The sequence below is a fragment of the Sorex fumeus genome, unplaced genomic scaffold, assembly GCF_029834395.1.
Source record: "Sorex fumeus unplaced genomic scaffold, SorFum_2.1 ptg000024l, whole genome shotgun sequence".
NCBI classification, from domain to species: Eukaryota; Metazoa; Chordata; class Mammalia; order Eulipotyphla; family Soricidae; genus Sorex; species Sorex fumeus.
In genome coordinates, this window is record NW_026606081.1 from 57,123,001 (window position 1) to 57,190,405 (window position 67,405).

At 60.1% G+C, this 67,405-nt stretch overlaps 2 protein-coding genes and 1 non-coding gene across 4 annotated transcripts; 2 read left to right on the forward strand and 1 right to left on the reverse strand.

Annotated features, from left to right (window-relative positions):
* The first annotated feature begins 3,566 nt into the window (after nt 1-3,566).
* FANCI (FA complementation group I) lies at nt 3,567-27,863 on the forward strand. Its single transcript, XM_056113855.1, has 38 exons — nt 3,567-3,660; nt 4,667-4,773; nt 6,079-6,148; nt 7,070-7,200; nt 7,700-7,856; nt 7,936-7,993; nt 8,354-8,395; nt 8,685-8,808; nt 9,281-9,366; nt 9,792-9,921; nt 10,713-10,805; nt 11,893-12,029; nt 12,853-13,033; nt 14,270-14,357; nt 16,087-16,217; nt 16,957-17,027; nt 17,435-17,549; nt 18,094-18,216; nt 19,736-19,804; nt 20,444-20,545; nt 22,115-22,297; nt 22,628-22,749; nt 22,936-23,100; nt 23,213-23,392; nt 23,470-23,657; nt 23,802-23,875; nt 23,988-24,104; nt 24,285-24,336; nt 24,642-24,769; nt 24,920-24,988; nt 25,098-25,191; nt 25,365-25,546; nt 26,348-26,401; nt 26,585-26,644; nt 26,793-26,858; nt 27,076-27,171; nt 27,258-27,371; nt 27,489-27,863. The coding sequence occupies exons 2-38, from the start codon at nt 4,693-4,695 to the stop codon at nt 27,543-27,545; spliced, it is 3,990 nt and encodes a 1,329-aa protein (XP_055969830.1). The 5' UTR covers nt 3,567-3,660; nt 4,667-4,692; the 3' UTR covers nt 27,546-27,863.
* Nucleotides 27,652-36,850, reverse strand: POLG (DNA polymerase gamma, catalytic subunit). 2 transcript variants are annotated; one of them, XR_008792456.1, is made up of 22 exons: nt 36,110-36,850; nt 34,561-34,759; nt 33,887-34,054; nt 33,633-33,779; nt 33,459-33,538; nt 33,078-33,260; nt 32,835-32,989; nt 32,621-32,747; nt 32,175-32,384; nt 31,657-31,771; nt 31,456-31,536; nt 31,133-31,237; nt 29,931-30,091; nt 29,756-29,809; nt 29,562-29,679; nt 29,288-29,423; nt 28,958-29,204; nt 28,724-28,846; nt 28,464-28,632; nt 28,227-28,361; nt 27,906-28,066; nt 27,652-27,765 (listed from the first exon to the last, which is right to left on the reverse strand). XR_008792456.1 is itself a non-coding variant. In XM_056113841.1 (22 exons), exons 1-22 carry the CDS (start codon nt 36,712-36,714, stop codon nt 27,689-27,691), a joined length of 3,630 nt encoding a protein of 1,209 aa, XP_055969816.1. In that variant the 5' UTR covers nt 36,715-36,850; the 3' UTR covers nt 27,652-27,688. The 2 variants fall into 2 exon arrangements, 1 of the variants encoding a protein (XP_055969816.1); XM_056113841.1 differs by having other exon boundaries at nt 28,153-28,361.
* Nucleotides 36,851-37,869: 1,019 nt separating this feature from the next.
* On the forward strand, nt 37,870-37,942 carry TRNAR-UCG (transfer RNA arginine (anticodon UCG)). Its single transcript has one exon. It is a non-coding gene; the product is annotated as a tRNA-Arg (tRNA).
* The last annotated feature ends 29,463 nt before the right edge of the window (nt 37,943-67,405 follow it).

Consider the following 67,405-nt stretch of genomic DNA (forward strand, 5'->3'; position numbering starts at 1 on the left):
CTTGCAGCTGGTCCTGGGTCTGACTCACCTCCCAGGTTCCACAGCTCTTCCTGGGGTCCAGCCGGTGCTACGACCTGCCTCACGGAGCTGCCAGCCGCTTTGGCCAGGGTGCAGTCCCCTCAGCAGGCTGAGATTACTGAGTCATGAGGAACTTCTCAGCCCTCTCCCCCTCCACCTCCGTTTCCCATGAAATCGGGCTCCCTGGGAGGCCCTGACAGGGGGGTGAACAAGCATGAGGGGGTGGGGGGGGCAATCAGCCGGGAGCCTCACAGTGCTCCTTTGTGTGTGTCCCCTGCCCGCTCCGGGCTCCGGAGAGCCCTGCTCAGCCATGTGGAAGCTGGGCACTGGGCCAGCGCTGTACTCTCCTCTCTGGCCCCTGCCTCAACCACAGAAGGGTTGGAGCGAGTCACTCCCACCCAGGGGACAGACCAAAGGAAGTCACATAGACCAGTTCTTGCCTGGCGATGCCCGGGCAGGATGCTGGCAACCCAGGGCACTCTCCACAATGTCACCCCCAAAGAGTTCCTGACCCTCTGGCTGTGGTCCGTTTTTGTGGGCCACATCCGGTGGTGCTCAGGGCCTGTTCCTGGCTCTGCTCTCAGGGTTTTCTCCCGGCAGGGCTCAGGGAGTTATACTTCAATGGCCCAGATCAAACTCAGGTCAACCATGTGCCAGGCAAGCACCCTCCCTGCTGTAATTCCTGAATGCAGAGCCAGGAGTAACCCCTGAGTATTGCTGGTTGCAACCCCAAAAAACGGGAAAAAAAGCTGAATGAGATAAATAAGGTCATTCTCCGCCCCCTTCCAGTGTGGCTGGTGTCCTTGGAAGAAGGGGGCATTTGGGCCCAGAAGGGGAAACACGGGTCCAGGCAGGTGGAGAGGGCAGATGACTTATGTCGGAGGAAGCCAGGGGGAGGAGACACCATCTATTCCTTTGATTCCCCTGAACCTCGGGAAACATGAGAAAGTGAATTTGCCTTTGTTGAAACTGCTCCATCTGCAGAAGTCGTCCACCTGTTAGGACACCAGGCCCAGGGTGGGAAACGTGTGAGACAGAACATGGAGTTAAAACTGGGCTGTCCCACGGGAAGAACCTCAAAGGTCCCAGCTGAGGTTAGTCGAGTCAGGAATGATTCCGTGGAACCAGAGTGAGAGCCTTGGAGCTGCAGAGGCCTGGCGTTCTCCAGGGCCTAGCCAGGTGTGTTTTGGGGGGCCCGGCTTCCAAGGGCATTACACCTACACACAGCCCACCCCCTGCCTCTTGTCCTCATGTCCTCCGGACTCCAGTTTATGTCTGCTCCTGTAGGGCCACTGGAAAAGGAAGGAGCTGCGCTGTCCTTGTTGCAGTAGTAATCAGAGGTGGAGCTTTTGCACTGGGGCATCCAGTGTGTCCGGGGAAAGGTGCTGCCGTCCAGCTCCTAGCCTCATAGTCCCAGCAGCCAGCTGTCTCGCTTCCCTGGTGGTGGGGAGTTAAGAGCCGAGTTCCCCTTCGAGGGCTCCTGTTTCTTCTGTGACAGAGAAGTCCCTCCCATTCCCTCGCAGGGAGAAGGGCATCAGAGGTTGGGCGGTGAGACCAGGACTCCAGCCCTTAACCTACTGTATGTCTTCAAGCACACCCCTTCCAAAAGTCTTCACATCTGGATGGCCTGGCTGAGGTCCCGCCTGCCCCAGGGCAGCAGGAGGATGCAGTCCATCCCAGGACACTGACCACGTCTGATACACGCGTCAGGGGCAGCTCCTTCCTCTTTCAGTGGTCCTACAGGAGCAGACATAAACTGGAGTCCGGAGGGCACGAGGATGAGGGGCCGGGGGTGGGCTGTTTGTAGGTGTAATGCCCTTGGAAGCCCGGCTCCCCAAAACACACCTGGCTAGCACCCTGGAGAGCGCCAGGCCCCTGGCGCGTGTATCAGACGTGGTCAGTGTCCTGGGATGGACTACACTCAGAAATCACTCCTGGTGGTGCTCAGGGATCCTATGATCCTATGGAATGTCGAGGGTCAAACCTGGGTTGGCTGCCTGCAGAGCAAGCACTTTACCTGCTGTATTATCCAGCCTCTACTTTTCCTTTCTGTTTTAAAAGAAGAGACCTTCTCAGGTCCCCAAAGAAGAATAGAAAGAGCTATGCTTGGAATATCACGTTTCACTCAAATGAGAGAAAGAATCCAGAGTTCCGACATCCGTCAACGATCAAGAATCAGGGACGCTGTCTCATTTGCCAAGGTGTCAAAAATCAGATGGGCTGGTCACGTAATGAGATTTAAAGATGACCGCTGGACTAGAGCTGTTACCGACTGGATTCCACGGGATGTCGAAAGACTGCGTGGCTGCCCACCTACCAGATGGTCAGACTTCTTCGTCAAGATCATGAACGATCGGTTTGAGGCCCTTCATGTTCCCGGAGCGAAGAGATGCCACTGGGCTACACTAGCACGCAGCAGGGACAGATGGAGACGTTACTGGCGCCCGCTCGAGCAAATCGACGACTAACGGGAAGTTAAGTGATTAAGTGATTTAAAAGAAGAAGTAATGGTATTAATAGTGGGAAAAGATGTGCTAGCCACGAGTTGAATGTTCACGTTTCCTCAGTGCATGCACTGGAGCCCTGGCCCAATGCAGTGGTGTTGGGTGGGGTCTGGGGAGCTGACTGGGCCCCCAGGAATCCTTACACAGGAGGAAGGACACAAACGAGAAGGTGATGAGGCAAGGCCCTCACCAGCCCCTGATCACGCTGACCCCAGATCTAGAATGTCTAGACAGGGGACTGCGAGACACTGGGGAGAAGAGAAAAAGTGCAGGAGGTGGGCCATGCTGTTGCTGCAGGGTGCGCCCAACACTGAACCTCCTCCCCCCAGGGTAAAATGTGCCCGTGGGAAAGCAATGCAGGGAGCTATGAAAAATGATAGAAAGGTTCGGTGGTAAGCTTGAGGTTATCTGCTGAGATAGGACCAGGATTAGGGAAGGCGCTTGCTTTGAGTCCCCAGACCCTATCAGGAGTCATTCCGAAACAAAAACCAGGAGTAAGCTTTAAGCACCCCCGGGTGTGCCTCCCGGAAAAAAAAAAAGAAACAGGAATGTTTAAAATTTTTCTTCTTGGGGCTGGAGTGTTAGCTCAGCGGGTAGGGCGTTTGCCTTGCATGTGGCCGACCGAGTTCAATTCCCAGCATCCCATATGGTCCCCTGAGCACCGCCAGGGGTAGTTCTTGAGTGCAGACCCAGGAGCAGCCCCTGTGCATTGCCGGGTATGACCCAAAAAGAAAAAAAAAATATTTTTCTTCTTGGTACCCATCCCGCCAGGCTGCAGGAGAGCGCGCAGCTGGGGTGGGCGGAGCCTGTTGCTACGGACTGTGGATGTGCGCTTGAGAGGCGGAGCCTGTTGCTACGGGCGGCCGAAGTGCGCTTGAGGGGCGGAGTCTTTTCGCGACAGGCGGCGGAAGTGAGCTGGAGGGACGGAGCCGGTTGGCTCGGGCGGTCGGAAGTGAGTTTAGGGGCAGGCCTGTTGCTAGGGCCGGTGGATGGGCGCTTGGTGGGCGGGGCCTGTTGCTACGGGTGGCGGAAGTGAGCGGAGGGGCGGAGCCTGCAATCCCGGGCTGCGGCGGCGGAAGCGCGTCGGCGTCGGGCCCAGCGCGCCTTTTTGGAGGTTCGCGGCGGCTCCGGGACGCAGGTGAGCGGGTCGCCGGGCTCCGTGCAACCCCGGGTGGTGGGCCTCGGGCCTCGGGCCCGCAGGGGGCGCAGCCGCGGGGACGAAATCGCGCGCCAGGGTTCCGACGCTGGCTGCAGCCCCCCGGGCCGCCCCGCTCCCGGCCGCGCAGGCAGCGTCCGGGGCCTTCCTCGAGCCCGGTTCCGAGTGCGCCCCCGCCGCGGCCCCGTGGGGTCGTTTCTGGGCTCCCGTGGGGTCGCCGCTTGCTGCGCGGCGTGTTGCATCCGGGGGGTCCCGAGCCGGGCGCGTCTAGCAAGTGCCCTGGCCGAGGGGTCTTCACCGGGCCCCGCCGCTTCCCGACTTCCTCATCGCCGGGAAGACCCCTCGGCCGTTCGGAGCCCCCCAAGCTCCCCACCCAAGACGGGGGGCCAGTAGAGCAAACATCCCCGCATTCCCCGTCTCCTCCTCCCGCCCCCCCCCCCCTCCCCGGTCTCGGAGTGGCCGAGAGCTCATGAAGTGCCCCCGGGTCTGGCCCTTCCAGGATACGTGCAACAAATGTTGCAATGAATGAGGCGCGCGGCCCTCCTGGAATGTAGATAATGGAGTGGGTTTAAAAAGGAAAAAAAATGGGCCGGAGCGATGGTTTGGCGGGTAGGGCGTTTGCCTTGCACGCAGCCAACCCCGGTTCGATTCCCAGCATCCCACCTGGTCATCCCCGCCCCCCCCCACCTCCGCACCGCCAGGAGTAATTCCTGAGTGCAGGCCAGGAGTGACCCCTGAGCATCACCTGGTGGGACCCAAAAAGCCAGAAAATAAATCAACAGAAAATACTGCCGGGGGGGAATGGTTTGCTTTTGAATCAGGTCTAGTAGTACTCCAGGACTCCCTATCCCCCACCCCCACCCCCCAAGCTGTGCTGGGGGCTGGGCACTTGGGGATGTGGCCACTTGAGCTGAAATCCGAAGGGTTTGTGGGAATTCCCCAGCCCCGTGCTCGGAGCCCTGTTCAAATGAAGCTTGTCTTCTTCTAGCCGGTTAGTCCCTGGAATGGTCAGTCATGGACCAGAAAATTATATCTTTAGCAGCAGAGAATTCCCAGAACCTGCAGGCATTTCTCCAAAGTCTGGAAGAAGATGAGGTGAGTGTTTGGAAGTGTGTCCTTCTGGGAGGAGAAGTCCGGTGTTTAGGAGACGATGGATTTGATAACCAGTCCTAGATGTAAAGAAATGGGGGCGACGGAGGGAAGTGGCAGTACCTCTCCGGAATAGGGATCTGGGTGGAACAGTCATATTTGGATCTAGCGTCTGGACTCAGGGGACATGAGATTTGCCTGTGTCCTTTTTTTTGTTCAAGAAAGTAAACTCAACAACACAGTGGCAGCTATCCCCTGAGCTGTGAGTCAGGTTTTTTAATTCTGCTGGTGTGGGCTAGGCAATTTCACGCTTCATCCTGGGGTTCAACAGCTGATGGAATGTGTTGTTAATCTGGAGCAGCAGAGATAGCCCAGAGATAGCAGGCTCACTACACCTTTGGTCTGCAGTGACCTCTTCCGCCGAGGGCATTGGCAGAACAACTGCTGATTTGGTGTGTGGGCATGAAGATCACCAGGAGCGAAGGATCATGAAGGGGGCGTGTCACTGGGAATTGAACACAGTTGGAAGGACCATTGGCCACAGCTGGGCTATTTGAACATTAATCAGCGATGATTGGGGACATCGGTGGTGGGAAATGTGCATTGGTGAAGGGACGGATGTTGGAACACTGTATGACTGAAACCCAATTATGGACAACTTTGTAACTGCAGCTCATAGTGATTCAATAAAAAATTAAAAAGCAAAAAAATAAAATAAAATAAAAGTAAGCTCTGACTAGTAAGTACAGAAGGGCTGGTGAGAACTTAGTGAAGACCAAAGACAAAAACCCCAAAAAATCGGCGATGAGTCAGCCTTTGCCTATGCAGGAGTCTTCAAGTGTGGATTTAAACTGAGTGATATACCATGACCATTTTCTAGTATGTGTCCTTGACACCCCTAGCGTCTCAGGAAGAGAGGATGTGCAGACACTGTTCGTGGGATGAATATTTATGCTCAAGAATGTAGCTTTGCCCCTAGTGCAGATACTGGTATGTTGCTGGCTCAGCAGCCCTCTCTGACCTCTGCTCCGTCCCTCTACACAAGGGGTGATGGTGTGAGGTGGCCTCAAGCTGACAGGAGTGGGGATTGTCTAGGCGAAATTCATCACCGCCAGAGAGGAACTTGTCACTTTTTTTTTTTAATTGTTTGATTTGGGGGCTGCACTTGGTTGTGTTGGGGTTTACTCCTGGCTCTCTGCTGAGAGATCAAACCCAGCTTGGCCTGTGCAAAGCACATGTCCTTCTGCTGTCTTGTTTCTCTTCCCCTTGCAGCTTTTTTTTGTTTTGTTTTGTTTTTGTTTTTGTTTGCAGCTGTCCTGTATTCTGAACCAGGCCTTGAAAGGGAAAGCTTTGGGAAGTCTCCTGCGAGCCATCTTCAAAGGTGGGAGTATTCATGCTTATCCCCACCCTATTATTGAATTTTTGTGAGGGCTTTCCTTACTGTGAAAAGCCCCTCTGGGACATTTCCTGTGGCTTTATTTGGGGGTCGGGGGGTCTGGTTGTAGCAGTTATTTTTCGTTCTTGGCATTACATCCGGAGCTGCTCAGGACGTATTCTCAGCTCTGTGCTCAGAGGTCCCTCCTGGCGGGCCTTGGGGGAACCATAAGTGGTGCCAGGATTTGAACCTGGGTTGGCCATGTGCAAGGCAGGAGCCTTAACCCCTGTCTGATCTCTTGGGCCCCATTACCTTTGTTCTGGAGATGCTACAGAATGAACCAGAGCAGTGACAGACAAATACTCACTGAGATTCACTGAGACACATGGTGTGGGGCCCTGAGGGATGCACTGTGAGACTCCACGTCGAGTCAGTTGTTGTTGTGCATCTGGCGAGAACAGCTGTGTTCAGGGCCCACCGTGGCTTCCAAGGGGCTGGGGCACTCGGGCGTCATGGACAGGAGCCTCTGTGCACCTTATATACATATTCCGTTTTGTTTGTTTGGGGACCACACCGAGCAATGCTCAGCCTTACTCCTGACTCTGCATTCAGGGGTTATTTCTGGTGGGACTCAGGAGGCACATGAGGTGCTGGGGAGTGAACCAGGGTTGGTCCCGAGCTAGGCAGTTGCCCCTGGCTGTCCTATTGCTCCTGGCTACCGGGAGTGCCTTGGGGACAGAGAGTCGCACAGGGCCGTGGGCCTCGTGTCCCCGTCAGAAGGTGTGAGCTGCCGGTCAGCAGCGTACCTGTGGGACTGGGGGGCTGGGGGTGCGGTGGGGGCCTGCTTTCTCCTGGCCCCTCCACCCCGTCTCCGTGTACGAAGTTCTCCTGGGCCCTCTGTGCCTGTGGTCCCTGCCCCCAAACCAGGCTCCCCCTGCTCGGAGGATGCGGGCGCTCTCCGACGCCGGAAGATATACAGCAGCTGCCTGCAGTTGGTGGAGTGCGGGGACATGCAGAGAGATGTCGCCTCCGAGGTGGTCGGGCTGCTGATGCTGGAGGTGAGTAGGAGGGTCTGTGACTCGAGGGTGCAGCCTTGTCTCTCGGCACTCTACTCTATGGTTGTTGGGTGGCGGTGGCGGTGGGGAACACACCCAGCAGTGCTCGGGGCTTCCTCGTGGCTCTGCACTTGGGTCACTCCTGGCAGGGATCGAGGGGCCTAACAGGATACCAGGGATCGAACCCGGGTCAGCCACGTGCAAGGCCAACACTCCCCGCTGTCCCATCGCTCCGGCCCTGGGTTCTAGTCTCTCGAGGGAGGAAACGAGCACCCGCTGTGGCCATCTCTGTTTTCCCTCGGGCCTTGTCTGGCACAGGCGTCTCCTGGGGCGGTCGCTGGGAGGGACTCGGAGCCCGTGTTGGAGCAGAGTTGAGCCCGTGCATCCGTCCTGGACCAGCTTTGGGCCCGATGGCGTTTCCAGCCGTCTTCCTGTGTCTCAGACGGGGGTGCTGGGCGCTTAGGCGCCTCCGTGACGTCTCCTGCGTGGCGGGACCCTGCAGGCACATCACTTCTCGGGGGCGTACTTGGTGGAGCTGGTCCAGGAGTTCATCGATGCTCTCAGAGGAGACAACCTGCAGAACGGCACGTCCCTGGAGCTGCTGCCTGTGCTCCTCACTGCCCTGGCCACCAGGACTGAGAAGATCGCTATGGACAAAGGTCCTTTCTCCCCTTCCGTCACGCTTTCCTTTTCCCCCATGTGCTTGCATGTGCTCATCCAGGTTTTTGGCGTGACTAGGTGAGCTGAGCGGGGCCGAGTGCAAGAAGCAGCTTATCAGCAGCCTCTGTGCTGGCAGGTGGGTGTCCGGGGTCCAGCCGCTGGAGGGACGGGAAGTCATCGCCAACTCTTCTAGTCCCTTGTTCAGGATGTCCGGAGCCCTCGGACAGTGGGGAGGGCGCTTGCCTTGCCCATGACCAACCTTGGTCCATCCCCAGCACCCTATAGGGCTCCCAGCACTCCCAGGCGTGATTCCTGAGCACAGAGCCAGGAATCAGCCCTGAGCACTGCCAGTGTGGCCCAAACACCAAAAAAAGAAAAATACTGTTGCCTAGTGGTGCTAAATAGAACTTGAAATGGTTCGATACATTTATCTTTCCTGAAATAATAGATAAACGAGGTCCACATCGCTTTCATCGTTGTTGTTTCGTTTAAGCAGGTGGAGTGGCTATCACACGATCCAGCTCATCTCTATGTTCAAGTAAGCGCCTCGCCCCCCTTTCCTGTCCTGTGTCCCGAGTTACTGGAAACGGAAGCCGGGCACTCGGGTCCTGCTTGCTCCCAGAGCAGTGCTTGGGAGCCACCGCAGCCCATCAGAGGGTCCCCCTGGCTCTCTGACTTGGGGTGTTCCTCCCCCCGAGAAAGCGTTGCTTGGAGCATGGCTGTCGGCCTGCCTTCGGGGTGTCCACTAGAGAGAAAGCCAATGGGGACTCAGAACGGTCCGATTCCCGGGCTGGCCCCGCTCGGCCTTCAGACTGTCGGGTCCGCAGGGACGTCCCTCTGACGGAGGAAGAGTTGGACTTTGTGGTCGGGAAGGCGTTGAAGATGTTCTCGGAAATGAAGCTCCAGGAAGTCCCGCCTCTGGTGTACCAGCTCCTGCTGCTCACCGTGAAGGTATGGCCGGTGTGCAGGGACGCTGCGTGTGTGGGGCACCGCGTGTGCGTGTGTGGAAAACCGCGCGTGTGTGTCCAGGACACCATGTTGCGGGATGCCACGTGTGTCTGTGGGGCACCGTGTGTCCACGTGTGTGGGACACTGCGTGTGCGTGTGCAGGACGCTGCATGTGAGTGCGCATGTGTGTGACACCACACGTGCATGTGCGGGACACCACCTGTGTGTATGTGTGTTTGTGTGTGCACGTGTGTGCACATGTAGTGCCCCACAGCTGGCTCTGCTCTGGTTTGTCGTGCAAGTCCGGTCTCAGCACAAAATTGTCCTGTTGGGGAAGATAAAAGAACGAAAATGTTGTGTGCAGGGACATGATTTGAACTGACTTCCCGTTTCCTCACCAACCCTGCTTCACGCCTGAAAGAGCCGTGGCATCCAGAGTCCTCCTGGGGCAACCTCCACCCCTTCTGTATTTCAGGGAAGCAAAAAGAGGGTTCTGGAAGGGATCATCGCTTTCTTCGACGAGCTCGATTGGCAGCACAAGGAGGACCCAAACAGTGACGAGTGAGTGGTGGCAGGGTGCAGAAGTGACATAGTCTGGCACGTTTGTCCCGTCTCTCCGTTCGAGCCTCTTTGGGTTCTTTTGTTCTGTCTTGTTTCGTGTGGCATCAGTAACTTGCGATGCTCAGGGTTTCCTTTGGCTCTGTGCTTAGGGATCACTTCTGGCTGTGCTCAGGGGACCATGTGGGATGCTGGGAAGCAGACCTGGGTCGGCCACACGCAAGGCAAGTGCCCTGCTCGCTGTGCCATCGCCCCAGCCCGAGTCACTTTGTTCTTGGCCCCGTAGCCCTTCCCCGCCCTGCCCCTCTCGCGCCCCGTCTTTCCTCTGTACCTCTTTAAGCCGATGGCTGTGAGACCATCCCCGCCGGTGCTCATGTGGGCTTGCTCTGGCGTGAGCTGCGGCCTGAGCACACCGTTGCCTCTTGCAGGCTCCTGGACGTCGTCACCCCTGTGCCAACCGGTGAGCTTCACCATGTGGAGGGCACCGTCATCCTGCACATCGTCTTTGCCATCAAGCTGGATGCGGACCTCGGCAGAGAACTCCTGAAGCTGCTGAAGGTTGACTCTGGCTTCTCAGGCTACCCCCAGACCCCGAGACCAGCACCGCCGACCTCGCGCCCTCCCCCTCCCCCAGGCAGAGCTCAGGGACCAAGAGCTGCTCCTGGCAGGACTCCGTTGGATGTTGCACTGCACAGGCAGTGGGGTGGGAGGGCCACGGGGCTGCCCAGTGCTGCATGAGAGACCACACCATGCTGGGGACCAAACCCAGGCCGTGGATTTTTTGGGGGGACCACACTTAGCTGTGTTTGTGTCTTACTCCTGGCTGTGTGCTCAGGGCTCGGGACCGTATGTGGGGCCAGGGGTCAAACGCAGGTTGGCCGCATGCAGGACAAGTGCCTTATCCTGTCCCATCAGAGCCCCCCAGCTCAGCCTTCTTTTGTCATTTTACCTGTTTTTTTAAATTTGTTTCATTTTGGGGCCACAGCCAGCAGTGCTCAGGGGTTCCTCCTGGCTCTGCAGTCAGGAATCCCTCCTGGTGGTTCTCAGGGGACCGTAAGGGGTGCCGGGGATGGAGCCCGGGTCAGCCTGTGCAAGGCGAGTGTCCTGCCTGCTCCAGCCCTGCAGCCCAGTTTTCCCAGTGATCTCTTCGGAAGCTCAGAAGTTCTCGCTCTTTCGAAGTCCAGTCTCAGTTGTTTCTCAAATACAGATGATGGTTTTGGTGCTGCAGCTGAGACGTATTCGCGTAAGGTCTGGGAGGCTCGCTCCTGGACAAGCGCTGTGGTCTTCTCAGTTGAAGTTGTCCCTGGCACGGCTGGAGACGAGCGGTGACGGGTCTCTCTGTGCCGTAGGCGGGGCAGCGTGGGGACGGCAGCAACTCCCTGTGCGCCTTCAGCATCGCCCTCCTGCTCTCGGTCGCTCGCATCCAGAGGTTCGAGGAGCAGGTTTGTGGTCGCTTCTTCTGTGATGGGTGCGGGGGAGACGGAGGGGGCCCTGGCGTGGGTTTCTTTCTCAGTCAGTTTTCCCAAAGCATGCATGTATACGTGCATGCGTGTGTGTATGCTTATAACGTGTGTGAGTGCACATGTGAGTATGGGTATGTGCACTCTGTCCATGGATGTGTGCGTGCGTGCCCGTATGTATATGTGCATGCTTGTGAGTGTAGTCAGTGCTCATGTGTATGTGTGTGTATGAATGTATGTGTGTGCCTACACGTGTGTGTGTGCACGTGCTTGTATGTGGGTGAGTGCACACCTGTTATGTGGATGTGTGCTTGTACATGTATATAAGGGTGAGTACATGTTCGCGTGGGTGTATGTGTGCGTACGCCCTGTCCCGCTGCTGGTCTCTGGGTCCCCCGACCCCTCACAGCCTTCAATGTGCCTGGTGAGGGGCCAGTAGGAGTGGAAATGCCGAGTGTTTCGGGGCAGGCCTGGGATGTGGATGAATTCATCCTTATGGTTGAATGTATTGACAATAGGTTAGTTTCAGGGATAAAAACATGAAACCTACCAGGTCAGTCGGGCAGCGGCTGACCTAGGCTTCACTCATGACACCTCTGTGGTCCCTCCCAGCCTGCCAGGGATCAGCCCGGAGCACTTCTGGGTATGGCAAAAAAAAAAAAAAAACCCACTAAAATATGCACACAGAACACTTTGCTTTTTTTCTCCTTAAGTGCATTTTGTGGGTTTGAGGAATATGAGTGTAAGTTTTAGCCCCTTTTCTGCTTTGGTAGAAAGGGGGTGTGTTTGGGACCAGCCCGGTAGTGCCCAGGGTCCCCTCCTGTTCCTGCTGAGGACACCATATGTAGTACCAGGGATCGAGCTGGAGTTGGCCACCTCAAGGCAGTGGCTTCCTCCTGTGCCGTCTGTCCAGCTTATGGCCTGTCTCAGCTCTCAGGACGAGTCACGGGGCTTGTCCTCATGTCTCCGAGTCGGAGTGTGGCAGCGGGTTGGAGCAGGTGTAGGGCTGCAGGCCCAGGGCCTGGGGCTCTTGCTTTGGACTCATTCTCCTGTTTGTCCCCATGACTAGGTGTTTGCCCTCCTAAAGCGTTCCGTCACCAAGAGCTTCAAGGATCGGAATCTCCTCCAGGGTTCAAAATTCCTTCAGAACCTCGTCCTGCCTCGAACTTGTGCTTCGTCCATGATCCTGGAAGTGGTAAAGAGCAGGTGAGTGGGGGGGCCCGGCCCCCTTGGTTCCTGAGCTGCACGGGTCCCCACTAGTGGCCCTGGAAAGAGCCAGAGCCTTGGTCTGTGGCTTCCTGACTGAGGCTCGATCCCTGGAAACCCGCCAAGCAGCTTTTCTTGTGCGGGAAACCCCTGTCTTGTACCACATGGTGGCAGGAGCGTGGCATCAAAGTAGGTGCCTGTCCCGTCACACTCGGCTGGCACCTCACCAGCCAGTCTGGGTGGACAGTTGAGGTGAGGAAGCTTCAAGTTGACTCCAAGTCTGGGGTGGCCAAATTATCACGGTGACACAATTGATGAGTGGTTTTAGCCAATTCCATTTATTATTATGTTTGTTTGAAGGCCACGCCTGGCTGAGCTCAGGGTGGATTCTGTGCTCAAGAATCGCTCCTCAGTTCCATTTAAATAGACAGACTGAAGGGGCTGGAGCAACAGCACAGCGGGTAGGGCGTTTGCCTTGCACGTGACCAGCCCGGGTTCAATTCCCAGCATCCCATATGGTCCCCCGAGCGCCGCCAGGAGTGATTCCTGAATGCAGAGCCAGGAGTAACCCCTGGGCATCGCCGGGTGTGACCCAAAAAGCAAAATAAATAAATAAATAAAAATAAAGACAGTCTGAAGAACCAGTCAGATAGTATAGTGTGCTATGCTCATGGCCAACCCAGGTTCGAGCCCCCAAATCCGATAGGGTCCCCCGAACCCTGCCAGGAGTGATCCCTGAGACACAGAACCAGGCCCTGAGCATCACCAGGAGTGCCTCCCGAACTGAAATAAAAACAAACGGAAAAGCTTTCTGCCCCTGCAGCGCCCACTGCTGGGACCACGTCACCCAGGGCCTGCTCCAGCTGGGCTTCCTTCTCATGGACACCTATGGACCAAAGAAGGGTTTTGAGGGGAAACCCGTGGAAAACAGCTCGATTCTTGCCCGAATGCCGAATCAGCATGCGTGTAAGCTGGGAGCCAACATCCTCCTGGAGACTTTCAAGGTCAGACCCTGCGTGGGACCCTGTGTGTTGCGTTGTTCAAGGAGCTCTTAAGCAGAGGGAGTACTGGGAGTGGAGGGGCGAGATGGAATCTTGGAGACGTGAGTTTCTGGGGACAGAGACTGTCTGGTACCGAGATAACACAGAGTCAGATTTCGGGTACTTTCTTATTTCCTACGTCCCTTTTTTCCCCCTTTGTAGTTTGGGCCACACCCTGTTGTACTTGATGCTTTTTCCTGGCTCTGCGCTCCGGGATCACCCCTGGAGGGGACCTGGGACCGTATGGGGTACTGGGATCAAACCTGCCTCAAGAGTGTAAGGTTCTCTTTCCTCTCACATAGTTTTTATTCTAATTAAAAATAAATTTTTTAAGTTTTTTTTTTTGCCACACCCGGCAGTGTTCAGGGCTTTGTCTGGGCTCTGCATTCAGAATTATTACTCCCGATGGTGCACATAGCATCACATGAAATGCTGGGGATCGAACCCAGGTTGGCCACATGCAAGGCAAATGCCCTATTGCTCCGGCCCAGTTTTCATTTTTATTATTACCCTCCCACCCCATTTTTCCTCTAAAATAATGCCTTATGCAACTAAAGAAATTGTTTTATTGGGGCTGGAAAGATAGTATAGTGGAATGGTGTTAGCCTTGCACACAGCTGACCCAGGTTCAATCCCATATAGTCCCCCAAGCACCACCAAGAGTAATTCCTGAGTGCAGAGCTAGGAGTAACCCCTTAGCATCGATGGGTGTGACCCAAAAAGCAAAAAAAAAAAAAAAAAAGGTTTCATTTCATATAACCAATAGCCTTGTCAAAGCATTGACTCTTGGTAATTTTTTCTCTGCAACATGAAATAATATTAGCGTATTTCAAAGTCACATAGAGAGAAGCTTAGAATTAAATTCCTTAAACTTTAAACTCTTGAAACTTTAAACTCTTGCAAGTTCCATGTATTGCCAGAAAATCTGTGGGCAGTTGTGGTAGGGATCCCTGGGCCTGTTGTGCCCTGGACCCCACACAGTCCTGGGTGCAGGCGCCGTGTCCGGCCTGCTGCAGGGCTGTCGGGAGAATGGGGGTCGTGTCCAGCTGGAGCCGCGCTTGGTCCAGATACTTCCCCAGTCTTCCTGGTCCGAAGACCCGGCTGTCTCTGACCCACCTCCAGATCCTGCTCCTTGTTTCCCACGGCGCAGGGATGCAGTTGCAAACGGATGCTCACCGAGGCTCTTTCTGCTCTCTCCAGGTCCACCAGCTGGTCAGAGAGGAGATCCTCGAGCAAGTCTTCAACAGGGTTGTCACAAGAGCGTCCGCACCCATCAGCCATTACTTAGGTGCTGAGCGTTGAGGGGCTCTGGGGCCAGAAATGGGCTGAAATGTTGGTCTTGGGGGCAGGTCCGGGGGGGAAGGGGGTGGAGATTCCCATGATGCGGTAGTTCACTGTTTGCTTACAATGCCAATATAGGGGAAGCCTGCTTCTAGACCCTCTGAGGGTCAGGGAGGGAAGGCGCCAGTGGCTCAGATGCACAGTGGCCTCGTTCTAGCTGCTGTGTCTGTCCAGCACGCACGGCTACTGTCCCGGCCCGTGTCTGGACTCCGCTCTGCCAGTGCCACGAACCAGCAGTGCCTCTAGGCACTGTCTGAGCCGCCCCATAGCCCTCTGCTACTTTCCTGCTCCGCTGGCCTGCTCTCTGGTTCTCTCCAGCAAATGGCACCGCCTGAATTGTCTTCTCCTTCGTGCACCCTTTTCGGGTCTGTTCTTGGTTTTCATTTGTGTTTTCCCCACTGCAGTGACAGTGATGGGCCATGATTGCGATTTCCGTGTGAGATGTGATCCAATCTATTTTGACTCAGAATCTTTTGGGGTGTTTGGGGGGCCACATCTGGCAGTGCTCAGGGCTTCCTCCTGGCTCTGCACTCAGGAATTACTCCCGACAGTGCTCGAAACACCATATGAGATCTGGGGATTGACCTGGGTTGGCTGTGTGTAGGGCAAACACCTGCTACACTGTCTCTCCAGCACTTACGAGTGTTTAATGTCTCGTACTTGAAAGGCCTTCACTAGATGAGGGTTTTGCCAATATCCTTGTGGCCTTTCGGATTCTGATGGTCCCTGTACCCCAGAGCCCAGCTGACATTTGTTCCCTCGCATTCCAGACAGGGCAGTCTTCTCTGACCTTGTGCGTAAATCTCGTCATCGTTTGCTGACGATTCCATTTGGAAGTGCTGAATATTGGTGTGTTATGTGTCTTTTCCCCCTTCAAATGAAGTTAAAATTCTTTTTATTTATTTATTTATTTTAAGATTTTTCTTTTTGCTCTTTGGGTCACACCCAGCGATGCTCAGGGGTTATTACTGGCTCTGCACTCAGGAATTACTCCTGGCAGTGCTTGGGGGACCATATGGGATGCCGGGGATTGAACCCAGGTTGGCTGCATGCAAGGCAAATGCCCTACCTGCTGTACCCATCGCTCCGGCCCCCAAATTCTTGTAGAGACTGTTTTGTGTTAACTGTATTTCAGTGCCACTTTCTGGCTGGGATATAGAAAGACTTGGCCAGGTGGAATAATGGATTTTTGCCTTTTTTTTTTTTTTTTTTGCTTTTTGGGTCACACCCGGCAATGCACAGGGGTTACTCCTGGCTCTGCGCTCAGGAATTACCCCTGGCGGTGCTCAGGGGACCATATGGGATGCTGGGAATCGAACCCGGGTCGGCCGCGTGCAAGGCAAACGCCCTACCCGCTGTGCTATTGCTCCAGCCCCGGATTTTTACCTTTTAAAGTGGCTTTTGCCTTATCACGGATAAAAATTTAAGTATCCCCATGTTATTGACTGTAGGAATACTGTAGGAATACAATGACTGGAGGATCTGTAGAAATTGATATTGTTATTTATCTGTAGGATCAGTAGAAGTTTATTTGGTAATTTGTATCTGTGGTGCTCAGGGAAGCCTGTTGGGCCAGGGAGGCCCTTGGGTCCGCTGCTGGCCTGGCTCACTGGGGAAGGCAGTGTTCTCGTGGCGCCCTCTGCTGGCAGAGGCGCTGACCAGCGGTGGTTTTGCAGACCTGCTCTCCAACATCGTCATGTACGCGCCCTTGGTTCTTCACAGCTGCTCTTCAAAAGTCATCGAGGCGTTCGACTATTTGTCCTTCCTCCCCCTCCACACGGTCCACGGGCTGCTGAAGGCCATGCAGGTCAGTCTCCCCACTCCCGGGCAGTCCGACACGAAGCATGTTGGAATTTTTTCTGGGGGGGATTGGGTCTGGGGGCTGTACTCACAGAGCTCAGGCTGTTCCTGGCTCTGTGCTTGGGGTCACTCCTGGCAGTTGTCAGGGGAGCATTTGTAGTGCTGGGGCGGCTGAGTGCGGGGTCAGGCCCTTATCCCCGGCGCCCTCCATCCATGTGTCTGAGCGTCTGTTCCCTTTGGTTCTGGAATGTCGCACTTTGTCTCTCGGGCACAGGCCGAACCCTGTTAGGTTAACGCTTCCGCGCCTTCGACTCAGTTGCACCGTAGTCAAGTCATAAAAAGGCACTGAGGAAGTTGGTGTTTTGGGGGCCACATCAGCAGTGCCCAGAGATGACTCCTGGCCCTGTGCTCAGGTGGCACCATACTCTTGCCGGCTAAGCTGTAACCCGGCCTGCTGGGTGCTCTCTGGCCCTCAGAGACAAAGACTGAGAATATGGGGCGAGCGATGGTGTGGCAGGGCTCTTGCCTTGCCTGCGGCCAACCGGGGTTCACGCCCCGCCAGGAGTGAGTCCTGAGTAACCTTTGACTGCCGGGTGTGGCCCCTAAACAAATTGATGGAGAACAAAAAGCAAACATGAAGACGTGCCCAAGTAGTTCAGGCAGTGTCTCGGGTGGCTACGGCCCCTGCTTCCCAGCCGGAGCGATGGGCTGAGGCCGCTGACCTGGGCCCTCCCCTCCCTCTGCAGCCCCTCCTCAAGGTCAGTGTGGCCATGAGAGACTCGCTGATCGTCGTGCTCAGGAAAGCCATGTTCGCCCGGTGAGTCGGGCTGCAGCGTGCAATGTTGGGGGGTGGGAGGTTCTGCCTCCATGCAGGAGAGCCCCGGTAGCCCAGGGGTGGGGGGGTCGCTGCTTCGGGCTCAGAGACAGGCCCCCCACTTTCACCTGAGTCAGCCTGGGCTGCAGTGCCCGGCCTTCCAGCAACCGCACCGTGGCCTTCAACAGGGGGCTAGTGTACCGTGGTGGGGGGGGGGTGGGGGGCAGCTCAGCTGGGCCCCATCCGGAGGCCTCCCGGCCTGCTCCCCACTTCCTCGGTCATGTGCACTCCCCGACAGCCCTCCTGGGCTTCACCCCCCACTCCTCACTGGGCCCGTCCTCTTCCGGGCCTTGCCCCCGACATCCGCTTTCAGGCCTGTCCTCGCTCATCGTCCCTCTTGCCCTGAGCAGGCAGCTGGATGCCCGCAAGTCGGCCGTGGCCGGGTTTCTGCTGCTCCTGAAAAACTTCAAGGTGCTGGGCAGCTTGTCCTCGTCCCAGTGCAGCCAGTCCATCGGGGTGAGCCAGGTGAGGCCCTGCAGCGTGTCTGGGAGGCCCTGCCATGTGTCCAAGGGGCGCCTCCTGCTGCACACGTGAGCGGGTGTGCGCCCGCTGGTGTGAGACCCAGTGGCTCACAGGTGAGGGTGGGCACAGACTTCGCGAGCCCACTTTTTCTTTCACACAACCCCGAGGTGCCGGGTGTGGCTCACGGGGCTGGCGGCCCCTGTCCACAGTGCGCTCAGGCCATGTAGTGCTGTGGCTCCTATCAGAGGCGTGCCCGAGATACCAGAGTGTGAAGGGTCCGGATGAGTGTGCAGACAGGCAGGCACGGCCCGTGGCCTTCTCCCTCCCACGTTGAGAAGCTGGGGTGTGCTGGGTTCTGTGAAAACTCACACGTCGGCAGTGTCGTGCACATGCCCACCCCCTCCTGGCCCTCTGCCTCTGGGCAGTTTTTACTTGACCACCAGGAGATTGCAGACTCAGGCCAGTCTCCTGCCTGGGCGGAGGTCTCTCCACACAGCGCCGGATGCTTCTTAGACCTCTGCTGGACCTGCCGCCCTCTGTCCCGCAGGTCCGCGTGGATGTCCACAGCCGCTACAACTCCGTGGCCAATGAGACGTTCTGCCTGGAGATCATGGACAGCCTGCGCAGGTGCCTGGGCCAGCAGGCCGACGTCCGGCTCATGCTCTATGAGGTCGGTCCGGGTGGGTGCCAGATGGCAAAAGTGGTTCCCCCGACTGGACGTCATTATGTCTGTTACTTATCGTCGTAAAAATTACTATGTCGTGCATGATTCTAAAAGCATGACGCGTGCGGCTGCCCGTGATTGATGTGACGGTCCGAGAGTTGCAGGTGAGGAAGTGGATGAAGCGAGGGCCTCGGGTGTTCTAATTCGGAATGTATGAACGGTCTGGTTTTAGGTTTTTACATTGAGTTTGCCCTTTTTTTTGGTGCTCTCTTTTGGCCTTTCTTTTCTTTTGAGACTGTGTCCTTTCGTTTCTGCATGTGATTCTGCTTCTGGGAACATTGAGTCTTGCACCAGTTGTCGCTGTGATTCTTCTGTAAGCTTAGTTGCTCTCTTCTCAGGTGGAAAGAAGCCTTGAGGGAGCCCCCCCCGGCCTTGTCTGTGCCCTTCTGGGGGTGTTGCTGCCCCCCTTTCAGAGATGGTCAGTTCTGAGCTTCGTGCTCAGGCTCTTGTTCTCCCAGCTCATGTGTCTCCTGAGAAGCTGGTTCTGGACCATCCTCTTCCACACACAGCATCCAGCCCCAGGTCTGCGGGCCCTTTACTTCACCTGGCACTGTCGACCAAAACCCACATCCGTTTTTTGTTTTTTTTTTTAATGGTTATTGTACATTATGAAGTGTCTTCTTTTCACTGCTAGTTGGAGCTAATCTCCCTTTTTTTAACAACTACAACCAAAAAAGATCAATTTTCCATATGATTTTTCTCGCAGATGAACAGTTACTTTTTTTTTTATTTTTAAGGTATTTTAATAAAGGTGTTCATGATTTATGACATTCAGTATTCTAACACCAATCCCACTACCGGGGCACCACCTTCTGTGTGTGTGTGTGTGTGTGTGTGTGTTTAACTGAATCACTCTGAATTACAAAGCTAGGAAGATATTTATGATTGAGTTTCAGGGGTATCTTGCTCTGACAGTTGCTTCGGCAGTGAATAGTTCATATTCTCCTTTCCAGCTTCCAAAAAAAGCCAATTCCTTTCCATTGTTTTCATCAAAGCAGTTTTTTTGTTTTTTTTGGGCCACACCTGGCAGTGCTCAGGGCTGACTCCTGGCTCTGTGCTCAGGGCTTGCTCCTGGCGGGGCCGGGGGGATGCTATGGGGCGCCAGGGATTGAACCTGGGTCGGCCGCATGTAAGACAAGCGCTGTCCCCATTGTGCTATTGCTTTGGCCCCTCATTCGAGCAATTTTTTGCTCAAACTGGGAGATGTGGAAGAAATGTTATGGTCATTCACGCCAAGTGGGGCTTGGGGCTCTGAAAGCCTTTCGATGTCCTGAGCGTGGCTAGGCAGAGTGTCCTGAGGGGTCCCCTGGAGGGTGGAGAGGGCGAGACTGGGCAGTGACGGGCTGAGTCCTTCCCACTCTGGCGGGGTCTGCAGGTCACACTCTGTAATACTTGCACACACCTTGTGACCCGGGTCTCCGCCCTCCCGGTCCCTGAGGCGCTCTGGTTCTCTGCTCCCTCACAGGGCTTCTATGACGTCCTTCGCCGGAACTCGCAGCTGGCTACTTCCATCATGCAGACTCTGCTCTCGCAGGTAAGACCCGTGTCCCGCCGGGCAGGGTAGCCACGCATGCACCTTCCTGCTGCCTCGTCGCCGAGGCGCTGTGACTTGGCGTTGGGAAATTCCGCCCTCTCTCTCTTAGCTCATTTCTTTTTATTCTATTTTTTCTATATTTGGGCCACATGCGTGGTGCTCAGGGATGATTCCTGGCTCGGTACGGCAGACTCCGGGGTGCTGGGGATTAAGGCCTTACCCCGGACGCTTTCCCCTGCCCTTTGTGAGTGCGGCTTCTCCAGCCCTGGTTTCCATCATTCTCAGGGCACGGGGCTCTTTGTACCTCTGGTCTCTGTTCTTTTGTTGTTGGTCTCAAGGCCTCCTGAGCACCGCCAGGAGGGCCCCAAACACGGGGTGGTGGTGGTGGTGGTGGTGGTGGTGTGTGTCTGTGTGTGTCTGGGAAGTGGCTGGGAGCTGCCATGTCCATGCAGCCAGAGGGGTGTGTGTGTGTGTGTGTGTGTGTGTGTGTGTGTGTGTGTGTGTGTGTGTGTGTGTGTGTGTGTGTGTGGGAAATGGCTGAGAGCTGCCATGTCTGTGTGTGTGTGTGTGTGCGCGCGCGCATGTGCGCGTGCTGAGTTGGGGGGCTGCGCCCATGAGCCCCGTGTTCTTGCCCTGCAGCTGAAGCAGTACTATGAGCCCGCCCCCGACGTGCTGCCGCCCCTCAAGATCGGAGCCTGTGTGGTGACCCAGGGGGGCCAGACCTGCCTACAGGAGCCGCTGGTGAGGAGCCCCGGGCCCTGACAACACCTGCCCGCCCCGTGGCAGTGGTGGCAGTGGCATGCCGTGGACTGAATTGGGATATCAGCCTCCTGTCTCTTGATGATGTGTGTTCAGAGCACGTGCTTTGGCACGTTTGAGGGTCTGCGTCTGAGGCTGCAGCACGGGTGGGCCCTGGTGCTCTGAGGGATTCCCCATGCAGACACGGCTACAGGGCCGCCCCTGGACTCAGGAGCCTGTTGGGCCTTTCCCCGGCACCCGTGGCTTTAGGTCTGAGGAGAAAATTTGGTTTAAGAGTCTGAAGCAGCGGGGCTGGAGCAATAGCACAGTGGGTGGGGCGTTTGCCAAGCATGCGGTCAACCCAGGTTCGATTCCAGCATCCCATTTAGTACCCCAAGCACTGCCAGGAGTAATTCGTGAGTGCATGAGCCCAGAGTAACCCCCGTGCATCTCTGGGTCTGACCCAAAAAAACAAGAAAAAAGAAGTGTCTGAAGCGGGGCCAGAGAGATAGTACAGTGGGTAGGCATTTGCCTTGCCCGTGGCCCACTCAGGTTCAATTTCTGACATTCCATGTGGTCCCCCAAGCACCCCCAGAAGTGATTCCTGAGTCCAGAGCCAGGGGTAACCCCTGAGCATTGCTGGGTATGACCCCCCCAAAAAAATAAAAACCAAGAAAGTCTGAAGCTTGTGTCACTTGGGGAAATACCAGAAAACAAGGCCCGTTCTAGAATGTTCTTCGCTGTCCCAGGGAGTGATGGTGACCCAGTGGTGCTGATAGTCACTCCAGCTAGTAGAAAAGATTTCTTCTTCAGCAGCAACTTCATAGAATCTCTTTGCTAAGAGTCGGGCCATGGGCTAGAGTACCAGCACAGTGAGGAGGGCACTTGCCCTGCATGCCATCAATCCAGATTCCATCCTTAGCACCCCATAGGGTCCCCTAAGAGCCATGGTTGTGATCCCTGAGCACAGCCAGGAGTAAGCCCTGAGCACCACTGGGTGTGGACTGAACTGCAAAAATTGTGTGTGTGTGTGTGTATGTGTATAGGGCGGAGCGATAGCACAGCGGTAGGGCGTTTGCCTTGCATGCAGCCCACACGGCTGACCTGAGTTCTATTCCTCTGCCCCTCTCGGAGAGCCCAGTAAGCTACTGAGAGTATCGCGCCCGCACGGCAAAGCCTGGCAAGCTCCCTGTGACGTATTCGATATGCCAAACACAGTAACAACAAGTCTCAATGGAGACGTTACTGGGTTTGCTCGAGCAAATCGATGAACAACGGGAGAATAGTGACAGTGATGTCTGTGTATATACACACATGCATGTGTATATATGTGTGTATGTGTGTGTATATATATGCGTGTATGTGTGTGTGTGTACATACATACACAGCTGAGCATACACACACATACACACACACAGCTGGGCAGACTATTGCTGTCATTTGTTTTTATTTGGCCCGACCCAGACAGGCAGTGCACAGGGACCCTGAGTGGTGCTGAGGGTGGAACTTGGGTTGGCCCGTGACTGGCCATGCCCAGGATTGCTGAGCGTCTCCTTCCTGCCTCCTCCCCAGGACTCCCTCTTGTGCTGCATCCAGCACTGCCTGGCCTGGTACAAGACCAAAGTGATCCCGCTGCAGCAGGGCGGCGGGGCGGACGCCGATGAGGACGAGGAGGGCTTCTACCAAGTCCTGGATGACATGCTGGAGTCCATCACGAAGAGGATGGTCAAGAGCGAGCTGGAGGACTTGGAACTGGTACCCGCCCCGCCTCTGCCAGATCGGCCTGGGGCTTCCGGGCTGGGGTTGGGCTCCTCCCGGCTCTGCGCTGAGGCTCACGCGGGAAAGTGCCCCCGCCCACTCCAGTGCGGACTGCATTTTGAACCAGGGTCTGGGTCTTTTTTTTTTTTCAAGTTTTTGGGCCATATCTGGCGGTGCTCAGGGGTTGCTTGCTGGTTCTGCACTCAGGAATTACTCCCGGCAGTGGTCTGGGGACCCTGTGGGATGCCGGGGATCAAACCCGGGTTGGCCTCCTGAAGGCGAGCACCATCCCCACTGTGCTCTCTGTCCCCCGATTGTGTCCTCTAGGACAAATCAGTTGATATTTCACAGACCACTGATGTGGGCACCAAAAACAGACTCTGTGGGTCTCTGGTGATGGGCATCTGTGAGGTCCTGATCGAGTACAATTTCTGCACCAGTAACTTCAGGTGAGCTGAGGGCGCACCAGTCGTCGGGTGGCGGTGGGGTGGGGAGTTCTCCTAGTCGGATGCCTTTTATCTGGTTTTCACTTTCCGATTTTATCCCCTGGCATCGGGGGAGGGCCGGGGTCCCAGCCGCAGCCAGGCTGGACCTGCCTCGCCTGCCCACGTGCCCCACCTCCTCCCCCCCTGCAGTAAGAGCAAGTTTGAAGAAGTGCTGAGTCTGTTCACGCTTTATAAGAACGTCTCCGACCTGCTCGGCGAGAAGACGGGAAAGGGCAAGTTGCGGGGCACCGGCAGGGCCCAGGAGAGCCTCCTGTCCTTGAAGTTTGTAGCCCAGCTCCTCGAAGCACTGTACAGGCAAGGCCCAGGAGCGCTGGGCAGGGGGCGGTGCCGCTGCGGGGCTGCTGTCCGCTGTGCGGAGTCCGGGCCCTGGGCGCCGAGTTGACACCGACACTCCTCCCCGCTGCAGGGACACCACGCAGAGCCACCAGGAGAGCCTGTCGGTGCTGCGGTCCTGCAGGGACTTCAAGCGCTATGCGGTGAGCGTGGCTGTGCAGAAGATGGTGCAGCTGAAGGACACGGGCTGCGTGAGCGGCCCCGACGGCCAGAGCTCCGAGAGGCTCTTCCAGAACCTCTGCTCCATCACGCGGTGAGCCCGGGCACCGGGCCCGGCCACGCGCGGTCCTCACAGGTGTGCCGCGCGGACTGACCGCCGTCCCCCCGCAGGGTCCTGCTGTGGCGCTACACGTCCATCCCCTCGTCGGTGGAGGAGCGGGGCAAGCAGGAGGGCAAGAAGGAGCGGGGCAGGGGCTCGAAGAGCGTGTCGCTGCTGTGCCTGCAGGGGCTGTTCGCCGTCCTGGGTCTCCTGGAGCACTTCTACCCGCCCAAGATCCAGCAGTTCCTCTGCGCGCTCGGTGGGCGCTGGCCGCGGGAGCACGGCGGGGAGGGGGGGGCCTGGCAGGGCTGACCCTCGGGCGGGCGCAGGCCACAGGAGAGCCTCGAGCCGGGCGCCGCCGCCAAGTGCCGGGGCCAGAGCGTGTCCTGCCCTTCCTCTGCAGAGGTGACGGGGGAGCGGGCTGACGTGGAGATCAACGTCACGCAGAGGGCCTCCTTCCAGATCCGCCAGTTCCAGGTGGGGCAGCCGCAGCGACGGGGGGCCCCGCCGGGAGGGGCCGGGCTGGGCTGTGGGAGCTGGCAGCCAGGAGCGGGGGCTGCCGGCTGACGCCCTGCGTGTCCGTCCGCAGCGGGTCCTGCTGAACATGCTGAGTCTCTCGGAGGAGGAGGTGAGCGCGCGCGAGGCCCTGCTGCTGGTCAACACCATGTCCAGCCTCTGCAAGCTGCTCGAGCCCAGCTCCCAGCAGGTAGGCCCCCGCCAGCCTGCCCCTTCCTCCCCGGGAGTTGCGTGGCCGGCACTGAGTGAGGGGATGCCGCCGCTGCAGGGTCACCGGGGACAGAGGAGGGCAGGGGCAGTCGCGTGGGCGAGGCTCCCATGCCCAGCCCCCCCGCCTGGCACGCGGCCCTGATGCTTGCTGGCCCTCTAGTTCTCGCAGGTGCTAACCTGGACCATGAATGTCTGCAAGGAGAAGAGCTGGGGTGAGTATCTGGGGGGTTGTCCATGGGGTCGTCGGTGGGGCGTGTGTCCGTGGCGTCACCTGTGGGGTGCATGTCCGTGGTCTGTCTGTCTGTCTGTGGGGTTGCGCCCCCACCTTGCCTTTGGGGCGCCTTTGCCCCCAGCCCCCTTCCCCGGGGTTCTGCGGGCTGCGCTCCTGCCTCCTGAGTTCGCGGGGGTCGGGGGGGGGCGTGGGACAGCCATGCCTGAAGGCGGCCTGCGGTGGCGGGCAGGTGTCTGGGGGGCCGGTGGGGCTGCGCCGTGGCCTGGAGCTGCCCTGCCCCCCCAGGGGACCCGGCTCTGTGCAAGGCCCTCCTGGGACTGCTGCTGATGCTGCACACGCTCTGCAAGAGCCCCGCGGTCCTGCTGCGCGACCTGGCTCAGGACATCCACGGGCACCTGGGGGACGTCGACCAGGTGCGGGGGCGGGGCAGGACGTTGCCGGGTTCGGGCGTAAGGTGGGGCAGTTCATCCACGGGCACCGGGGGGTGTCGACCAGATACGGGGGGCTTTGGGGGGAGTGCCGGGGCTCACCCCACCACTGCCTCTCAACCCCCGCCGTCCCAGGATGTGGAGGTGGAACAGACCAACCACTTCGCCTTGGTGTCCCCGAGGACCGCTGCCCCCGCTGTGTGTGTGAGTGCTGCGCCCTGCCCTCTGCCCCTACCCTCCATTCCTGCCCGCTGCCCCGTGCCCTGCCCTATGCCCGCCCGGGACCAGCTGGGCCCTGTCCTGCCCTTGGCAGCTGCTGGTGCTGAGCCAGGCGGAGAAGGTGTTGGAGGAGGTGGACTGGCTGATCACCAAGCTCAAGGGACAGATTGGCAAGGAAGCCCGGTCGGGTGAGTCACGCCTGGGGACCCGGAGACTAGATCCAGAACCGTCCCCCCAAACCCCTCGGACTGCCCTGCCTGGCCCGTGTGTTTGTCCTGCTCTGGTTTCTGGGGCATCAGGGAGCTGGGCTGGGGTGAGGCCGCACTGCTGGGCCAGTGGGTCAGTGCCCGTCTTCCTGCAGAGGCCCCATCTCAGGAGTCTCCCAGCCGGGCCGTGGAGAAGGCCGTGGTCGTGCAGCTGGGGACGCTCCTCACCGCCTTCCACGAGCTGGTGCAGACGGCTCTGCCGTCGGGCAGCTGCGTGGACGCCCTGCTGAGGGCCCTGTGCAAGATGTACACCACGCTGACCGCCCTCGTTAAATACGTGAGTGGGGGGTGGGGGAGGGAGCGTCCCCTCTCCCGGGCCCCTCCAGCACCCCCTCAGGCCGCTCCCAGCATGCTCGGTCTGCCCAGCACTGCCGAGTGACTGCTGGTGCCATACAGAGCCAGGGGAGGCCACGTGCCCGGCCGGTGCCTCATCCACTGGGCTCTGTGGCCCGAGGTGGTGGTGGTTTTGGGGCACTCCCAGCTCTGCTCAGGGGGCCGTGCTAGAGAGCAGGTGGGTGGCTGCAGACACGTGCCTTGGTGCCTGTCCTGTGCCTCTGGTTCTCCCCCTGACGCTGCTGGTGCTCTGAGGCCGCCGAGCACCAGAGATGGATGATGACCTGTGGGCTCCATTCTTCCCTTCCCCGTTATGCTCGGCCAAGGTGCTCCTCCTAGGGTCGGGATGGCGCTCGATGCCCGACACTGCAGGGGTCGGTGCCTCTGCCCGGCTCTGCGGGAAGCCCCGCCGTGGTCCGGCATTTTGTTTTGAAAGCCGTACAGAATCCCCTCGCTGTTGTCTCGCCCGCCCCAGGCTCAACAGGCTCAATAGGCGGGCAGTTAGGGAGCGGGGCTGGGGCCAGTTCTGAGGAACGCAGGCGCCCTCCACCTGGCCTGGGCCTGTTGTCACTCATTCACCTCGCTACTCAGGCCAAGCCACTGCCACTGCCACTGCCACGTTCTGCCCCCTCGCAGACCCGTCAAGTGGGTGGGACTCATCAAGTGGGTGGGACTCGTCAGTGCTGCCTGGGGGAGGGAGCTGTCCCCTTTCCTGCTGCGTCTCCTGACTCCGCTGCCCTCTCAGTCCATCCAGGTGTGCCAGGGGCCTGGAGGGATCCCCAAGAACATGGAGAAGCTGGTAAGTGGGCACCACCCCCTGGTGCTCAGCTCCCCTCTCTGGGGGCTCCAGAGTGCAGTTGGGGATGCAGGGGACACTCCTGGCTATTCCTGACCGAGTGGCCGGCCCATGGGGGGGGGGGGGGTGTCGTGGGGCCTGGCCCCATGATCCTGCGGCCTCAGTGGCCCCTTCCTGCCATTGCAGGTGAAGCTCTCTGGCTCGCACCTGACCCCCGTCTGCTATTCCTTCATTTCGTACGTGCAGGTCAGTGACCGCTAAGCTCAGGCACAGAGCTGGGGACCACAGTCCCTGGGCTCTCTCTGGCACTGTGCCCCGAGCCAGACAGGAGAAAGGGGAGGTCTTGGCACTGCCCTCAGGAGCGCGCCCCATCTCCCCCTGATTCTCTCCCCAGAACAAACAGAGCCTCCCCACAAAAGGGGAGAAGGCCAAGGAGAAGGGCACGGTGGCCACGGCCATGGTGAGTGTCCGCGGGGCGGGGCGTGGGGACGGCCCCGGTGACAGTCTGCTTTGGGCACTGCCGTGTCAGCCCCAGTGACTGAGCCCAGGGCAGGCTGACAGGTGCAGGGGCCTCGCTCAGGAAGCTCGAGGGGGGCTGGGGGGACACACCTGCTGGTGCTTATGGGAAAGCAGTAGCCCCGAGGGCGACCTCCTCATGGGCTGTCTGCACCCTCCAGGCCCGATCTCTCCGGGAGACCAAGCCCATCCCCAACCTCGTGTTTTCCATTGAGCAGTACGAGAAGTTCCTCATCCTGCTCTCCAAGAAGTCTAAGGTGAGCGGGACGGGGCTGTGCGGGGAGGGCCCGGGCTGGGGGCGCCAGGCCCGGCCCCCTGCACAGCGCCGTGCTCGCCCGCCCAGGTCAACCTCATGCAGCACATGAAGCTTAGCACTTCCCGCGACTTCAAGATCAAAGGGAACATCCTGGACGCCGTGCTCCGTGAGGAGGAGGACGGCCAGGAGCAGGGCGAGGAGGTGACCGCCAGCCCTCCCCACCCCCTGCGGCGGCGGGAAAGCGCAGAGCGGGCGCGGGTGGCGCGGAAAGGCTGGAGTTTATTCCCTCGGCCTCAGCGCGCTCTGCCTCCCTCCCAGGGCTGCACGCTGGAGGCGGAACCCGCCAAGAAACGGAGAAAAGAAACATCGTCCTGAGTTTCACAGCCGCGGCCCGTCCGGTGGCCGGCGCTGGCCTTGGCACCTGCTTTGGAACCCCCCGAGCTCCTTCCTGCCCTTCCTGCTGTTGAGCCCGGCTCCGAGTCTGAGGGTGTGGGGGGCTGCACCCCCGGCGGGCACTGCTACTCCGCTGGCGGGGGGCGTCGCTCCAGGGAGCCGTTGGTGAGCTCGAGGATCTGGTAGATGTCCAGAGCCTCCCCTGCAAGGACCAGAGCAGCGGGTGGCCACCTTGCTGGTGTCCCAACGCCCCCCCCCCAACTTTGCACTTTGACAATAAATGGTTCTCGTGTGGTTTGACCGAGTCTGGCCGCTCCTTCACCGCCCCTGCCCGCTTCTCACCCTGTGGAATCCCGTATCGCCGCTCCATTCCTGTGGGGTTGGACGGGGTTTTACAGTCCATGGTCACTTCTTTCCTGAGGCACTGGTCGATGTCCACGGCACTGAAGAAGGCCACCGACTGCGGCAGGTCGTCCAGGCCCAGCTTGTGGGCAAACATGCACCTGGGAGAGCCGAGTTTCCGCGGGGTGGGTGGGCAGCCTGGGGAGCCCCCCCGCCCGCCGCGCCCGGGCCACACCCCGCGGCCCACCTGGTGAGCAGGTTGCTGACCTGCAGGGCCAGCGCGGCGCGGTGCCGGTCCTGCTCGCGCACCAGGTAGCGCACCTCGTCGTGGATGCTGATGCAGAAGCGCCCGTCGATGGCGAACTCCTCCAGGAGCCACTTCATGGCCACGAGCAGGAGGTGCAGGTAGTCCACGGCCGAGCTCTGCACCACCCAGTTCACGCGGCTGGTCATGAACTGCCGGCAGGACACGGGCACGTGAGCCTGGCACGCCCCGCCCTGCTCCAGGCCACCGCCAGCCCCCCCCCCGCCCTGCCCCGGCCCCAGGCGTGGCCATACCTCCCCCTGCACCACGGCGGGCTCCAGGGCACGGCTGATGCGGCAGCCCAGCACCGGGGTACACGGCTGCGCAGCCGTGGCGATGCTCTCCAGCTTGTTGAACATCTCCGACTCAGTGCCCCCCGTCCACGCCCGCTCGGCCACCACCTCCCACCGCTTCCTGCGCGACCTGGGCGGGGGGGAGCAGGGACAGGCCTGGTCAGTCCCCGCCACTGCCACCGAGCTCCAGGGAGCACCGGCGCCGGTCAAGAGGGGCTCACCTGCGAGCCGCCTCTCGCTGGATCCTGCGCAGGTCCTGCAGGGACACCCAGCCGTCCTCGCTCCTGTCCACGTGCAGGCCCAGCTCCTGCACCAGCCACTCGCCCTCCTCCGACAGCCGGTACCTGCAGCAGAGCAGCGGAGCGGGACGAGGGCTGTGAGCACAAGGGGACGCCCACAGACCGGCTGTGCCCAGGGCGGCTCAGGCGGCAGCGGCAAGGGGCTGGGGGCCTCACCGGCGCAGACCCTTGGTGACCGCGTACATCTGCTGGGCTTTCTGGGCCGCCTCCTCTGGGGACAGCCGGTGGTTGAACTGCATGAGCAGCCGCTCGGCAAAGGGCTGGCCAGCCCCGTAAATGCGGCCATAGTTGAAGACCTTGGCGTGCTCCCGGCTGATGCCCACCGTGGCCGCCGTCTTGCTGTGCAGGTCTGTGCCCCGGCTTTTCCGACCCTGCAGCGTCATCCACCCGAAGGCCGTGCAGCCTGGGGGCGACGCAGTGTATGTGGGGTCACGCACAGCCCCCTGGCCTGGGCCCTTCCGTACCCCGCCTGGCCAGGACGCTCACCATGCAAGCCTGCAAAGTGGGCGTCACCCAGCACCGCTGCGATCCACAGCTCCTGGGAGTCTACGTCAGCACCCACCAGCACGTACCCCGGGGGGGCTTGCACCATGGCCTTCAGCTCGCTGCCCACTCGGTCGGCCTGCAGAGAGCCAGCATCAGAGGGTGGCGCCTCGGGGCACTGGGGCTAGGGTTCTGCCCGCTGCAGGGAGGGAAGCAGACGTGGTGCTGCCTGGCCCCGACCCTGGGGTCCTGCCCTGGGGATCCCCATGTCACGCACCCGGGCATTGCTGGCAGTGAGCCAGGTGGGCTCCACAGCCCGGCGAGTGATGGTGCCCGCGGTCACCACCTGGGGCAGGATGGCCCCGTACCGGCCCTCCTCGTCGTAGGCAGGGTGCCTGGTGGGAGGAACAGAAGCCTCAGAGCCAATCCACTCCAAGAACCCACCCTCCCCCCACCCTACCACAGCCGTACCTGGTCACAGCACGGGGCAGAGCCGATCTGGGCAGCCAGACCACCATCTGGGAGCTGAGGGGGGACAGGAGGGCTTCACACAGCCACCCCGGCCGGCCTGACTTGCCCTGAGGCACGTGGGACCGGAGGCGCCCACCCTACAGGCCAGTCCGTTCCAGCCCTGCCCGCAGCCCACCTGATCCGCTTGTGGGCGTTCCTCCAGAAAGAAACCATCTTGTTGATCTCCAGGGCACGGGGCCCACTGGCACCTCCGGGCCCAGCCTGCAGGGTGCCATCCTCCATCTTGGGCAGAAAGTCCTTGGCAAACGGGCTGCCCACGTTGCAGCTGCTCCCATCCTGGAGGGCACAGGACACAGGTGGCAGGGACCCTGGGCCCCTGGTCCGCCCCCCACACACACCCCAGCATGGCAAAGGTGAGTACCTCTCATGGCCGACCCTGGCGGACACGTACCAACCAGAAACACTTGTACAGATGCATGTACAGACATGTGTCCTCCATGTCACATGTACATGTGTCCCCAGACATATATACATGTATAGATATACATGTACATACACACCCACGGACATCCACACAAGTACATACACACCAAGAGGCAAACACAAGTGCATGTGTATAAACGAACACTCCTGTGGCCAGAGCAATAGTACAGAGGGGAGGGCGTTTGCCTTGCACGTGAAAAACCTGGGCTCCATTCCCAGCACCCCATAGGCCCCCCAAGCACCGCCAGCAGTGATTCCTGAGTTCAGAGCCAGGAGCTACCCCTGAACATGACTAGGTGTGACCCACACACATACATACCAAGGTATGTACACAGAGATGCACATACAAGCACCATGGCACACTTGTGCACACACACCAGGACACACTGTAGAGATACACACCTGTATACACACATCAGGACACACTGTACAGACAAACATACACCTGCACATACAAACACCGGGACACACTGTACAGACACACACATCTGTGTACACACACACCAGGACACACTGTACAGACTGACACACACGTACGCACACCAGGACACACTGTACAGACACACACCTGCGCACACACACCAGACATGTGTACAAACAGATACACACCTGCACACACATATACCAGGACACATAGTATATACATACTAACAGATGCACACATGTACACACACATACTGGGACACACTGTACAGATACATACACGTTCACACTGGAGCACACTGTAGATACACACATGTACACACATGCACCAAGGTGCACAGATGCATGTACCGTCTGTGCTGGATACATGCGTGTGCACTGAGACCAGAGGACAGCATCCATGAACACAGACAGACATGGAGAGACACACCCAGCAGCAAACCTGGCGGGGGCCACACTGGCACCACCCACCTTGTGAGGCAGCTTGAAGAACCAGCAGCCCGGGACATCCACATCATTGTAGGGGCCGTTGCCATGGTGAGCGGCTGGCCGGCTGGCTCGAGGGGTCGCCTCAGGCTGTGGGGCCACACACCTCGGTCAGGCCCTGCGTCGGGCAAGCACCAAGGGAGGGTGGGAAAAGGGCCTGAAACGGGGGCAGCCGAGCCAAGTGGGTCGGGGCCACACGACCCCCGACCTCGCCGCCAGCCCTCGGAAAGTCTCGGGGCGAGAGCTGCCGGCCGAAAGGCCCTGCCCCTAGCACCCACCCAAAGCCGCCCTGCACTAGGGCTGCTCACCAGAGCCGGGGGTCTGCCCAAGTCGGGGTCTTCCCAGCGCTCCATCCCAGTCTCCGCCTCGTGGCAGCCCAGCTGCTCCGCCTGGGGGGAGGGGCAGAGTGAGCCAGTGCCCCAGCAGACCAGCAGCGGCCCCCCCCCCACCGTCTTGTCCCCCCCCCACCGGTCTTGTCCCCCCCCAACACCCCTCCCTCCCTGCCTCACCGTGGGCCACAGGGCGCTGCCCTCAGCAAGCAGGAAGTCTTCAGATAGGCCCGGCTCTGGCCGCGGCTGCCGGTCCTGCGCTGGACGGTGTTTCCGGGACAGGGATTCAATGGCTCTGGGTAGACGGTACCAGCGTGGCCCGTGGTGACTCCCGGGCAGTCATACCCCTGGCTGGTCCTCGGAACCAGCTCAGATGCGCCACACCCAGTCCACACGCTCTGCTCCCAAAGACCGAGGCTCCCACGGACTATGCCTTTCCGTGGACCGGCAATTCCATGGACCACACACTCCAGGGGACCAGCACTCCCAGGGCCCACAGACCCACTGACCTGACACTAACACTGCGACCCGCAAGAACAAGCTAGGTGTGGCCCCGAAACAAACAGAGAAGAACAGTGCTGTGGGGGGGCCGGGCTTCCCTCCCCCCACAGGAGGGAGGCGATGGAACAAACAGCACTGCGGCAAACTGCGTGAGCACGGGCACAGAGCACTGGACATGGGGCGCAGCCCGCTCTCACCTGTAGGGACAAGCGGCCGGGCCCGGGGGCAGGTTGTCCCGCCGCCCGGGCACCAGGTAGCCCCAGCCGTGCCGCTCCGAGTAGTGCAGCGGGAAGCCATCCCAGGTGAGCGCCATGAGCTTGGGGGTGACCCGCATCTGCAGGCTGATGAGGCTGGGGCCCGGGGCCCACTCGGGGTCATCGAGCCGGGGACAGAGCTTCCGGTACCACCTGTGCCCGGCAGGAGGTGGTTAGCGCCGCTCCCGTATCTGGGCTGGCACCTCTGCTCTCCCGTGTAGCTGCTGGGCACCCAGGGCCTGAGACTTCCCATCTCCTGGGCTCGGTCCCGACCCACCCCCATGCCTCCCTGGGTGCCCACTCCTCACTCTCATCACAGGGAGGAAACGCGGCGCTCTCCCGGCCTGAGCCCAGAGGCGGCCGAGAGGTGCAGGGGTCCCGGGGCTCACCCGGGGTGCCCGGGCAGGTGCTGGGCTCGCTTGGGCAGGCGCTGTGTGGTGCCCTGCAGCTGCTCCAGACGGGCGCGGGCCGAGGCTGCTCTCTGCAGTTCCTCCTCCTCACTGGGGGGCCCCAGGTCTGTGTGGGGCGGAAAGAGCGTGCGATGGGGGCCCCTTGGAGGGAGACGGCGTGACTCCTCTCCACACCCCCAGCTCCTGCTCCCACCTTCCTGATCCGGAGGCTCCTCGGGGGCCCTGGGCCCCTGGGGGGGTGACTGGTGGTCCCCGGCTGGCTCCTTCCTTGCCACCTTCTTTGCCTTCTTCTGTTTAAACTCCTGCACGTCCCACTCCAGGTCCCAGAGCCAGGGGTCCTCCTTGTACCTGCAGAGCCGGTCCCGGGGCGGGCTCAGGCTGGGGCCCACCCCTCGAGTGCCCTGGCCCGGGGCGGGGGGCCCTGCAGCCAGCTCACCGCTCTCCCGGGAGCAGCTGGCACGCGGCGTCGGCCAAGCCCATCAGGGACTTCTTCATCTCCCGCTGCAGGCCCTCGTAGGTGCTCTGTGCCTCCTCCAGGTAGCGCTCCCAGTTCTGGTTCACGGGTAGGTAGGACACCCCCATCTCCAGCATCCCGGCCAGGGTCACAGGGTGGGGACACCTGGGGACGAGTGCGGGCCCGGGAGGCAGGGTTGAAGCTCCATGCCAGGGCTCTCAGGGTGCCGCTGCCACGCCCACAGTCACATGTGGCACAGGGGAAGCAAACGCTTGCCCAGGCCCTGGGCTCCAGGGCACTCACCCAACCCCTTGGCCCTCCAGGGCTCAGGGCACCCCGATGTGGGGGTGGGGGAGATCTCACCTCTCCAGGAAGAGCGGGAGCTGCTGCTGGAAGACCTCGAAGGTGGCCCACACGTCCCGGGCGCAGTAACCCATCAGGTCCTGTCACGGGCAAGCAGAGGGCGCAGGGTGGGTGGGAGGCCGTGCCACTGCCCGTGCCAGGTCCCGGGGTCAGCCGGGCCCCCGGGTCCCCCACCTGGAAGTTCTCGCGGACATCCTGCATGGTCCCCTTGACGAAGATCTCGCGGGGCTCCTTCTCCAGGGCAGGGCCCCCAACGTAGAGACGGTGCACGTCTGCCAAGTTGTTGGCACTGCTCACGTCCAGCCAGTCCCAGGACGAGATCTGGGGGCAGAGGGCAGTGTGTCTGTGCGTGGGGGAGGGGGGTGCTCAGACCCGCAGGGGCACTGAGACAGACCCCCGCACACCCTCACCCTGCCCCTTGCTCTCACCCCTGGGCCGTTGCTTCTGCTCCCAGCCTTGCGGCCCCCGGGTGGTGCAGGCGGCCGAGCCCGGTGCTTGCCCTGCTTGGCGGCCACCCACAGGCTGCGCTGGAGGCTGCTCAGCCCCGAGATGGCCATGTGCATGCTCATGGTGTCCAGGAAGCGCGTCGGGGAGCCCTGCGGGGAGCCCCGGAGAGGGCGTCAGCCTGCAGTGCCCCCCGCCCCTGCGCTCTCTGCCCCTCCACCAGTCTGGCCACTTCTGAGGCCCGTCCACGATCCTTGCCTGGGGCCGAGTAGCAGCCCGGAAGGCAGCTCAGGGGCAGTGGCAAAGCTGAGGGGGTCCCGAGCCGTCAGTCTCGCTCTGTGGCCTGGGGCAGGAGCTACCTGGGCTTCTGCTCCCCGCCCACCCCAGAAGGGTCAGTGCTGAAACCACCACACTCAAGGCCGCCCGTGCCCTCTCTGTCACCGCCGCTGCTGCGGATGCCCACAGAAGCGGCACCAAGAAGCCACAATCAGGGCCACAGAGATGACTCAAAGCCAAGTGTGCCGGGCAGCCCAGCGTCTGGACCAGGCCCATGCCCGCAGCTCCCAGGCCAAGCCAACCAAGAGCCCACACAGCTGGGCCTGGGGTGGTCCCACAGCTGCGGCCGCCTCCGGGCCAGCCCTGCTGCCCGCCGGCTCACCTGGATCAGATACTGCTCCCGGATGTGGGCTCGGTCAAAGCTGACATTGTGCCCCACCACCAGCTGCTCCTGCCTGTCCCGCGGAGTGGGGCTGCCGCCGGACCCCGCGGGGCACTCCAGTGGGATGAGGTCATCCGGCGACAGCCGGCTGGTCCAGGAGAAGCGCTCTTCCACCAGCCGCCGGCTGCACCAGGAGTACCTGCAGGCAGAGGGGCCCGCTGGACTCTCAGGGCCTGCAGCTCCGGGACGGACTGCAGAGGGATGCCGCGGAGTCTCCCCACCGCCAGGTGACGGTGACTGAACCCAAGGCCCGGAACACAGCCTAGGTCGGTCCGGATTCGGCCACCGGAGCTGGAGACCCTCGAGTCCCTAAATCACTAAGGGTCCAGCACCAGAGACAGGCAGAACAGAAGCCTTCCGTGATGCTCAAGGGGACACCCTGGAGGAGGGCAGGGAGGTGCCTGCTCGGCACACAGCCCACCCTGGTTCAATCTCCGGCACCTGAGATGGTTCCTGAGCTCGGTCAAGAATGATCCCTTAGCACAGAGCCAGGAGTCAGCCCTGAGCACCACTGGATGGGGCTCAAAACCAGAAAGGCATTATTTTTAAGAAGGAGACAGCACCCCTGCATGGCCAGCGTGAGGGTACAGGACTAGGAGAAAAGGCCCTGGTGGCCGGCAGAGGGCATACACCGGGTGGCAGATGCCTTCTTGGGCAAGACCAGCCAAGAGGGCACGGAAAGTGCCAGAAAGGAGGCAGAGGCAGGAGAAGGCTGGAGCTCACCGCCCACCCACTGTCCCTCAGGAACAGAGGTGGGTGCCGGGCCCCAAGGGGGCTCCAGACTGCCGGGAGGCCCAGGCCCCCAAACAGAGGGCAAAGCCTCCAAGACTCCCGGACAGCAGAAAAAGAGGCACATCCACATCTGAACCTGCAAACACTCCACCACTGCCAGGTCAGAACCCCTCGGAGTGCACAGAAGCAACCTAGGGACGAAGGAGACTTCAGTCACAGCACTAAGCCACCTTCAAGCAAGACCTGGGCCCAGAGAAGCAGCAAGGAAGAGCTGACGTGGCAAGTTCCCGGCATGCCGAGGCGGCGCTCACTGCACTACCAGGGCTGCTGAAGCGCTGGGCTGCCTGGCAGAGCCGCTGCGGCCAGAATCGAAGCTCTCCCAGCAGCCTCCAGGAGCAGGCCCCCCTCCCCAAGCAGTGCTCTTTGCTTCCTGGCAAGGACGGAATGAGAGGGCCAGAGAGGTAGTGCAGTGGGCAGGGCACTTGCCTAGCATGCATGCAACCGGGGCTGGGTCCCCAGCACCCCACAGGCTCCCCCAAGTCTGCCAGCGGTGATCCCTGGAGCATAGGGCCAGGAGTCAGCCCTGAGCACCACTGGGTGTGCCACCTGCCACCCTCCTACAGTTCGGCCCTCCGCTGTACCGCTAAACGCATCCACCCTTAGCCTGGGAGGTGCCGGGCAGCTTCTTGACTCCCATCACGGACCTCGTGCATGCCAGGTCCCAGGAGCCCCGCAGGATGGCCGACCCCGCGCTTACCAGGCCGAGGGGGACAGGGCCACCGCCAGGGTGGGGCAGGTTCCCTCTGCCAAGCAGACCTCCACGTCGAACACCAGGGCCCGCTCCTCGGGGGCGGCCACGGGTGCGGCCTGCCCCGCGGGGCCGTACCGCGTCCAGCCCGGCGCCCGGGCCCAGCTGCGGGGCCGCGCGGGCAGCTGCGCCCGCAGGAGCGCGTGGGCCGCGTCCAGGTAGGGCAGGCTCTGCTTCTGCGCCAGGCGGCGGAAGTGCTGGTCCAGGCTGCCCCCGTAGAGGGGCGGCAGGCGCAGCTGCACGTCGGGCAGCGGCGACGCCGGCTGCCCCCAGAGCCCGTGGCGCTGCAGGTGCTGGACGCTGCGGCGCACCGCGGCCTCGCGGGCCGGGCTCTCCGCCGCGCCGCGCCCGAAGATTTGCTCGTGGAGGCCCCGGGACAGCATCTGGATGCGCAGGGGGCTGTAGCGTCGCTGCTCGCCCTCCGAGGCGCCGGGCGCAGGGGCGCGCGCGGCGGGGGCGCAGCTGCAGGCCCGGCGGCCCCGAGCTGGGGCCGGCCCCGGGGCGCAGGACGCCGCCGCCGCCGCCGCCGCCTTCTTCCCGAGCAGGCGACTCATGGTGGCCGGTGCAGGGAGCCCCGCGCTGGGCGCCAGGACACCGCGCCTCGCGCTCCAGCTTGGCTGCTTCACGGGCGGGGAGACGCGGAGACGCGCACGTCCGGCCTCGGCCTCTGCGCCAGCGCGGCGGCCCCGACCATACCTGCCGTGCGTCCAGGGGCCTGGAGGGGACAGGACACCCGAGTCACGGCGGCCACGTGCGCGGGACGGGGCGGGGCGCACGGGGCAGGGAGAGGGCGGGACACCGGTTCCGACTCGCCGCCCGCCGCTTGGGCGAACAGTGCCGAGCCTCCCGGGGAAACTGAGGCGAGCGCACGGGTAGCGCGGCGAGCTCGGGGAGGCTGGGACGCGCCGCCGCGAGCTGGGGAGCCCGGAGCGCTGTGACCTTGGGAGGGACCCCTTCTGCCGGGGCCCCCTCGCCTCCTCTGCAAACTGCGAGTGCGGGAGCACCTGTCGCACGGGGGGCGGACAGGGAGCGCGCGCCCTGGGGACACGGGGGGCCCGAGGGCCTGGGAGTCGGAGGGAACCGCGCCTTGGCTCGAGCCCTCCCGGTGCCCGCGATCCCAGCCCGAGGGGCTCGGGGTGCCCCCGCGCGCCCTCCCGCCCGCCGTGCCCGGGCGCGCCGCGCTGCCCCCGGGACCAGCCTCCGCCCCGCTCGGGCCTCGCTCCCGGGCCGGGCCGGGCCGGGCGAAGCGGCGCCGCTGCCCGGCTGCCTCCCCGCGCCGCCCCCGCCGGAGACCTCGGTCCGCTGGGCGCTCGCGGCTCCGCGCCCCCGGCCCGCAGAGTCCCCTCCGCGCGCGGCCTGCGCTGCCCGGCGCCCGCCCGCGGCTCCTCCCGGCCCCGCGCCCCGCTGGCAGCCGCGACTTCCCGTCGGCGCCGCGCTCCGAGCGGGGGGCGGGGCCACCGGGGCAGCCAATGGCGCGCGGCTCTCCGGGAAGGGGGCGGGGACCTCCGGGGGAGCCAATGGGAGAGTCGGTAATGGGCCGGCCCGCCCGCAGGGGGAGCGGGGCACTTCCGGGGCCGCCTTCCCGCCCGGAGCGCCGGGACCCAGGTCCGACTCCCCCCCGCGCTCGCGCAGCCGGTAGGGCGGCCCTGGGCCGGCTGCCGGGCGCCGCTTTACTTTGTAGAGAGCTTGGAGCGGGGTTTCCGCTAGGTGGCCGCGTGGCCTAATGGATAAGGCGTCTGACTTCGGATCAGAAGATTGCAGGTTCGAGTCCTGCCGCGGTCGCATCGGGGTCTGTTGTCATTTTTGTACAGGCCCAATAAGCGGCGGCGAACCCACCTCCTCTTCTTCCCCACCCGCCGCACCTATCTCTTCTAGGTGAGATAAAGTCCCCCCAGGTACCAATTCAAATTGTACCCCAGGTGGAAGAAGGCACCCAGAGGTGTCACTGTCAACCTGGTACATTCCAGCCACTTGCATCTGGTTCACCGAGCCGTTTGGGGAACAGCGCCCGCGGAGAGCTAGCGCTCCATTTCAGGCGTCCCACCTAAATATGCTCTTTGTGTGTTTATCTGTTATTTGAGCCACACGTGATGGTGCTAACTCCCGACCCGAGCTCAGAGCTCACTCCTGGCGGTGTCGGGATTGAACCCGGGAGCGCGTGCAAGGCCAATGCCCTACCACTATGCTGTTGCTCCCTTTCCTAATATTATATTATATTAATTATATTTATTATATTATACTTTGTGTATGGGCCTCCCCAGCAACTGAGTCCCGCTGGGTACTGAGTCCTGGGAACTCAGTCCTCCAGGATGCTGTGCTGAGGGCCACCAGGGCTACACAGCCAGCAGTACCCAGGGGCCGATGGAACTCTGTGCTTTGTGTTTTTAAAGCCTCCACTCCACTTTTTCCTTTCTCTCCTTTTTTCTTTTTTGGTTTTGGGGCAGACTCTTTGCGTGTAAGCCTCCGTCCTGAGGGCTGGCACATCCTTCCAGAAGGAGAGGCAGAACTCTGGGTCCTAAGGCCACCTCCACCTGTCTGGAGGAAGATTCTGTTTCAGGTCACTGTGAGCACTGCTGAGGAGCAGGCAGGCAGTGCCTGGGATGGAACCCAGCACTGCTAAGCCGGGTCCCCATTCCCACCTACTCTGGCACTTCTAAGAGGTCATGTGCCCTGAACTGCCTGGCCAGAAAGTTGGCACCCTGCACCCTTCCCAGCCCCTCATCAGCCCCTGAAATCTCTGGAGCCCCCCCCCCCCCCCCCCCCCGTCCTCTGAGGCTGCCCTGGAAGACACACTTGGCCAGGGACAGTGGGACTCTCCATCAGCTGACAGGCGAGGTGGCCTCGCTCCAGATGGTTCCTGCAGCTTGGGGGGCCCTGATGACTCACCTGGGGGTTGGAAGCATTTCCGTTTAGCTGAGACAGACACCCACAGGCATGAGTCGACAGACAGCTGGGAACAGAGCCCTGGTTTGGATCCCAGATTCCCCCCGCTAGACCTTCAGCCCATCAGCTTAACACAGCTTTATGTGTTTTCAAGTATGGGAGGGTGCTAGGAAGATAGTGGTACCTCATGACTCAGGTTCCATGCCCAATACCCTATATGGTTTGTGGACCCAAAGCTATATATATATTTTTTTTTTTTTTTGAGGAGTGTTTGGGTCACACTCGGCTGTGTCAGCGAAGGCTTCTGCATTAGGAGCTGGTAATGTGAGGGTACATGGGGCAGAATTTCCTGCTCCAGAGGCCTCCAACCCTGGGGCAGAGACAGGTGCATGGAGAGAGGCTGGCCAACTCTCTCTGAGCTGAGCTGTGCTGCTCTGGGTGGTTTATGGAGAGTTGCATTATTTGAGCTTTAGAGAGAATCCTCGAGAGTGTAACATCACCTGCTGGAAGAGCTGGGCCTGACCCGGGAGGAAACTTCCAGAAGCCAAATCCCAGGCCTGCCTGCACACCTCATTTCTTCTTGCTCATCCTCTACTCTGAGAGGCATGGAAGCCCAGAAATCATGAGCAGGGATTTTTTTATTCCTTAATTTTGAGTACCCTAAGTGCCCCAGTGTGGGGTGGCAGAGCTCTGGGAATGGATGGCGTCTAGTGGGAACCCAAAGCGGGAATCCTCGAGAAGATGATCCCAGTTCCAGATAGAAAAAAAAAAATCTCTTCTGTTAGGCCTGAGCTCCTCCGCGCACTCCCCAGAGCCCCCGCTCCAGAGCGTCCCCTGATGGACGGAGGGTTCCGTGCACATAACCAGGTACTCTACTTGGAGGCCAAGAGGCGAGGACGAGGGCAGAGACACCAGGTCCCTCCTTGATTCAGACCTCCCAGACCCTACAGGGCATCCTTCCCGCCGGGCCCGCACGCCTGCGTGACCCAGAAGCTTCCGCCAGAGGGCACTGTTGGATCGGGCGCCGGACCGCGCTCCGGGCGGGGCGAGCCCCGGGGTCGGGCGGGGGACGGGGACCCAAGAGTAGCGGGAAGCGCTGGGGAGGACGGGGCATGGCCGAGCATCGCTGCGCCTTCGGAAGCCACTAGTGCCCTGCCAGAGGCCTGGCGGCGCCCGGTCAGATAGCAGGCGCGCACCTGCCAGCTCCCGAGCTCGGCACGGGGGCTGACCCCGCGCCAGGGGCGCTCCTCTGGGCTGGCCTCCGCTCCAGCCTCTGATCTGGACCTACGCTCCGCGGGCCGGCACTGCGAGTCCGCCCCCTCCTCTCCTCCAGGGCCGACCCCCAGCGCCCGCACCCACTGCGCTTCCGCGGGGACTTTGTCCAGTACCCCCAACCCCTTGTACCCCACATCTGGACTGTGCGCTTCTCTGGAGTTAAGCTTCTGCGACGGGAATGGCCTTTTCTCCACCTGAGTGAACCGCCCCCAGGCTGGGCATAGCTTGCACCCCGTGACCCCCAAAATGCTCTTTCGTGGGTTCTGCTCATCTTTGGGCCATGGGTGCCACATCCTAAGATGGATCACCAAGCAGAGCACTCTGGGTGGGGTGGGGGGATGCTAGGACATATCCTAACCTGTGCATGGGGACCCCCCGGGAGCCTGGAGGTAACTGCTGAGGTCTGGGCACCTCTGTCCTTTTTATAATGAACTGGGACGCTGTCCATGCTGGAGGTGGGGGGTGTGAGCTTCAAGGACCACCCCTCTCCTGCTGAGTGCCCCCCCCCCCCATGCACACTGGAGCATCCCCTTCCAATCTTTACCTCAGGGGAGATTTGCACCTCTAATGGGACAGGGAGTAGAGGAAAGACCACGGCAGGCGTCTCCTCCACCCCATTCCTGAGAGCCAGGACAACTTGCAAGATGAACCCACTGGACAACCCCCTGAGAACCCTCCAACCCACTGGGGGCACATCCCCCCAAAGTCAGCCAAGGGCAGGCCCGAGAGACCGGGAAGGGGCCTGCCTGGGCTGGGTTCGCTGGGGCCCTGAGTAGCGCTGCCTAATGGATTCAGGCCGCCAGGCCGGGCAGAGCTGTCTATAGCGGACAATGGAGTCCTGGGGTGACCCGAACAAAGAATTTGGAAGTAGTTAGACTGCAGAACACGTTCTGGGCCTGGGTGCTTCCTTTCAAACCCAGCGCTTGGAGAAGAAAAGAAAGCGCTGGGGGGTGGAGGGGGTGAGAATGTACCCAGGGGAAAAGTTGGTAGGTCGTTCAGACGCTGGGAATTCAGTGGGGAATGGGGGAGGGGACAGCCGGCAGCAGGGAAAGGCCAGGAAAGTTCTCTGGGAATGCCTGGGAGTCCTCTGAAGAGACCAGGCGTGACCCAATGCCGGGGCGGGGGTGGACCCCCCACTCTGCACCAGGGAGCGAGCTGGGGGAGGGGGCTTCTCCTGGCTTTGGAGGCTGGGATGGGACCGCCACTGGGTGGACAGGAAAGTGGGTGTGTGGCTGCCCAGGGAGAATCTGTGCATGAACATCTCCCTCTGGACATCCCCTGCTGTCCCAGTGTTGACCATTAGGAAATCTGCAGAGCACCTCGTCTCTGCACCCTTTCTCCGGGTGGGTGCTGCTCTCCCCTCCCCCCTCCCCAGCCCTCTGTGTTGTTCTAATGAGCATTTTTTCCTTTAAAAAAATTAGGCCTGTATGGGGTAGAAATAGATACCAATTACGAGTTTTCATGTCTAATATTTCTTCCGAACATTCTGATATTTATTTTTTCTTTTTTCACCCACCAAGAGCCATCATGGTAGAAGAAGAAGGGGAAAAGGCAGTTACCCGGCATCCAGCTAATTTCCACGCATCTATGAAGATGAAAAGAGTAAATTAAATAAGGGGGGGGAAGCGTCAGAAAACGCATAGGGGAGGGGGAGGCAAAGCTTCTTTCCCTCTTGCAGCCCTGGCTCCCTCCCCCCTCTACGGGTTAGGAACGAGGGGGCGGCCACCTCTGCTTTCGCCGGGCGCAGCCTTTGGAATCACAGCGCGCTCCCGCCCTCGCCGCTCCCTCCCCTGCGTCGCAGTCTGCAAGGGGTTAACCGCGTTGCTCGTGAACTTGGCCTGTCTGGCTGGCTCGTGATGGATGGCGGGACCCGCTGACAAGTTCAGCCGCAGGGACCTCCCCTGCTGTGGCGCGGGGACCCGGGACGCGCGGCCGGGCGCGCGGGGAAAGCCTCCCCGCCGCCGCTCCCTCCTCCCCGGCGGCTTCCCAGGGCCCTGGCCGGGCACCAGAGTGTCCCGGAGCTTGGTACCCGCCGCTGCGGGCCAGGCGCGGGTGGGCAGCGGGCAGCCGGGAACGCGCCGGTCCGCAGGCCGAGTTCAGCATTTGGACAGCGGCCCGCGGGCGTTTGCAGGTGCTCGGGCCGGACGCGCGGAGTGGGACGGGCACAAAGCGGGGCCGGGGTCTTCGGAGAACCAGGACGCGCTGGAGGACGCCCCCTCCTCGGATTCCCGGTGGGGGACGTCTTTCCCCGAGCTGCTTTTTGCGAAAAAGGCCCTTTCGGCTCCGAGGGGGCGCAAACTGCTAGTGCCGCTTGACCAGCACTTGCGGGAGAACGAGACCCCCGTGCAGTGTAGATGCTCCCGCCGACCCCAGGTCTCCCTCCTCCGCCGAAGCGCCCGGATCCCAGCGCTGCCAGCTCGGGCCAAGGCTGCGCCGCCACCTCCGCGCTGGCTGGTGCGCGGGGGTGCGCGCGGGTGCCGGACCCGCGCCGCGCCGCGACTCCCCGCGCCCGGCGGGTCCCCGGCGGGTCGCGCGCCCCCCGCCGCCGGCCGCCGCCCCCCTCCGTGGCGCAGGGGCCGGGGGAGGGGCGGGGCGGGGGGAGCCGCGCTGACGTCACTGCGGGCCGGGCCCGCCGGAGCGGCGGCGGCGCCGGGAGCCGCTCGGAGCCGCGAGTCGCCCGCCGCGCACGACCCCAGCCCCCGCGCCGCCGCCCGCGCCCGCCGCGCCCGCCGCCAGCCCCGCGCCGCCAGCCCCGGCCCCTCCGCGCTCCGTGAGTGCCGCGGCCGGCGGGCTGTGCGCGCGGTTGGGGCGCGGGGCTGGGCGGCGCGCTGCGGGCCGAGGGCGCGGGGTGCGGGGTGCGCGCGGGCGGAGCTCCCCCTCGGGACCTCGCTCGGGATTCCCTGGAGAAACGTCCCGGCAAGGTCAGGGGTCGCGGGGTGGCGGAGAGCGCCGCGAGGGGGAGGACTTTCGGGGCGAAGGGTGGAGGGGAGCGAGTTGTGGGGCTGCGGACAGAGGCCCGGAGGAGGGGGCGCTTCCTAAGTGAGGGTCCTCGGAGGACTGCCATCCCCGCCTCTGCCCCCCCTCGTTCCCCAATACCACGCAAAGTGTGGACAACAGTTTAGGAGATCAAGAGCACGCAAGGCTGTTCTGGACAAGGGCTACCGCACGTTTGCCCCCTCTTAGGGCAAGTTGTGGGGGGAATTCTTTTCTTCCAAAGCAGGCCTTGGGGTGTGCTTGGAGGACTGGAGACTGGGGGGGTCTGCAGTTTCTCAATCCAGCCCTGCTCAGCCCAGCGGGGACCAGGCCCAGGCCTGGGGCTCCGATGGATAAAGCTGAGCCCCCCACCCCCCACCCCAGCTCAGCTGAGACCTGGGAGCAGCTGGGTGTGTGTTCCCTAATCTACAGACAGTCTCTGTGACTGGGGAGAGATGAAGGCAGGTGCTGAGAAGGACCCTTTTCCCCACCCCACCCTCAAACCCTGGAGGAGCTGCAGAGGGAGCCGGCATCTGGAGAGGGCAACTCACATGGGGGGCAGGTAGATGAGGGGCACGGACCTCCCCAGATCTGTGAACTGCACACTTGAGCACCGGCTGCCAGGTCAGGTGAGGCCAGAAGGAAGAGCTGAAGGGCCCAAGGGCCCGGGTGACCTGGATTTGGGGGGGAGGGTGCTGAAGGGGCCTGGGCCCACCTGAACCTGCTCTGGCTCCAGACACGGTTTCTTCCCTGCAGACAATAGGAAGCTGAGCAGAGCCAAAGCGTGGGCTGAGGATGGAGCCAGGGAGCCTGGGGCCCACTCAGCTCCTCTCTCAGGAATGAGCCAGTGCCACCTGAGCATGGGGTGGGGGGGGGGGGAGAACCCACCTGAGCCTCCTGCAGGGCCAATCCAGAATCCTGGTGAGAACAGCAAAGACCCCCCCCTTCCAGTTAACCCCTTAGCTCCTGTGCCCTGACTTGGGGGGCAGGAGGATGGGGATGATTCTCCTATACAGAAGGTATGACCTGTGGACAGGAAGCAGGAACTGGGTCAGAGCAGATAGCAGCCAGGGTCCCCGCGCGGTGTGCATGTGTGTCGGCAAGGGGAAGGGAGCCGCCCCCGCCTTCCTTCTTCTGCTGTGTGGATGCAGAACCGGGAGGCCCTGGCCGTCCAGGGCTTTGGAAAGAAGCAAAGGCCCCTCAGAGGAACATTGCCTCTAATCTGAGCTGCCGGGGCTCTCGACCAGCTGGAGACTCATGTCCTGCTGGAAATTGTTGGTGCGTGCGTTTGGGCTCAGGCTGGCAGGGAAACAGGCTGGGACCGTCCCGGGAATGGAGCGGTGAGCTTGGGAGAGGCCGGCAGGAGCTCTCAGCACCAAGGTCAGGCCCCCTAGCATCTTCCTGCTGGGTCTAGGAACCTGCAATTGGCCTCATCTCCTGTTCCCGGAGTGTCTGCTCTGGGTCCTGAAGGCCAAGGCCAGGGCCTTGGCAGGGAGGAAGCACATAGACTCCGTCAAGAAAGTTGACAAGGGCAGCCTGGGGGGGGGGGGCAGGGCGGCACCCTCAGCTGCTGGCAATGCCTGGTCCATGTCATGCATCTCCACCCCGGCCAAGCCCTGGGCCCTGTCTGCTGGCTGCTGGCCCACATCCACCAGGCCAACCTCCTGGGCCTCCTTTCTAGAAAGGGAGGAAAGGGGCTCTGCTGGTCCAGTGTTGGGGACTGGAGTGGGGAGAGCCACTTTCAGGACAGTCACTCCCCACCACCAACTGCAGCAGGAGTCTCTTGGCCAAGTCAAGTGCTCTCCACCATGGGACTTAGTTTCCAAAAAAAGGGAGAAGAGCGGCTCCCCCAGTGGAATCTTCTGTCCCAAGCCCTGTGCACCTGCCCCCTGGCTGGATGCAGGGGCCTCCTTGGGCGCCGCTGATCCCTCGTCTGCAGGAGCCATTTTGTGTAGGATCCAGCTCATTGCCACTCCTGAGGGTTCTTCCCACACACTCCCCTTGCCCCTCAACCCCCTCCCACAGGTGAGCCTTTCCACTACTCCTTCCGGCATCCTCTGCATCCTCCGCAATCCCACCCTTCACACTGGGTGGCCCGGAGGCTGCCCCTACACCTCCCAGGAAGCAGGTTCTGTAGCTGTTGGGAGTGGAGAGCTGTGGAGGGCTTCCTCTCAGGGACTGTTCTCCGCCGGGATTAACTGTCTCAGACCCAGATTCGAGACAGGTCTTCCCCGGGGTGGGGGGCACTGCTGGCCCCCTTCCCTCTGCTTCTCCCACTGGCTGCTTCTCTGTCTCTGTCTGGAAGAAAGGATGTGGAAGGAGAGAGGGGAATTCATAGACTAGCCCAAACTGGCTGGGGGCGGGGAGGGGGGGTGCAAGCCGAACTGGATTTAGGGTGAGGATGAAGGGGTATGTGATGGGCTCACCGTCACTGAAGAACTCACAAAATCTGGATGCTGACACGTGGAGAGGTGTCCCTTTTAGGGGTGAGGAGGGGAGAAAGGGATTCTTTTTGAAAATCATGAGCACCCACTCCCTTCTTTAGAAACCAGTCCCACAGCGGTTGATCTTTCAGGCCACCCTTGGAAAAGTGGGCCTTCCTGGGCCCCACCGCGGCCCCGCGTTTCTGGGTTCAGAGGTCTTGTGTGACCACAGCAGAGGCCGTTCGTTCGACTGCTGCCTCCTTGCTTGGAAGGGTTCTGGAAATGAGGGTGCTCCCTCTGACGAGGCCTGATTCAGGCGGGCAGCTCCCCGCTTCTGAAAGAAGGAGGTTTAAACAGGGCTTCCAGGTGGACAGTCCAGGTCAGATTCTGGGGGACTCTGGGGCGACAGCCCCTTACCCTGTACAGCCAAGAGCAGAGGGCTTGGAGAGCAGCCGGCGTGATTGGAAAAAACAAATTTTACCACCCAGTTAGGGTCCAGGACATCTTCCTGCCAGCTCCATCCTCAGCGCCTTCCTACTCACCCAGCGGCAGAGGGATGGAGTCAGGCCTGATTGTGGCCCGCGGGGCTCAGGATAGCCACCCGCAGCGTTAGGGATCTTCACCCCAGCTCTACCCACTCGGCCCTTCTGAGGCTCCAGCTCCTGTGCCGGGTGCTGGACCTGGGGAAAGAGGAGGGAAGAGGAAGGTCACAGGCATGCATTTCAGCCCCCGATGCGCTCCCGGGCGCCCGAGAGAGAGGCCTTTACTAGGCCCTGCCGTGCGGGTCCCCTGACCTCAGTCTTGGGGCTCGCTAAGGGTGACGGTCCGCGGGGACAGAGCGGTGCGTACCCCGAGGCCGGGCGAAGGGGGGCCGAGGCGTTTGGGGGCGAGGTCGGACGGACGGTGCGCACCAGGCTCGCAAACCGAGCGCTCTTGCAGGCCGCCGGGGCGCCGGGCGGCCCTCGGGGTGGGGAGGCCGTGGCCACCGAGGCCATTGTAAGGCTGGGCGGTGCGGAGCGCGGGAAGGGGGCTGGGATTTGAATGGGAGCCCGCGATTGGCCGGGGCCGCCACTGACGTCACTTCCCCGCGGGGCGATTAGCCTGCGAGCCGCGGGCCCCGGCAGGTCCAGTGCGCTGGGGGCGGCCGGGGCGCCGGGGCTGCGGGATCGCGCTGCGCGGTGCCCTCTGTGCGCCCTGGGCGCCGTCGGGGCCGGGCGGGTGTCCGGGCGCGCGGGGCTGGGGGCACCCGGGGAAGGGCGTGCGGGAGGGAGAGGCCGCTGGGCGGTGGGGGAGCCGCCCGCCAGGGTGCGGGCGTCGGGGCGTCTGTGTGTCCGTCTGTCCCCTCCGGCTCTCCGCGTGCGCCCTGAGCTCCGGGAGCGGCGCACGGCGATCCCCGGGCCCGGCGGGCAGCGGCACGTGGGCGCACGGCGCGGCCGCGGCGGTGGCGACGGGAGGCCCGTTTCTCTCTTTGGTTATCTAGCTGTATGAGTGCCACAGAGCCGTCATAAAGCTAGATAACCGAAAGTAGAAATGACTCTCACAACTTCTGCGCGGGCGCCCGCCTCGCACGGGCCTGCCCAGCCCCGAGGAGCGCCGCGCCGGCCCAGCGGACTCCAGCCCCGCGGAACGGCCGCGCCCCGGACCAGGTACTTGACCCCGGCGCCCTCTCCGGGGACCCCTGGCCGTCCCCTCGAGGAACTCGCCGCGTCTCCTCCCCGTCATCTCACCCCGCCCCAGCCCTCCTCCCGCAGGCGCCGGCGCTGGACCCCAAGGCGGACCCGGGGACGAGCGAGGGTTGGGGTTGTTGCGGGGTCGCCGGTGGGGAAGGCGCCAGCCTTCGCCTTCGCCCCATAAATCAGGCTGGAACGGTCTTCTCGGGAGGACGCGGATTTGGGGATGCAAATGCGATCTCAGCGACGGCGGCCGGCGGGGGGTGGGGTAGGGGGAGCCAAGGGGTGGGCCGGGGGCTGCCCCGCCGCTAACAAAGCAGCCTTTATCGAATTATTCGACGAGTCAGCCCCTGAGCGCCATTAGCATACGGCTTGGGGGTTGCCGGAGCTTCGCCCCTCGGCGAGGTCAAGTTCTTGATAATTTGATCACTTTTCACGGGCTCTGGCAGCTGCTTTGTGTTCAGTTGGGGGGTCTGTGTGCAGCGCGAAGCGGAGCAGAACTGGCGAGGCGCGCGCTCAGTGAATGGCTCAGGGGCCGGCCGGGGGCCTGCCCGGCTCCCCGCGCCAGCCCAGCCCGTGCAGACAAACCTGGCCCAGGCGGGCGGGCGGCCGGGGTAGCCCCGCACCCGCGCCCTCGGCGCCAGCCGGGCCTCCCCAACTTCCCCGGTGCTCGGGCCACGTCCCCGGCACTCGCTTCCCCCACCGCCTCCGCCCGCCCCAGTCTCAACATAAGATGTATTACAATGTCTAGCAAATAAAAAAGCGATTGGGGCAGATCTGCATTCTGTTCCCATGGCAACCCAACGCAGCTCACCGGCCACTCTCCTCCCAGCCCCACTCTCCCCCGGCTTGGGGAGTGGGGTACAATCCCTGTTCTCTGAATGGGGATTCCAGCCCCAAGGAACACCCAGCCTGGGCTCCTCCCGAGGTCCTCGCCCTCCCTGAGTGGCTGTAAGGCTAGTGTGGGGATTTGTGCTCTAGCCAACGCCTCGGGGGATGAAAGGATCCAGGTGCTTCTGCGCGGCCAGGAGCTCAGGGAACCTTTAGTTTTGGGGTGTGTGGACGCAGGAACCCTCACATAGGTTCTCTTACCCCGCTGTGGAGAAGACAGCCTGGCCTGCCCGCCTCAGAACTGCCTTCTCCTTTTCAAGACCTACCTTTCCTAGACCCCAAGCACACGGCCACCACCCCGTACCCCGAAATTTAACCTTCTTTCCCATTTCCAGCCCATGGAACCCTAAAAAAAGATTGTTTTTCTTCCTAAGTGTGGGCCTTCGCTTAACAAAATTGTTTTTAAAAAATAGGTTCAGTGTGTGACCACCGAAAACCCAAACAGTCACAAAAGGTGGGGGGGACCCTTTGATGCTCAAAGGACAGCTTCGAGGTTGGACAGGCTGGGCTGGGGGTGGGGGTGGGGTCACTGCCTTTTGAATTCTGAACCGCGTGAATAGCTTTTGCAAATAAAACACCAAGAAAACAAAAGAGCTGGCGGGGAAAGTGGCTGTGCTTCCTCCCCCGTCCTCATTTCTCCCCAAAGAATCGCACCGCCGCGGGTTGAAGGTTTTCAGCAATCTTGGGCTCCCCACCCTAAAACTAAGGGAGGCTCCGCTTTCCTGACAGTATGCAGAGGGGGTGACTACTGGGTTTGGATCAGCAGCCCCTGGTCCCCCTCTCTCTTCAGCCACACCTGGGAGAGGTTTGGAGGCACCAAAGCTGACCCCAGGTTCCTGACACTCCCCTCTCCCTCCCTGCCCTGCCCACCGGCCCTTGTACTCGGTCAAGAACTCGTCCTGTGGGCAGCCGCTGGCTTTGCGGCCTTCCAGCTGCGCACACAGTTCAGACAAGGCGGGTTTGGGTTTGGGGGCCGTCTTCATTGTTTTGTTTTCACACCAGGATCTGAAGCCCTCTGGGCTGTCCTGGAGTCCAGGTGTGTGGGGGGTGCCCCGTGGAGGCGCATCTGTACCGGGGAGTGAGTATGGGTAATTCCTGCTGGCTGCGAAAGGAGAATGATGTTTAACCCCACCTGGAGGGAAGAAGAGCAGAGAGGCAGAGGGCGCCACCGCACCCCGCCGGAAATGCACCCCCACACTGACTCAGGGCCGCCTTCAAACCCTCTCTGGACACTGGAAGTCCCGGTGTGCGTCCGTCAGCCTCTCTGAGTCCTGCTGCTCAAAGGGACTGCTGGGCGGGGCTGGGGTTTGGGGTCTCCTAATCCATTCCCAGGCTCCACAGAGGCACCTGCTCACCCCACCCACAGCTTTCTGAGGTCACCCCACTCCCTAACTTTGGTCTTTACCTTTTCACTCTCCAATTTGCAATTCCCCAAAATGTTTTGGGGAGCTGGGTAAGGCCTTGCCATTACTGATGGGGAACCAGAATGGATTGGCGCCCTCAAGATGCTTTTCCCATGCGCGGTCTAGAAAAAGCAAAGCCCAGTAAGGTCCTGGCCACTACCACGGGTGGGACAACGCACAGCTCGGCGGGCGGGCACGAGGACGGCCACGGAACCACTGCGGCCAGGGTGTCCTTCCCAGCTGGCCTCAACCCCGAACCCCGTGGGCCAAAGAGGGCCTCTGCCCCGCCCCAGGACCGGCAGATCTGGCGATGGGACCAGCAGAAGCCTCCTGTCGCGATCGCTGGGCGACCTCCCGGGAACGGGGAAGCGGAGCGCGCGGGGAGCGGGGCCAGGGGCCTCCCCGGGCCGGGCGCGACGCTGAAAAGCATGAAGGGTAGGAATTAGGCGCTCATTTAGCGAGCGTTACTAATCCGAAGTTACAGCGCTAATTCCCTGATCCGGCCGCTCCCACACGCAGCGCCGGGATTAGAGGCGCGGCCGCCGCCCCGCCCCGCCCTCGCGCCCCCAAACGCGCCCGCCCCGCGCTCACGACCCGCCGGCGCGGGGCTAATCCGGCGGGACCCTGCGCGCTGGCGCAGGACTGCACGTCCAGGAGCCCCGGGTCGCCCCATCGCTCAGGCGCAGAGAACCCCGGGCATGTCTCCCGACGTGCGCCCAGGCCAGGCGCCATTTCCAAAACCTTCAAACCCCACCTTAGCATCCAGCCTCTCGCGCCTGAGCGGACGTCGGGGTGTCCTTGTCCCCCATCCCACTCCCGAGCCAGCTTAGAGTGACCAATCGGCTCCGGTCTCCGGTGGGATGCGCGTCGCCATGGCGACGGCCGGGCGCCCTGGCAATGCTGCCCATCACAGCAGACCCGCTGGGATGGGGCAGACAGGGTAGGGACGGGGGTCGGGGACTGGAGAGATAGTATAGGGCTGGACTTGCGCGCAGCCGCCGGGTTATATCCCCGGCAACCCATGTGGTCCCCCCAGCACCGCCAGTTTCTGAGTGAAGAGCCAGGAATAAGCCCTGAGCAGCATCGCTGGGTTTGAGCCCCCGCCAGAAATGGGGGGGGGGATTGAAGGATGAAGGAAGCAGGTGTCGCACCCCAGCCCGCCCTTTCTGCCCGGGGTCCGCTGAGTTTGGCGATGGGAAAGGGATGGCCCTGGGCAAAATCTGGACCGCTCTTCATTTATCTTTGGTTTTCCCCCTCCCCCGACCCCCTTTCTTATCTCCAGCTCATAGACGGTCTTGCCCCCGGTCTCTCGCTTTTGTGGTTTGGGGGTAGCGGTCCTCCAGTTGCCTTGTTGTTAAGTGCTGTGATTTTCGGGGGAGGGGGGTGGTCCCCAGTTGCCTCGTAGCAAAGCTCTGTGGTTTGGCACTCCCTTCTCCCTAGCCCCCTTTCTTTTCCATCAGAAGACCCCTGGGGTGCAGTCCCAGCCTTCCCACTTGGCAGGGGGTGACCAGGACCAGGCTATCATGGGTGAGAACTTAGAGCAGGACTCCTTCTTTCTGTCTGGGGTGGTCAAGTTTGGGTGTCTCCTGCTTTTCATCACTCCAGACAGCTGGGGATGGGGCAGGGGAGGGTTTTCAGCATTGGCTGGGGGCTGGACTTGGCCAAAACAAAACGTAGGTCAGTGGTTCTGAGAATGGCCGCACAGTCCCCAGGCCGCGGGCTCCTTCCTCCCAGGCCGGTCCAGCTTAAGTACCACTTAAAGTGGGCCCGGCATTCACTGGCCAGCCCCTCTCGGCAACTGAGCCGCAGGAGGCTGAAAAGAGGCCTCGGCCTCAATGGCAGGACCTTGGACCAGGCTAATTGGTTTTGGTTCAAGGGGCTACTGGGTTTGTGAAAGGCTCCAAGCCACCTTTCCCACGCTAGAGCTAGAGCCAGACCACAGTCTGGAGGCGAAGAGTGAAGAGTTCGAGGGGCCTGGGCCTGTCCAGGCAGGTGGGAGCCGGGGGCGAGGGCCTCTGCCAGGACGCAGCTCCGACCCAGGGACGGGATTCTGTGGGAAGGGGCGCCAGACCCGCTTTGGAGAGCACCGGGGGCTAGGCCACAAAAGGGACAGATTTCCTCAGTTGGGGTGAGACCTCATGTCCCCCTCCCGGGAGCAGCTTTGGCAAACGTCCCCAGAGGGAGAGGGGCAGCGTGGCCAGTGTCCAGGTTGCCTGGCCTCCCGGAACCATTCCCCACCATCCAGGGTCTGGGCAGCTCAGGGCACATGAGGCAGGGGCAGCACAGCGATCTTTTTATTTGTTTATGTTTTACTAAACGATCAACTATTCCTTGACACTCAAGAATTCCGCATCTGTCGATCGTATTAGGACTTCAGCCTTCGCTATCGTGGATGGTCGGAGTCAGCGCTCCTGCAGCGGTGAGAGACATCTTGGCACAGACACTCCCGGGGCTGGGCCAAGTGCTTTCGGGTCCAGAACAGGCCGTGTCTCGGACCCAACTAGATGCTTAGCCGAGAGTCCTTCATGTTAAGGATGAAAGGGGTAGGGGCTCTGATTAAACCCAGCCCGTTTAAAATAGCATCGCTCCAGCTGAGACGTTTGCCCGTGGCCCATTGTGTGGACCTTCCCCAGTAATCACCGTCCAAAGAAACCCGCCCTGTTCTTCTTATTGTCTTCCAAATTTTCCACTGTGTTTGCCTACTTGAGGCTTAGGCTAAGTAGGGAAGGGCACTTTAAAGGGACGGGAACTCAGAGGCTCCCGGTTTCCATTTTTATTTCGATTTTGAATTGCCCAGGGCCTCATTTCTGCACATTTGAGATTCATGTGTAAACATGCACGTAGCATGTGCACACGCCAGAGCCTTCTTATCACTGTGTGCGCCCGCTCAGTGTTCAAATACACACGGGCCTGCATATTAGCTTCTTCTCTGAAACTGGGTTAATTTTCCCTCTGCTAATCCTCAAACCCGTTAAGTTCCTCCAACTCCCCACCCCCACCCCCACAACAAAATCGCCAACTCTGCCACAGACCAGGGGTGTCCCGTCCCCCTCCCACCCCCCAGCACTTCTCCAGCAGCAGGGCCCCCAGGTGGAGTGCTGGCTGGAGGCCCCGAATAGGCAGGCTTTGTTAATGTGACTATCATAAATAATTAAAATTAAACTGCACTTGTCAAAATAAATGAACAAGTAGAGTTAGCGTTGTCTTCGTTCGCATTTGCCTGTCTTTTGGTTTTGTGTCTTCACTGGTTTGGGAATGAGAAGAGAGCCCGGGACAGGGAAGGGGAGAGTTAAGCCCCTCTTGTGGCAAATCCCGTCAGCCCGATAATTCTGAGTATGAGTGCCCTTTGTTTACAGAGGCCGGCCTGGGAAAAGGGGTGATGGTGTGCCTTGGAGGATTAAGGAGGGGCCTTTGTTTTTTATTAAGGGTCTCACATCTTTTCTTATTTCTGCAGCTAATTGATTCAATCCAGACATTCCTCCTCGGTCCCCAGTCAGCCCCTGCCCATCCACGTCCTCATTGGTGGGGGGGAGGCAGGACTCTTATGCACTGTGACCCCTGAAAAGGGTGTGAACCTTCCTCTCCAGGAAATCACAGGTAGCCTCAGGGAAACTGAGTCTCAGGGACTGAGGCTCCATTCGGTAAGAAGCCACTTGGGCACTCTGAGCACCTCTAGAGAGCTGCATGCTGGGGGCCCAGTTCCCGGGGCTCACAGACCTGAGTCCCACCTAACCTTAAAGTGTCTGGCAACTTCCCTCCTGCCTTCTTTGGCTGTCCCTGCCATCCCCTTCTGATGCTTCTCCCCCTAGATCAGTTGATCTAGCCAGTTTTTTGACAGAGTCCACTAGGAGGTTTCAGAAAATGTTTCCAGGGGTTTCTCTCTAGTGTGGAGGGAGCACCTGTCTGGAGGGAGTGGGTTCTCGGCTCTTCTCCAGAACTTGGACACGGACACGTAATTTGCCTGTGAGGCTGGGGTCTGTTCTTCCCGGAACCTCCCTGTGTTCCCCAGCACTGTGATGAGTTGGAACAAGTGACCCCACAGTCCAACTTGGCGGCCAGTGGCAGTGCGGCTCTGTGCTAATTAGAACCTTCTTTCAGCTTCCAGCTGACCCTCCTGGAGCCCCTCCCTGGTCAGCCTCACACCTTCAACCTAGTTTTGCGAGACCCCGGATGACGGGGTATAGGAAAGTCAAGCTGCTTCTCTCTCTCTGTGGCCAAACTCTGGTTTGCCGTGCACTGCAGGTGGTGTATGTGTGTGTGTGAGAGTACCTATGTGTGCATGTGTGTGAGAGTGTGGTGGGCATATGTGTGTGAATGTACATATGTGTGAGTTGTGTCCATATGTGAGTATGTGAACGTTCATGTGTATAAGAGTGCGTATATGTGAGTGTGTATGTGTGTGAGGGTATGCGGGTGTGTGAATGTGCATGAGTGTGTGTACGTATGTGAGTGTGAGAGGCACCATATACAGGACTGTGTGTGTGTGTGAGAGAGAGAGAGGGAGATTCCCGAGCCACCTTCTCACTGGAAGGGAAGCTGCCAGTTGGAGAGGGTGCTTTTGAAAGGGACCCCTCTCTCTTGACCTCTGAGAGGCTTCTGACCGGCCCCCTCTGGCACTTCCCAAGTCTAGGGTGCTCACCCCTGCTGCCACCTTTGCCAGCCAGGGCAAAGTGAGAAAAGGGACCCCTCTCCCTGGCCCTTCTGGAAAAGCCCAAACATTTTTATTTGCTTTTTTCTTTTGTATCTACGCAAGACCCAAGGGATGAATTCTTTTTTTTTTTAAACGGAGGTTGTATTTTCTAGAGGTTTCATTGGAGGGGGACAAAAGCAATAATTAGGCAATGTGAGTGCCCTTTAAAGGAAAAGCAACTTTCCCTTTGGAGGTGGGGGCTGCCTGCAGGGACCCAAAGCAGCCTGTGCCCCCCACACCCATGTCGGTAGCACCGGCTTCCCTCTACACCCCTGTGTGTGTAAAAATATCTCGTCCTCCTGCCTTTCTTCAAATCTCTCCTGCTCGAATTATCCTGACAGTTATAGAGGTCACCCACTTCCTGGGCTGTGTAGACGGGGACCTTTCAAATCAGGAATGGATTTTTGGCCAGTGTGAGTTTTCTCAGGAAGCCCTCTCTGGGTGGGGGTGCCTGTGAAGTGCTTGGGAAGAGCTGCAGAAATTCCCAGCTGTGGTCCTTGGGGGAGCCACTGCCCCCCCCCTTCTGTGGTTCTCTCCTCCCGTAGGGTGACCATTCAGGAGTGGAGAATCCTGGATGGTTGGTGAATTGGCGGACTCACCTGCATGCAGATTCTACAGACTGAGCTGCTGGTGGGATGGGGGCGGGGGCTGCAGAAAGTGAGGAGGGGATGTCCACACCACTGGGCAGGGTTTTCCGAGTGCTGCAGCTTTAAAGCTCAGTTTATTCTTTAAAAAAAAAAGAAAAAGGAAGAAAGAAATTATTTAGTTTGTTTTGTTTTGGGCTACAGCAACAATGCTCAGGGCTGACTCCTAGCTTTGCACTCACAAATCACTTCTGGCAGTGCTCAGGGGACCCTAAGGGGTGCTGGGGGTCGAAACAAAGTTCCCACTATGTTATGTCTCTGCCCCAGTTCCACTGAGCTCTCTCTTTCCCTGTCTGTGAAATGGACCTGACCATCCCCACACCGCTGGGTGGCCAGTGTTAGGTGGCCAGAGTGGCAGGTGCAGGAGTTACATGCCTGGGCTCTGGCTTGGGGCTACGAGGGTTCACCCGTGGAGATGGTGAGAGTTCCTGGATCTACCCCCATACACACCTGGGGTCCTTCCTGGAAATCAGGACCGGGCTCTTGGGGGTGCGGGGAGTGCGTTGCAGTAAGCATCTCGAGGCTTCAAGGGAGCAAGACTGGGGGTTTGGCTTGTGTGCAGTACGAGGGGTGTTCCAGGCCCCATCAGCTGGCCGAAGGGCTCACTCAGCCCTTCTGGAAGATAGCCGCACCTGAGGCAAGTTCTGAACGTGGAGGAGCCCGTGAGAGCAGCACTGTCTGGGAATGCCTGGGAGTGGGGGCGGACTCCCAAGTCCAGACTGAAGGTATTCGGGGCGGCCAGGACTGGATCGTGCCCTGGCGGGAACAGGCTTCCGAAGTTGGCTACTGTCTCTCCCATCAGAGACACTTGATGCCGAGCTCAGGAGTGGCCTAGGGAGGTTATGGTCCTCACTGGTCCCCTTGGAGAGGTCTGGCCATGCTGGGAGTGGGAGGCAGATGCATCACAGTTTTGCAGCTGCAGCACGGTCCTAGCCGCACCTACGGGCCAGGCTGGCAGATTTGCTGGAGAAAAGGTGAGTGTCCGAAGGCAAGGCAGCGATTGGGGCAGGGCTGCTGCCCGCACCCCAACTCTTTCCTGGCTAGTGGTGGCCGGGCCTTCCAGCCTGGGTGGGCGCTGTGAGAGGCGTCCCCGATGCTCTGGGCAGCCGGCTCTCCCTGTGCGCTCAGTCGGGGCGCACCACTGCCACACTTTTGGGCGCGCGTCCTCAGCCCTCCGGCCATGAAAAACGGGGTTTCCGATACTGACTGGGGATCCACAAGGAATCGCGAGCCTAAGCCAAGAGCGCCCCCCGTTTTCGAACGTCTGCTCAGGTGCCCTGGCCGCCAGCGCCAGCGCAGAGCGGCCGAGGGCAGAGGCGGGGGCCGCGCCCTCCATCCCGACCCTCGTGGGCACCAGCGCGCTCGCCCCGCAGCTCACGAACGCGCCGTGCCGCGCCGTGTGGGCCGGGGTCGCCATCCCCGGGTCGGTACCCGGGCCTGGGCCAAGCCCCCAGGAGGCTTAGCGCGCCGTGGCCGAGGGAACAATGGCACGGTCGGGGAGCGGCACCCGCCGGCGCTCGGCGCTCACACGCTCGGCCCCGCGACCGGCAGGTCCGCGCCGCCCTGTTCGACTCGATCGCTGGGACCCCTCGAGGCCAGGGCGCACAGGACCCCACCAAGGGCAAGGGCAAGGGGCCTGGCAGGGTCCTCTCAGGGTCCTGCGCGGTGGGGACCGAGGACCGGCTGCACTAGGGGTTGGGGAGGGGAGGAGGAGGAGTTGTTGCTTGAGCGGAACTGGGTAGCCCCCACCTGAAGCCTTAGCCCTGGGGTCGGAGCCCGACGTGGCTCTTCTGGGTCCCCGTTTCCACCGCGGCGAAAAATCTAAGCAGCTCTGATGCGCCAACGCCCTCCGTTGGCCCCAGGGCCCTCAGGCGCGTGCCTTTGTAGGGACCTGGGCGTGGCCAGAACGCCAGTCTTCAACCTTTAGGGGTTTTCCTTTTATTTGGGGACGGAGGGCACACCCCGTAGTGCTGGAGTGGATGGGGGTTACTCCTGTTCCTTGCTCTGGGGTCACCCCTGGCTGTGCTCAGGGGAACATGTGCTCCTCAGCCTGCTGAACCCCACTCTGGCGCCTCCTGGGTGGTTCTCCCGGCAGGCTTTGTTCCTGGCCTCATGGGGCAGAGCAACCCACAGTCACAGTCGCTCTCTGTGTTTGACACAGTTAATGTATGGCTGCATCGGAGGGGGACGGGGTACCTTAAGCACTGTTAGCCCCAAAGCTGTGTGGAGCCTGTGTGTGTGTGTGGGGTGGGGGAGGAATGAAACCAGAGGTTCCCTTGACTCCATCTTCCCACTCCCTACGAGCCTGACATCTGATTTTGGCTGGGTCTGGGGGTTACACCTAGTATACTCAGACATAGTAGCCCAGGATACTCCCAGAGCAGTGCTGGCGGGTTGGGGGGAGGGGAATCATGTAATGTCAGGAGTGGAACCAGGGCCAGAGTGATAATCCAAGAGGAAAAGCGTTTTCCTGGCACATAACCAACCCGAGTTCAACCCCCGGCACCCTATCTGGTCCCCTGAGCCCTGTGAGGAGTTATCCCTGAGTGCCAGGAGGCAGCTTTGGTACCACCAGATATGGCCACCAAAAAATATATATGTATAAATAAATAAATTAAAAATAAAGAGCAGTGCTCTACCAGTGAGCCACATCCCCAGCCCTAGTTTAAATTCTTTGCCTGCCCCCAGGTATGTTGATGCATGCAAGCATGCACACAGACACAGACACAGACACACAGTACACAGAGAGACACACAGACACACACAAACACATGTACAGACACACATACACATAGACACACAGACACACAGACACACACGGTCACCCCGTTGTGGTCTCATCTTGCTGACAAGCCTGTCCTGAGCCCAGGCCCCCCTCCCCACCCTCAGGTGCTGCCTCCCCTCCCCAGCAGCCCCACCCAAGGCACAGGTTAGGATTTAAGTCTCATCATCATCATCATCACATCAAGGCTCCCAGGTGCCAAGACTAAGGGAAATGGGAGAGTTTGTGGCCCCTTGGACCGGTTGTTGTTACTTTTGGGCCACACCTGGTGGTGCTCAGGGGTCGCTCCTGGCTCTGAGCTCAGGGAGCACTCTTGGTGGGGCTCAGGGATCCTTTGGGGTGCCGGGAATTGAACCTCGGTGTGTGCTGAGCCAGCTCCTCTCCACCGTACTAGCCCACTGATGCCACATCAGGGCTTCTGAGTGACCAGAGTGCGTATCCTCCCCTGGGTGGTTGGAACGCCAGGTTCAGTGCCTCTGCAGGTCATCTGCTCCCATCGGGTGAGGACACAGAGAGGCTCAGAGTCTCCCCCAAGGCCACACAGCTAAGAGTAAGGAATAGGACCCAACGCCGGGTCTAGGCTTTCATGCAGACTTGAGCAGGCTGTGGGGGAGAGGGGGTCTGCTTGTGTTTGCTGTTCCCCATTGTCCAAACTCCCCAGACTTCCATGCTCCTGCTTCCTTCCTGGCCCCCTCTCAGGGTGGGCTGGCCTCATCAGGACAGAGAGAATCCGGGTGTGGGGGGAAGGCTCTGTATTGGCTTGGGAGAGAGTTGGTGCCTGCTCTCTCCCTTAGCAGATGGTGCGAGTGTGTGTGTGTGTGTGTGTGTGTGTGTGTGTGTGTGTGTGTGTAAGTCCCCCCTGGGAAAGGGCCTGGCACCCAGTGCCCCTGTGGCATTGCTGGGCCTCATGGAGGGCTTTATTTTTTTTCTCTCATTTGTTTCTTGGGTGCACAGGTGCTTGTGCCAGTTCAGTGCTGGGGTGTGGGTCACTCCTGCAGTCTCAGGGGCTGCAGGCAGACCACGTTCCGTTCCACTGAGCAACTCAACAGCCCCTCTTTGTCTCTGGAAAAACCAAGTTGCATGTACCCCCCTTTAGGTCAACAACCTGAGAAGGCCTTCTGTTGTCTGTCGATAAAGAACCCGCATTCGGTGCCCTCCCGGGTGTGCTGAGTTCTGGAATTTTAAAAAACATTTTGTTTGGTTTGTTTTGGGCCACACCTGATCATGCTCGGGGGTTACTCCTGGCTCTGCATTCAGGAATTCTGGCGGGGCCTGGGGGCCCATATGGATACCAGGGCTCGAACATGGGTCAGCCACGTGCAAGGCAAGTGCCTTCCCCTCTGGCCTATCTCTGTGACCCCGTTCATTCTGAGATTTAAGTATGAATTTCCTCAGAGGCCAAGAGCTCAGCCAGACACATTTGTTCCTGTGCTCCCCAAAAGCAGCCTTGAGATCCGGGTGCGACTGTCAGAGCTGGAGATTCTGTGCGTGTGGGGAGGGAGTCTCGGGTGAGGTGGCCCTGTCCTAGCTCTGCCCAGGCGAAGCCGGCTGGAGAAGAGCTAAAACGCCAGCTGGGGAAGAACGCTAGGGTACAGCTCCCCAGATTGGTGGCTCCCTGCAAGGATTAAAAGGCCCCCAAGGATGGCTGGCCTGGCCCCTCCTTGGAGCCCGGGGAAGACATGTAGATACGGCCGCACGCTAGCTTAGGCAGAAGATGTGTATAAATCGAATTTAGCAAATCAGATCATGGTTTAAATGCACTATTTAAAGCAGTACTGCAGTGAAGCCTTTTACAAAAGGAATAATCATTTTGTGATGCTAATCATCAGCCTCCAATTCATCTCCTTCGTAAGTTCAGATGTCGGTGCACTGGGTGGTGGGGGGCTCGGGAGGGCTCCTTGCCTGCTCCCTCATCCTCAATGGGGGCCTCCGCGGTGCTTGTCACTGAGCCTGAGAAGGTCACATCCGTCCCGCTCATCTTTTCATCGTCTGATAGAACGCACCATTCAGCTGCGCTTGGCTCCTTTCCTGAGCTCGGGACCCCTCCTGGAGGTGGGGAGGGGGCATGGGCCCTGATGCTCTCCGGGTATTAGAACTGGCCCCTCTCGGAGCTGAATATTCTTTTGTTTCCCTGGGCTTCCAGAAGCTCTTGGACTCACAGCATTTTGGACGTGAATGAAAGACAAGCATCCACTTGGGATGGCACCAGTCGAAATGTCCTCCCGAGCCGCTGCTAATGGAGTCAGGCCTGAGCATCCAAAAGCCTTTTCCCACAAGTCAGAATCAAGATTCAAAGGAGAACCTGTCTCCTCATTGCTGTGAGAGTGTTTTATACACTGGGCCATGGGGCCTTGCTTTGCAGAAAGCAAATAGACTCGGGGACCATCTGGGAGGGGGAGAAAGAATGAAGGGGAAGAGATGGTCCACGCAGAATAAAGGAAGTGGGCAGGAAGCGGGGGTCCACGCAGACCTGACCTTGCTTCGCGCACAGACCCTGATATAGTGTCTTTGTCAATGCGGCCACTATTGGCGTGATCCTGGGTAATTATGACTGTGTGTTGGCATGGTGACTCGGAGTATGAAGACGAGAAGCACCAGCTAAATGCCCGACTTGTTCTCGCCTTCTAAAGCAGAGAGGGTCTTTTGTGGGGAGCTCCTCCAGGGAGACGGCGCTGGTGTGTGGGCATTCATGGGGACCCGGAGAAGCCAGGTGGCCATGGTCCGGGCAGCACACACAAAAGTCCCGGATCCTCCCGTCAGCTCCTTCCTGCCGCTCTTTGTCCTGGAGCTTGTGATGTCATGGAGCCATCCCAGTCCTTCTGATTCATTCAGAGGTCAGGTGGGCGAGCTCCCAGATCTGAGTTGGTGTGCAATGGTGGGGTCCTAGACCTGAGGATTTACTGGGCGCCTCCCCCTGAGATCCGGCTGCCTGCCATCAGGAGGTGGGTGGCGTGCCATTGGCGCTGTCCAGCATGTCAGCCCGAGGCAGGCAGACAGTCTTCAACAAAAGTGCTGTTCAAATGTGCCATGCTGCTGCTTCTAGACCATTCCCAATGGATTCCCCTGCCTCCTCTTTCCCCTGGTCCAGGATTGAGAATTTGAGAGCTTCTCAGGGCCAGACCATGGCTCAAAGGGCTGCAGTGTTCGCTGTGCTCCAAGTCCAGTGCCTAGCACTGCTGAGAGTCATCCCTGAATATCTCGCTCCTCCCCCACCCCATCTCCCGCAAAAATCATTACCCAGCACATCTCTTCTGGCATTGAATGCTCACGACCAGGTGGGCTGGGACGGGCCATGGCCACAGGAACTGTATCCAGAGAAGATGTGGAGAAGTCTGGAGGCTGGCCAGAGAGGCAGGGGCCTCGTCGGACTCCTGACATGGTGATCACACCTGTCCTTAAGAGCAGAAGGCCTGTGTCTGTAGGGACAGAGTGTGTGTTTGCTCAACTTTGAGGGAACACCCCATCTCAGGAAGGCCTTTGGAAGGTGATTTACCAACTTGAAGGGGATCCAGGCTGGAAATATCTCACCTCTACTGCACCCCTAGTGACCTCCTCACCGCCCAAGGCGGGGGTCCTGCCAGATCCACTTTCAGCAGCTTCTTCCTGCTGAGGGTTCCTGCATCCCCCACCCAGCTGGAGCATCTGGTTACACCTTGGCTCAGAGCCAGAGTCTTTTCTTAGGCACCCTAGCACCCTGCCCACTGCCCAGCTCCCCTCTGTAGGTAGTTTTGTGGGTGGGGGAGCTCATCCTGATGGTTCATGATCAGAGCCCAAGTTGACCTTTCTGCTCTGGGCCACCTCTCTGGCAGCAAATTTCTGGAGGGGTCAGAGGACAGCAGCGAGGGCTTTTGCTTTCCATGTGACTGACCTGGATTCGTCGATCCCTGGTGCCCTGTATGGTCCCCGGAGCACTGCCATGTGGGATCCCTGAGTACAGAACCAGAAGTAACCCCTGAGCATCGCAGAGCGTGGCCCCAAACCCAAAAACAACAAACAAGCAAAAAATAAAAAGAAGAGGAAGACGTGGTCTTGAAATAGCGGGTAGGACTCCCCGCTCTCGTGAGCCTGGAGCTCTCACTGAGGAGGGCCCCCGGGAAGCGTGCGGGTGTGGGGGCCGTGGACAGAGTGTCTCTGGGGTCTTGGTCTGTGCCACACCCCGTGTGCACTCTGTCTCGACAGTAGCTAAGGCCTTCCCTTCTTTTCTTCTTTTTTTTTGGGGAGGTGGGGGGGAGGAATGAGGTATGTAGTAAGGCTACACCAAGCAGTGCTCCGGGCTTACTCCTGGCTGTGCTTAGGGGTCATTTGTGGTGATGCTCGAGGGACCCTCTGTGGTACCCGGCATGGGACTGGGGTCAGCAGCGTGTGAGGCCAGTGCCTTTTCCCATTTTGTGTCTCCCCAGCCCCTCCTCTCCTTTTCTGAACCTAGTGCTATGTGGGTGATCACATGGGGCATGTCCCCAAAGTTTTGACTCTGGGGGTCCAGGAAGCGACTCAAGTTGATCGAGCCCATGGACAGCCTGGGCCAGGGCCTGGGTTTGGGGCCTAGCACTGAGTGGCCCCTCAGACACTGCCAGGTTTTACCCTGGTGGATACCCCTAGGAGTGACCCCAGAGCCACAGGTGTGGACAAAGTGTGTCGGTGTGGCTGAGGGAAGGAGGGGGTTTGCTGTAAGAAATCTGACTCAGCGCTGGTCCTGGGAGCCTTGGCGAGGTGCCGGGAGGGTGGAGAATCGTCTGGTCTGGTCCTGGGGTCTCTGCCTGCAGATCCTGGCTTATCCTTCCCTCCATGCTGTGCCTGGTGCCAGAGCATGGCTGATCCTCTGCCCCTGGCACAGTGACCTTCCAGAGAACAAGGTCCCCACCTTTCTCTTACCCGGCTTTGTGGCAGAAACGGTGGGCAGGCAGCCTGGGGAGGTGGCGGCCAGCCCTCCCTTCCTTCTTCCTACACGTCATTCCTGGCTGGTTCTCATCCTCTCTACCTCTGTTTGGTTCTTGGGGTCCTCAGGCCTCTTGGCTAGACCAGTTGGGGTCTGTCACCCTGTTCTAGACCTTGGCCCCCATCCCACCTCCCTCTCTGAGCCAGCTTTCTCAGATGAAAGAGGGACAGGACGGGGGAGGTGGATTAGCTGGAAGGGCCTTGTCATGAATATGTGAGGCCCCAGCTTGGCCCCCTGGCAATGCGAACCAATATTTTAATAGAAAAAAAAGGATAAATCGGGATTAGTCAGACTCTTAACTTGGAACACTCGCAAGTTCTAGAACTTCTGGGGATGATGAGAGAGGAGGGCAGAGCAGAGGGGGCCAGCCTTACTCTGCCCGGTGCCCAGCTGAGGTCACAGCCACTGTGCTCTCAAGCCTGGCATCTGCCAAGCTAGCCTCAGCTCCCAGGGGCAAAGAGGACCTCAGGAGAACCGTGGCCTGCCCCCGATTCTGAGAGCAGAAACTGGGCTAGTGTGATCCATGTTCCTGAGGTAGATCGTCTTGGGCTGTGGCAAGTGAGGAAGGAGGAATTAGATTAGGGCCTAGCCCCCTGCACCCCCTGACCTTCGAGGAGAGGACTCCCCAAAGCAGGGCTTCAAAGTGGGTACAGAGTAGTGGCAGAAATCAGGGAGTGGAAGATCAGGCCCGATGGTGGAGGCCGAAAGAAAAACCAAGTCTGATGGCAGAGGCTGAGAGCAATAGGGATGGAACATGAACTAGCTTGGGAAACTGGTCCCTCCCTGTGGCTGCCCACCTGAGTCAGGCAAGCCGTGACCACCCTGTGCTTCTTGGCCCCTCCAGGCTGCTCCAGGAGCCGTGAGCCACAGGGCTCAGGCACTGGCTGCCACGTTTATTTATTCATTCAACATGTATCGACCACACGCTCTGTGTCAGCCTCTGGCCAAGGCCTTGGGGATGCTGAGGGAAACCACAGCTCCCGGCCCGACACTGCACTCAGCAATCCAGAGTTTGCTGCGTCCGTCCAAACGGGAGGGCCCTGGGCTGAGGCAGGGCTCAGCCGTCTGTCACTTTCTGACTTCTGTGCCCCCTGGAGCCTGGGGGGTCGGGGTCAGAGGTTTGAGCCGGCTTGGTCCACCTGCCAGTTAGCTGGGCTGGAACTTTCCCTCCCCGGATTCCTGGGCTGGAGTCTCAGTTTCCTGTTCTTCCTTTGACAAACAACCGTGACCTCCTCAGTCCAAATTTCAGCACCCTCTCGAGAGCTGCGTGTGAGATTGCCGGCAGAGCAGACACTCGGAGGGGGATTGGCAAGCCTGCAGCACTCAGACTCTTAACCTTGGCTAAGAAACCAGCATTCTGAGTCGGGGTCCCTGCCCACAAAGTAACCCCAGAGGCCCACTTTCCCTGCCTTCCCGCTCCACATCTGGAATCCGGAAGTGTGTTTCCAGGGACCCGTCAACGAGTGGGGCCAGTCGTGGCGCCCGGACACAGCTGCCTCTTTACTCCCTGCTCAGTCTGCTTTCCTGGCTTTATTCTGAGCATCTGGGTCATTCCGTAGTTGTCGTCAATGTGTGTGTGTAGAAAAATAAACTTCAAACGTTGTCTGATCTTTGTGGTTGAAGTGCCTGTCAGATGGGGCCAGAGCAATAGTACAGCAGGGAGGGCTTTTCCCTTGCACGCGGCCAACCAGGTTTCTTCCCTGGCACCCCAGAGGGTCCCCTGGGCACTGCCAGAGTGATCCCTGAGTGCAGAGTCAGGAGTCAGCCCTGAGCACCACCAGGTGTGGCCCCCAAACAAAACCAAGGTGCCTATCACAGCAATGCAGGGAATGGAGTGCCAGGTAGTAGGAATCCTGGCCCAGTGGGAGCACATCTGGGGACAGAGGTGCAGGGGGAGGTGTGTCAATGCTGATATTTCTAGAATCTTCCACGTCTCTGGAACCCCGGAAGGAAGAGGCGCTGTCCTGTGCTCTGCATCCTGTAACCCTGAGTTCCGGTTAGGAGCTGGCTGGGGACCCTCATGTCCCCCCGCCATTCCCCTGGCTAGGCTTGGAGAGGCCCAGACTCTGTGCGGTCAGTGGTCAGCTCGCTGAGTTGGATGCTCCCCAAGCAGAGATGGGCATAGGTCTTCCCCCTGGTCCCGTGCCCGTCTTTCACCTGTGCCCACTGTCCTCCAGTCAGGAGCAGAAACTGGAGGAGGGAGAGCTGACTTGGAGGTGAGTCATGGCCTAACGAAGGGCTGAACGTGTGTGTGTGTTAGCGCCCGTCTTGGTGTGTTAGTGTGTATCTGAATGTATGTGTTAGTGTGTGTCTGAGTGTGTGGCAGTGCATGTGTATGTGGAGGTGTGTATATGTTTGTGAATGTTTGTTTACGAGTGTGTATTTTAGTGTATGTGTGATGTATGTGGGTTTGAGGATGTGTGTGTGTGTTTATGCTTATGTGTGCGCTTGTGTGTCTGAGTGTATATGTTAGTACATGTGTGTGAGTGGGTGCATGTATACATGGAGGTATGTACATGCGTGTGAATGTGTTTGTGAATGTTTATGAGTGTGTGTATGTGTGATGTGTGTTTGAGGGTGTGTGCATGTTTATGCTTTTCTGTCTGTCTGTCTCTCTCTCTCTTTCTCCTTCTCTCTCTTTCTCTCTCTCTCTCTCTCTCTCTCTCTCTCTGCCTCCCCCCAAACCACCCCTTCATCTGCTGGGCACTTATGTTTCCCAGGCAGCAGAGAGGCACCAAGTCGAGTTGGCTCTTACATGGCTGTTACTCATTGCTTCCTTAGGAACAAATTAACTCATCTGGGAAGAAACTTTTGTTTCTCGTTATTTTTTTACATTTTGGTTATCTTTATGGTTTTCCGGCCCCTGGGGCAGTGCAGACCTGATGCCTGGCTCTGCGCTCAGGGGCAGGTCCTGGTACCTGGTGCTGGGGAGGAATCTGGCTGGACTGTGTGCGAGACCCTCCCTGCCTGTCACCTCCCCAGTCATCTTCATGTTGACAGGGAAAATCCTCCCGGCGATTCCTGGAACTGCCTCAGATGAAAGTGTCTTCTGTGCCTCACACCACACAGTGGTCATTTATCGTGGCTCCGGCCAGTCCATTCTCTCCCCTCAGCTGGTGGAAATCAGCGCCCCGCCCCTCCTATGTCTCTAGAACGTTCCTCTTTTCAGTTTTGGAGCTGGGCTCAGCAGTGCTCGGGGATCATGTGATTCTGAGGGTCAAACCCGGGGTTCCTCCGTGCCGAGCATAGCCATCTCCCTGCCCCCTTGGAAGGTGCGCCCCCCCCCCCCCCGTGCCTCTTGGGCCCCTTCATCCTGTAGCTCTCTGTGCCTTACTTCCCACAGCACCTCGTTGCCTGAGGCTCCTGGGCCCGCCTCAGGCTCCGACAGTTCAGGGAACTCCGAGCACTGTCTCGTCCTGTTTTCCCCCATTTTGTAGGGGAGGAAGAGGAGCCTCCAAACAGTCTGCTGGAGGCCCGGGGGCCCTGCCAACAATTCTCAGCCGCCTGGCCTGGCAGTTTAATGCCAGGGATGAGGATGCAGTGATGTTTGAGCCCCACGGTGCCAGGGTCCAGGGTAAGGTCACACGCGGTGGTGGCGAGCAAAGACCAAGACCCAGCAGTGGTCCAGGGACTGTGTGGTGCAGGGCCTGAATGTGGGCCTGAGCCGCTGTGCTTTCTCTCCAGCCCCGGAAACTCCTTCCTCCTTCCTTCCGTCCTTTCTCCTTCCTTCCTTCCTTCCTTCCTTCCTTCCTTCCTTCCTCTCCTTCCTCTCCTTCCTTCCTTCCTTCCTTCCTTCCTTCCTTCCTTCCTTCCTCTCCTTCCTCTCCTTCCTTCCTTCCTTCCTTCCTTCCTTCCTCTCCTTCCTTCCTTCCTTCCTTCCTCTCCTTCCTCTCCTTCCTCTCCTTCCTTCCTTCCTTCCTTCCTTCCTTCCTTCCTTCCTTCCTCTCCTTCCTCTCCTTCCTTCCTTCCTCTCCTTCCTCTCCTTCCTTCCTTCCTTCCTTCCTTCCTCTCCTTCCTCTCCTTCCTTCCTTCCTTCCTTCCTTCCTCTCCTTCCTCTCCTTCCTTCCTTCCTTCCTTCCTTCCTCTCCTTCCTTCCTTCCTTCCTTCCTTCCTTCCTTCCTCTCCTTCCTCTCCTTCCTTCCTTCCTTCCTTCCTTCCTTCCTTCCTTCCTTCCTTCCTCTCCTTCCTCTCCTTCCTTCCTTCCTTCCTTCCTTCCTCTCCTTCCTCTCCTTCCTTCCTTCCTTCCTTCCTTCCTTCCTCTCCTTCCTTCCTTCCTTCCTTCCTCTCCTTCCTCTCCTTCCTCTCCTTCCTTCCTTCCTTCCTTCCTTCCTTCCTTCCTTCCTCTCCTTCCTCTCCTTCCTTCCTTCCTTCCTTCCTCTCCTTCCTTCCTTCCTTCCTTCCTCTCCTTCCTCTCCTTCCTTCCTTCCTTCCTTCCTTCCTCTCCTTCCTTCCTTCCTTCCTTCCTCTCCTTCCTCTCCTTCCTCTCCTTCCTTCCTTCCTTCCTTCCTTCCTTCCTTCCTTCCTTCCTCTCCTTCCTTCCTTCCTTCCTTCCTTCCTTCCTCTCCTTCCTTCCTTCCTTCCTTCCTCTCCTTCCTCTCCTTCCTCTCCTTCCTTCCTTCCTTCCTTCCTTCCTTCCTTCCTCTCCTTCCTCTCCTTCCTTCCTTCCTTCCTTCCT

Excerpts from the sequence above, each read along its gene's own strand:
- FANCI (XM_056113855.1), top strand. The coding sequence starts at position 4,693 with ATGGACCAGAAAATTATATCTTTAGCAGCAGAGAATTCCCAGAACCTG. Across the intron at positions 9,367-9,791 it reads GAGGACCCAAACAGTGACGA|GCTCCTGGACGTCGTCACCC; the intron begins GTGAGTGGTGGC and ends TGCCTCTTGCAG. Across the intron at positions 23,393-23,469 it reads AACCTCTGCTCCATCACGCG|GGTCCTGCTGTGGCGCTACA; the intron begins GTGAGCCCGGGC and ends GTCCCCCCGCAG.
- POLG (XM_056113841.1), bottom strand. The coding sequence starts at position 36,714 with ATGAGTCGCCTGCTCGGGAAGAAGGCGGCGGCGGCGGCGGCGGCGTCC. Across the intron at positions 28,633-28,723 it reads CAGCGAGAGGCGGCTCGCAG|GTCGCGCAGGAAGCGGTGGG; the intron begins GTGAGCCCCTCT and ends CCCCCCGCCCAG. Across the intron at positions 28,067-28,152 it reads GTCAGCAACCTGCTCACCAG|GTGCATGTTTGCCCACAAGC; the intron begins GTGGGCCGCGGG and ends CGGCTCTCCCAG.